The sequence below is a fragment of the Pinus tabuliformis genome, chromosome 1_1 (assembly GCF_031772625.1).
Source record: "Pinus tabuliformis cultivar Carrire ecotype Pingquan chromosome 1_1, CPIR1, whole genome shotgun sequence".
NCBI classification, from domain to species: domain Eukaryota; kingdom Viridiplantae; phylum Streptophyta; class Pinopsida; order Pinales; family Pinaceae; genus Pinus; species Pinus tabuliformis.
In genome coordinates this window covers 560,477,407-560,548,341 of record NC_142297.1, presented here as the reverse complement: position 1 = coordinate 560,548,341, position 70,935 = coordinate 560,477,407, and the positions used below count along the sequence as shown (strand labels likewise).

The following is a 70,935-nucleotide window of genomic DNA, read 5'->3' as shown; positions in this document are numbered from 1 at the left end:
TGTTCAGCCACAGAAATTGCAGTGCGCATAGTTCAACTTGATCGATTCTCATGTGAGTGATTGTGTGAACTTACACCAGGTGACCATAAGATTGTCATATAACCCGAAAGTATGTCAGATTTTAGACATTCTAGTAGCTGATATCCCTAAATTCTATGGTTTAATTCTTAACAGGGATCAGTCTGAAAAAATCCATGGATATTTCTCAACCGACTGGTCGCACATGTGTTACCCTACAATGGTAAACCCAGTCAAAAAAGTTGAACGAGAGTTGCACCAAAAGTAATAGTGACTGAATTGGAAGGAGAGAATGAAGCAATAGCATACAACAACAGTATCATAGCAATTACTCGGTAGATTCTTTCCTCGGCAATTTCAATGCTCACACCTCACCTTACTTAGAAAATTCAATTTTGTCCAAAGTTGAAATTTTTTCCCAAACTGATGATTCAAAGTGTTTTAATTTTTTAGATAACTTTGTAAATACATCTTTATTTTGGAAATTATATTTTGATGGCTCTAAATATAACGAAGGAGCAGGAGCAGGATGCATTCTGATTAGCCCAGATGGAAACAATATCATGCTCACATGCAAACTTGAGTTCGATTTCACAAACAATATAGCGGAGTACGAAGCCTTGGTGCAAGGCCTATACAAAGCAATCAGGTTGAATGTTAAGTATCTTCAAGTCTTTGGAGATTCTGAAATTATCGTCAAATAGATACGTAACACCATACACTGCCTGTCAAGTCATTTAAAGCACTATCAATCTTTAGTACAAGATCTGACTTCACATTTCATAGCATTCAATATTTCGTCAATCCCAAGACTCCAAAACGCGAGCACAGACCTATTAGCTAACGTAGCCTCTAGACTTATTCCCTCCGAAGATTTTAGTCCCGATAGGTTCTCAATAGAATTAATCTTGAGACCATCCATCCATAACAACATCACCAACTGGAGAGTATTCAACGATGATCCTAACATTGTAAATTTCCTCACTTCTGAAGGATCCTACTCAAATCAAATAATTGACGAATACCATCATGATCACCAAATTCAACAAAATAGCACTGATAATGCTATACCTAAATCGGTGGTTAAGTTAGAAGATTTATATGATTTGAAAAGTCATTTTAAAAGGTCGGCCAATTCTAAACTCTGCAGTTCAACTCTTAATTATGAATTAGTGAACCTAGGAACCGATCAGAAGCCGCAAAAGGTTAATCTGGGCCACGGCCAAGCCCCTGAAGAAAAATCAACATATATCCGTCTTCTGAGACAATACAAAAACGTTTTTGCATGGAATTACGATGAGCTGAAGACATACAACACTTCTATCATTCAACACATTATCCCTATGATTGACAATGAAAAACATGTCTAGCAGAAGCTCAGAAAAATCCACGCCGACTTAGAAAATCAGATAAAGACTGAGCTAAATAAATTGTTGAGAGCCAGAATAATTTTCCCCGTCAGACACTCCAAATGGGTATCCAATATGGTGCCCGTTAGAAAGAAAAACGGAGATATTAGAATCTGTATTGATTTCCGGAATCTCAAGAACGCCTGTTAGAAAGATAATTTTCCCCTCCCACCTACGGAGCAAATACTACAGGCAGTAGCGGGCTCAGAATTAATGTCTTTCCTGGATGGATTTTCAGGATACAATCAAGTGCTGGTACATCCCGATGATCAGTTGAAAACCACATTCCGAACCAAATGGGGCACATACGCATATCAGAAGATGCCATTTGGTATGATCAATGCCGGCGCTACCTTTCAGAGAGCCATGGACATCGCGTTTAAAGGTTTAGTCAATAAATCAGTAGTGATTTACCTGGATGATATAACAGTGTACTCCAAGAAGCGAAGCGACCATCTCAAAGATTTGAAACAAATATTTCAAAGATGCTTAAGGTATGGGATTTCACTTAACCCAAAGAAATCTTTTTTTGCATTAAGTGAAGGGAAATTGCTTGGATTCATAGTGTCGAAATCTGGTATTCACATTGAACCTGACAGAATCAAAGAAATTTCTGAAATATCCATGCCCCATAACAAAAAGGCCATGCAATCTTTCCTTGGACAAATCAATTTTGTAAAAAGGTTTGTCCCGGATTTTTCACGTATTATTTCTCCTTTACAAAATATGATAAAAAAGAATTCAAATTTTAAATGGGGTCAAGATGAGCACGAAGCATTCAACTTGATCAAACAAGCCATCATCAACGCTCCATCTTTAGCTACCCCAAATTTTTCAGAATCTTTTATCTTATACACTTTTGCCTCAGAGAAATCTTATGCTGCGATTTTAACTCAAACAAATCAAGAGAAGGCGGAAGCTCCAATCGCGTTCTTTAGCTCAAACTTACAAGGTGATGAGCTCAATTATTCAGACGTGGAGAAATAGGCATATGCTGTTTTCAAAGCGATCAAATATTTCAGACCTTTCTTACTTAAGGCCCATACCAAAGTCGTAGTACCGTTTCCAGCGGTAAGAAACCTGTTGGTACAGAAGGATGTGGGCGAAAAGAGAGCAAATTGGATTACCGCTTTACAAGAATACGATCTTGAGATCAAGCCAGAAAACATCATAAGAGGTCAAGGCTTCTGCAAGATGTTAGCTGGAGCATCGCAAATTCCTGAGAACTCATCTGAAGAGGTACACACGTATGAGGTAAGCCTAAATGACGGAGAATCATTATATGCGGACACCATTTATTATCTTAAGAACGGGTATGCTCCATCACATATAGATCACACCAAGAAAAGAGCTCTGAGATTGAAATCTAAACAATACTGACTCATAAATGATGTTCTGTTTAAAAGGAATTACGATTCTGTACTTCTTAGGTGTCTTGAGAAAACTGAAGCCGAAAAGGTTTTGCAGGAACTCCACGATGGACCAGCAGGTGGACACTATGCTGGAGAAGCTACTGCGCATAAGATCTTACGTGCAGGATATTATTGGCCCACACTGTTCAAAGACTCATACAATTACGTAAGGAAATGCCAAATCTGCCAAACTGCTGCAGGGAAACAAAATAAATCGTCCATGCCACTACAGCCGGTTAACATCGAGCAACCATTCAGCCAATGGGGCTTGGACATAATAGGTGAGATCGTTCCTCACTCTTCTAAGCAGCATAGGTATATCCTCACGACGATAGATTATTTTACTAAATGGGTAGGAGCAGTTCCTCCCAAGACAGTTAATTCTGAAAACATTATTGAATTCATAGATCAATTTATCATCACTAGGTTTGGATTGCCAACGACCTTAATGTTTGATAATGCATCATACTTTTCTGGAAATACAATGACTGAGTTTGCACTTAAAAGAGGGTTCAAACTGAAGTATTCAGCCAACTACTATCCGCAAGGTAATGGGTTAGCTGAATCAACAAACAAAAACCTAATCAGGATTATCAAAAGAACAGTCGACCAAAACCAAAAGAATTGGCACAAAGCACTGGTAAATGCTTTATGGGCAGATAGAATCACGAAGAAAGCTTCAATCGACACTTCTCCCTTTAATTTAGTTTATGGGAAAGAAGTGGTTCTTCCAACTCACTTAGTCATTCCCTCTTTGTCTTTAGTATAACACATCGATGAAGTATCTACTTCCTCTTTACAATTGAGACAAATGGAGATAATCAAACTAGAAGAATGATGAGAACAAGCTAAGAAAATCCATGCTCACCACCAAGCGCTAATAAAATCCTCTTTTGACTCAAGCATAATGACCAGAAAAGCCTTTCAAATGGGAGATTTAGTTTTGAAATGGGATAAGGCTCATGAAGAAAAGGGCAAACATACGAAATTTCAGAAGCTGTGGCTTGGTCCTTTTCAGATTGTAGAAGTCATAGGCCCATCGACGTTTGTGTTGCAGGATTTGGCAGGTAGAAGAGATTCTTTGCCTGTGAATGGACAGATTCTTAAAATGTATTTTCCATAGAAGATCATTCTTCTATTTTTGTAGGATAGTTTTAGTTTCTTTTATTTTGTTTTTCTCTTTCTTATAAATAAAATCGATTGTAAATGATCATTGAAAAGGATTCATGAAAGAGCACACCAAATCTCTATCAGATTTTGATTTCACTTGTACAAATAGCAAAACTTTTCGAAAAATCTGACTTTTATTATTGACAAATAGAGTTAACTTTAACCTGGATTTGATATTAGTTTCAACCTCTCAAAAAACTTTGATGAAAACAACCTTTGGTAAAAAATTGTTTTATGTCAGCACAATGAAAGGTATCATCAATAATAAAATAAATATTCTCTGTAAAGCTGTTGTTTTCAAACTCTATTATTGTCGTCCAGAGCTTTCTTAAGGAAAAACAATGACTTCCTCCCTGCTAAAGGAAACCGCAGCATTCAGAGAAACAATCCGAGAAAACACTATATCTCAAAGAATAAGAGGTCTCATCACGAGTCGGCTTATCATGATCACAGATATTATAACTTGCTGACTTTGCCAATACTGTCTATCAAAACAGGGCAACGACTCAAAGATTGTTGCAATCAAAAGACAAGGGGTCTCATCACGAGCCAGCTTGTTCAGCAAAAGTGTAAATCAAGTGAATGACTGTGTCATAATTTGGCCACCAAACCAAGACATTGTTCTTTAGAGAATAAAAAAGGAAAAAGTGTCAAAAAGGATTTTTCTCTGAAACATTGTAAATAACCTCAAGCAGGAAAAAGGATCATTGCTGGATAACATGGTAACCCTGTCGAGGCTATGGACGCTTGCGGGCAGCAGAGGCTCTACCTACGACAAATGAGCATATTTTAAAGCCATTACGCAGAGAAGACTTTATTTTATCTTTAAAAAGGATCGAGTAATGTCTGGTATGAATGCAAGAAATAAGCCTAAGGAAGAAGACAATTGGAATAAAAGAAGGGTTGAGACAAAGTATCATTGACAGGATAAGGGGTAATCTACTCTATCTGTCCATAACAAAATTTAGACATATGAAAATTTTTTCTGTTTCGGAAGTGGAAATGTCAATAGAAAAGCAGAGATAACTGGTTCTTCACAATGAATCACCATTGTTGTGGTCACCAACAACCCCCCTCTTTGTTTGGTATTAGCAATAACATCAAGCAAAGGGGGACCCTTAACAAAAAATCCCAAAAATATTTTTTATCAAAATTTTTGTATTTAACTCCCTAAAAGCTATATCGCATCGCAAAGAGAGAGTGAAGCGTTTTCCTATGCGCATAAATAAGCTGCAAAGAAGCGATGCGACATTCATCGCATCGCACATGTTGGAAGTGCTCTTAAATAGAAAGCATAAGGAATCGCCGATGGCCGATATGCGACGTCGCATATCGCAACGTCGCATAAGCAGCGCACAGTGATCAAATGAAAATTGCGATCTGCGATCTTACAAAATGCGATCTTGCGATTTGCGATCTGCGATGAATGAGACTATTAATTGCTGCGATGCGAATCGCAGAAACCACTCATCGCAAAGTTTCTTCGGCATGATCTGTAAACCCAAAATTGAGCGCGCACCTTAAGGGAAATTAATGATTGCACGCCTGAGTATCCAAGGATGATCGCGTTGCGTTTTTCGAAGAGTCAAGTCATTATGAGTGTCATGATTATGCATTCATTAGAACTTAAAGCTTTCATGTCAATCTTTTCGTCATTTCTCTTTTCCTTTGCGTAAACGACAAGGCAACAACTAATATAAATCTATATGCAGGAAACATCTAAGGAAAAGGGGAAAGCGCCAATACTTGAAGAACAGAGAGGAGATGCCTTCGCAAATGGATGCCGCATGCAGCAGAGCTGCGGATTCCAGAGTATCACTCAACAGAAACTGATGAAAATAGACTATCCAAGACTCAGAGTCAAAGGCGCACAAAAGCATCATGTTTGCAAAAGATCCTGGAGCTCAGACTGGGTAAAGCAAAAAGAAAAACGCTAAAGAGGGAGGACGCTCCAGAAAAGCCTGGAACAAAGAACGGAAGCAATTTTCAATACGGAGGATTGTTCAGGCAACGAAATCCCTAACTCATTGAGTCATTCGCACGGCCGAAACCGAAATAGCAACAACACAATCAGTTTGAAAGAAATCTGGGTTATACTAAGTATACACACAACAAATACACCCAGCCAGAGGAAGATTTTCAAAAATATCTTCTAGTTTGTCAGAAAGAGGTGCCAGCTTTTGTTATTTCTACTTTTATCGCTCGAGCAAAAGAAAAAGACAACCAGCCGACTCTTTACAGGCGAACCTTGCATTGCTTACAACACTAAGGAGCAGATACAGAAACGGTTAGAAATTAGATTCAATTTTTAGAAATAAATTTGTTTTAGTAAAAGGGCGGTCATTTGAAGCCGTTTCCTAAATTTGTGTAATTAAGATTAGTTAGTTAGTAGTATTTAACCCTTCTCATGGCATTTGGAGAAGGGTCCAGAAATTTGTCAAAAAACTTGGCCTCAGAACATGCACTTTTGCACCCTCGGAGGGGGTTTTTGATGAATGGATGGATCGAGATTTATTTATGTTTTCATTTTAATGTCGCTACTGATGTTGCACTTCTGTACTCTTAGTAGATGTTAGAAGTAAGTAGAGATAAATCGTTATTTCTTGAAGTTTGTGAGTGAAATCAGTCATAAATGGTACTTTTATCTCTTGATTAATTTCTGCTTATATTCTTAGAGTGATATACAGCTGAGTTGTTTATATGTTAATGTATGAACGCGTGGGTTACCATTTGGCACTTTTGTATGGTGGAGTCATTTATTTGTGCTTGACATATGAATAAACTGTTATGCGATATGCTGTTCACAACTGTTTTGCCTAACTTCTTATGCAGAATGGTTTATCTTAATTGATTTATATTCTTATGATAGCTGAATGATCTTTATTACCAGTTATTGTATGAAATATTTTTAGATCGCATAATGAAAGAATTCTACCCTGGGTTAGTATAGATTAGATGTGATGTTTTTTGTTAGATTACAATAGCATAGAGTCAGTTTAGAGTTTAGAATTAAATTAGCTTAAAATTACCCCTAAATTAGCATCATCAAAATCTACACACACACACATCCTTTGGATTGGGAAGCTGGTCCCATTATCCCCAGTCGGACCCGCTACACCAAACGGGCAAGGAGCCGCCAACCAGGTTCCGGACCGGGTGGGTATCCCCCTTTTTGTTGACCCAATTTCGGGGCCCTCAACAGGTCCCATTTGACCCAAGGAAAAGCATAGTTTTTTGACGAACCAACTTAAAGGAACTTATAGTAAATTATCCTCATATTTTTAAAAATACTCTTAAGGGTCAATGATAAATCTATCTAGTAGATTTCAATGACATCCAATACCAACTTAACAAGAACCAACCTTCCAGCTCTAGATAACCAATGAAGGTTCCAATTGCTGAGTCGTCTATCAATTTAGCTAAAACCCAAGTCTAGTATGCTTTCATATAGGAGTTTGGTTTAAGATGGAAACCTAGATACTTAAGACCTCTTCCACTATCGTTAGTTCAAATGGGAAAATATTTTGGATGTGTGTTGAGTAGTTTGCATTAAGTTAAAATGAGGTTAAATAAGAATTTAGTTGGTTAACTATCATACCTATAGTAGCTTTAAAGAGGTGAAGGGATTCCTTGATAACCGAGATATTTGTGTCTAAAACATTGCAAAAGATAAGAATATTGTCTACAAACAATAGATAAATGGTGTTGTAATTTGGAGCCACAAATATTCCCACTAATAGACATCTACTTTTTAATCCACCAATGATCTGTTGAGACCTTCAACAATCAAGAGAAATAAAAGTGGGGATAATAGATACCCTTGTCTAAGGCTACACTCACCTATGAATAATGGCGATCTTGACCCATTTATTAGAAAAGAGAATCAAATCCAAGAAATACAAATCATAATCCAATTGATGAATGTTAAATAAAACTCTAGATGTGTGAGGAGAACACTACAACAAAACCAGCGATTTGCGCCAGATTTAGCGCCAGATTTTAGTGCAATTTTTTTGTAATTGTGATGAGCAACTGGCGCTAAATCTGGCTCTATTGTACAATTTTTAAAGCGTCCTTTTTTGCACCTGATTTTGCATCATTATTACACCAAACTATGCATCATCTTTTGCGTCAAATTTTGAACCAATATTTGCATCTTATTTTATGACAGGTTTTGCTTCTAGTTTTGTGTCATTTTTTGCATCTATTTTTCATTCTCTTTTGCTTCCTATTTTGTGTCATTCTTTGCTTCCATTTTTGCACCATCATTCGCATCAAGTTTACACTGTATTTTGAATCCAATTTAACGTCTTTTTATGCATCCATTTTGTGTCAGTTTTTCCATCTAGTCTTACGCCAGATTTTGTATCTAGGCTTACACTAGTTTTTGCTTCTATTTTTGCACCAGCTTTAGTGCCTATCTTTGCACCATCTGTTGAATTTGATTTAGCACCAAATTTTGCATCCATTTTTGTGCCCATTTTTGCATCTTTTTTTGGACCATTTTTTACATCCACATTTACGTTTGATTTGTCTCCATTTTTCCCATCTCATTTTGCACCATATTTTGCGTCATTTGTTTCATCCAATTTTGCATCATTTTTAACACCATCTCTTGCATCTAATGTTACATCATTTTGAGCATCCAAATTTGCATTTATATTTGCATCTTATGTTGAGTCATGTGTTGTGTCCACCTTTGCATCTTATTTTGTGTCTAATGGTACATTCAATTTAGAGCCATTTTTTACGTCTACTTTTGTATTTTTTTTGCACCAAGTTTTGCATCCAATTTTAAGCTATTTTATGCCCCTTTTTGCACCATTTTTTGTGTCTACTTGTGTCCAATGTTGCACCATTATTTACACCCACTTTTTCATCCAATTTTGCATTTTTTTGGTGTCTAGTTTTACATCGTTTTCACCATCCAAATTTGCATCTTTTTTTGCCTCATTTTGTGTCCACATTTGCATATAATTTTGTGTCTGAGTTTGAGCCTAAATTTGCATTTGATTAGGAATCATTTTTTACATCGAATATGGCATCCTTGGTTTCACCTTTTTTCAGCCCCATTTTGCATCTTGTTTTATGTCTTTTCTTACATCTTTTTTTTTTTCCTTTTTTGCGCCCAAGTTTGCATCTGAAAATTACACCATTATTTGCATCATCATTTGGCATATTAATTTGTAACGTTTTTTGCTTCTTTTTAACGCTCAACTTTACATCTTATTTTACATCTAGTTTTTGTCTTTTTTTGCATCTAATTTGGTGCCCATTTATGTGTCCTTGTTTTTTCTCAATTTGATATCCTTTTGTATGCCATCTTTTGTTCCTTTCTTTGTGTCAACTATTGCACAATTTTTCACTTCTAATTTAAAACACTTTGTATGTCAATTGTTTGCATTTTGTATAATTCCTAGTTTAACATCCAATTTTACTTTCAATTTTGCATCCATGGTTACATCCGCATTTGACTTCTTATATAGAGTATATTTTTCTTTACATATATGACCCCCTTTAAGATTCATAGTGAAATATATGATAGTTTCTAAATATCATTAAAGCAGATATCACAATTCAAAATCATTTGTAAAGAAATTTAAGAGAAATTGACAACATCCATCCAAAAAAATAACAATGTGTCATTCACAATTTTCAAAACATGTATACTAGCTATTGTCCCAAAAGGTACAAAGAGAGGCCGATAGGATTATTAAATTGGAATTGTTGAACTTTTATAGAAGAGTTAATTGGTTTGTGGAAAACCTTGTTTTCTTGCACTGGATCATTGTGCATTTACTTTTTTTAGATGTTTTGTTTATATCTATATTACAAAGAACACATTGAATGTCTTATTTCATTTTAGAGTAAGTTAATTACCCAAAATCAAGAAACCTCTATAGATAGCCAAGCATATACGAAGCTTGCTAGTGACCAAGGCAATAACCACCATGACTATCCCCTACCAATATATTTCATTGAAAACCATAATTGTATATTGCATTTAGAAAGTCAAAACATAACATTAGAAAACATGTTGATATATTGTCATTAAAAAGTTAATTCCATTAGAAACCATGATATTATTATTATATTTTATAAAGAATAATATACATATATAGAATGATACTACATTGAAAACCATAATCGTATATTGCGATTAGAAAGTCAAAATATAATATTCGAAACCATGCTAAATATGACATTACAAACCTTAAATGTCAAAGGGAGAACTTAGAAGTTGGAAATTAAATGACCACAGCCATTTCAAAGACCATGTCTATAGAGACGTTAAAAAACCATGGTCAATGCCAAATTAGGAGGCTGGAAGGAAAAAACAAAAATAAGAAAATACTAAATCGTTGCTAACATTACATGTAGCAAGAATAAAAGAAGCACTTCTTCCCCATAGATGCCTTACAAAATGATGTGTGATACTATAATTTAAATGTGCAGATTAGCTGGGCTTCGCTTCCTCTCAAACAACCTGAAATTCAAGATTTTGCCTAAAATAAAAATTCAAATCCAAAATTTGAAAAATGTTCTATCAGTTTAGTTCAAATACGATAAGAAGACTAAATATGGAATACTCATCCCATAAAAGTATCCAAACTGGAATTCATCAGAAACAAAGCATATTATAAATAGAGACTTTAGGATATAAGTATTTTTAATGAGGCTTTCTGACAAAGTTATCCAAGGGAATTGCTTCCTTGCAATAGTTGCAATCATGAAATTATAATTCCAAAGGGAAATGTAATATGATAAAAGATCATGAGTAACATTTTTTAAATTGTTGTCTAGCCTTTAGTGACTTTGAAGTATAAATCTCAAGATGAAGGTTGGAAATCAGAAAAAGAATATTTTGAATAAAATACTTGGTCTGTGTCCATGAGAGCATGGTTTACCATGTATAAAGCCTCAAATAGGAAATGCAGTCAGCGCTTATATATTAAATGGGCAAGTGGCCTGTAATGCCTTTTGGGAGGAACCTCATTATGGTTAAAGTGGCTTTAAACATGGTCAATTTGGAGACAATTTCAAGCAAATGAATGTGAACAGGGAATCTCCGTTATAGCTTAAACAATGTTTTATAGCATTACTAACGTGTTATTAATAATAATTATAAATACGTTCATACAAGTGAATGTGAACATGCAATCTGTACTATAGCTTAATGAGTATAAATACAATAGATGATACATACTGACAAGCTAGGCATAATGTTTTTCGATTGTGTTTCTCTATGATTACCCATGCAATGATTATAATAAATTAAGACTGAGATTTGTATACCCAACAACATGCTATGCTTAAAACTTGCATCATTTTTGGCATACATAACAAAAGAATCTGATGTTTACTCAAACTCAATGTTACAATAAACAACTTACTGTTCTTGGTCTTTAGAACTATTACAAGAACAGTGCAATACCTTTTGATTGTGAAGAAGAATGAATACAAACACTCAAATTGTACAGAACAGGCAAAAAAACAAGGATGCATTCTCTGGTACAATGTCCTAAAGAGTAAAAAGGAAAATGTCAATACCAGGTAGATGAGATGCTATTTGAACTTGAATTTTAGACAAAAACACCCCAGCTGGCTCTGCCCTCGAGGAAAAATAATTTTCAAGCAATAATCTTCAATTTGTCAAGAATGCTCGCAATCGTAGATAGAAAAGCAATACTAAGAGCTAGTTCTGACGAGTTGCTCCAACCATGTAGCCACATCTGACATGGTTGGTCTTTCGTTTGGGTCTTGCCTCATAGAAAGCTATGCAATATCAGCCATTCTGAGCAAAGGTTACACATTTCGTGGTAAATCCACACTACGGTCTAGGATGACTGCTGCCTTTCCCTGGCTGATCACGGGTGCTGCCCATTCGACAATATTGGGTGGATCAAAATCTGTATCATGTGCTTTTCTCCCACTCAGAATCTCTGACAAAACCACACCAAAGCTGTATACGTCACTCTTCTCTGTAAAATTCTGAGACTTGTAGTAATCTGGATCAACATAGACAGCATCCCCTTTCTGGATAGGGGAAGGAAGACCACTTTCTCCAGATATAGTTAACCCAAAATCTGCAACCCTGGCTCCCCATTCTCCATCCAAAAGAATATTGGAGGCCTTAATATCTTTATGGATGATCGGAGGCGATGCATCTTTGTGAATGTACTCAATGCCTCGTGCTGCTTGCATGGAGATTCTCAACTTCAATGTCCAACTGAGAGGAGATAGATATCCATGCAAATGATCGTGAAGAGTTCCATGAGGCATGAATTCATACACAAGAAGCCTTTCCCCCATCTCCTCACAATAGCCCAACAAATTAACCAAGTTGTCGTGGCGGAGTTTGCATATAATTTCAAGCTCTGTTTCAAAATATCTACTGTTGCTATGGATTCTTCGAGCTGCATTAGCTCTTTTAACAGCAGCCTGTCTTCCATCTGGAAGAACAACTTTATAGACAAATCCATAGCTTCCTTGACCCAATTCGTTGAACTCTTTGAACCCATTTGTAGCATCTCGAAGCTCTGCAAGACGGAAGGCTTGCATCCGTATTAAGTCATTTACAGTAGGCCAAGAAGTGGTAATTCCAGACGAGGGTGTTTGGACATTAAGATTTGGCTGATTTTCAGTATCTGGTTGCCTTATGCAAAAGGCACATTCACTTTTCCCCCTTTTTCTCCTTATTATCAAACAGAGAACAAAGCCTCCAATGAAAGCTAAAACAAACCCACAGGAAATTGACACCCCTAGAATAGTAACAAGATCCATATGCTGCTCCTTTTGCTTTGCAATACTTATTTGTTGTTGCTCAGTTAAACTAGATGGAGAGACTGCAGAGACAGGTCCATGAAACCCATCTCCACAAGCTTCTTGACAAGAACTATTTCGACATAGAGAGCATGCCGTGCAGACACGATCAGCGTTCTCAGAACAAAGATCTGAGAGAAAAAATCCATTTGGGAAATTCTCCACACAAGGGGAACAAATCTGCTCTTCTTTCTGAAGGCACAAACTCATCAAATCAGGCAATCCCATACCGCTAGCATTGAAGAAAAACTCCCCACTATGACAAGGCTCCTTGCTGCACAATCCTGGGCTGAAAAGCTGCAAAGGAGGATTATAACCCGATCCATTTCCCCAACAATCCACGATCAAGTTATCTTCCCTAATGCCACAAGTCACGATATTTGTGGAAGCTATGCCCAGAAACCCGACATCTTTTGGAATTGAAGACTGATTGAAACTTCCCCAGCATTCCACGCAATGATTATCTTGGCGGATACCACAAGAATTTTTTGAGCCTCCTGCGAGGGCTATAAACCGAGTTTTCTCTGGTGGGCTTCCCTGGTCCATGAAATTATCCCCCCAGCATTTGACTTCTGAAGTTGTTTTCACAATTCCGCAGACATGATTTCCTCCAGATACAAGGTTTTGAAATTTGTAGGGGGGAGGGGCAGTGATATTGAACTGTGGAGATGGCGATCCCCAACAGAATGCCATTCCGTCCTGGTCTAATCCACAGGTGAGATCATCGCCTGCAACAATGGATTGCAGGGCGATATTGGGATGCGGCCAGAGTGATCGGTATAAGGATCATTGTTTTGTTGTATTTTTCATAGACCAACAGTCCATCATACCGGGATATTGATCCAAATTACTACGGATTCCACAAGCATGGTTTTGCCTAGATTCAATATTTGAATAACGCCTGTTTTGGTTACTTGGGGGCACAAGATTAGTACCTGTTTCGTTGTTCATCCAGTAAAATGGTCTGAAAGTGTTAGCCTGCAGTCCACAAAGGAATCCACCTCCACCGGAGAGTGCAGCCAGAGATGGGCTTGAAGTAGCATCGGTAGCTGGTGAAGTGCTGTTTCTCCCCCAGCATGTTATATGCTGCTTCCCACTTGCATCAATGGTACAGAACACGTTCTCGTCTCCGAAGGATGCTGCTATGGGAGACATGGCTCCATTTCCACACATGCCGTCAATGCAAATGAGCAGAAAACAGATCAATACTGGTCCATAGATACTGCTACATGACCACCCACATGACTGAAATTGCCCTGATAGGCCGAGCGATCGCTCAAAAAGAATGGGAAACAACAGTAAAAATATGTTGCCATGCTAAGAGATGCTAAGAGGGCAACTCAAATATTTGGAAAAAGCAGTCACACTTCAAAATCAACGGTGGAAAGTGTCTCCCCTGATCCAACGGAGCAGGGTAAAAGTGTTTTATATTGATAATGTGTTTTGGCAGTGTTTCAACAGGAAAAAGCTGTAAAAATATCTTCCTTGGTTTCTAATATATATATATATATATATATATATATATATATATATATATATATATATATATATATATATATATATATATATATATATATATATATATATATATATGTATATGATGATGATGAGAAAAAAAAATCATTGGTCATAAAAGGTTACCATACTAGACTATCTTTAAAGGTAGATCAAATTATTTTCTTGCACATTTCCAAAATATATGGTTTCTATTCCAAGGTAGATCTTGATCACATTGATGAAGGCAACTTTGTCTTGGATGTATCATCCAAGCATTCTGTATATTTACAAGTTCACTTGTCATTTTCATTGTTTTTTAAAATGTTAAATATTTTCAGGCATGATATACTGAATAGTAAATGGACACTACAAATAGTTTCCACGGTTGATATTATTCTACTTATATTCTCTTTGTAACTGAACAAAATTATTAATTTTTTCTTGAAAATTAGACTTGTAGCACAAAGAAAATGGTTGGGAATTATTTAATGACTATATCAATTCACAACTACTAACAATTGTTTTTGCTTTCTCCTTAAGTTTTGCAACCCAATTTGACTTAAATTTTCTTAACACTGAAAAACCATTTGTCAATACTTCAGGTTTTACAAAATTTCTATAAACAACTATATCGACTTGGTAATCTAAAAAATATCAACAAATTCATAATCTCATATATTAGTCAGAAGCGGCCATCGTCAAAGTGAATCAAATACCAAGAATGATCTATGTCTGCTAAAACCTATAATCACATTGTTTCCCTAATAACAACTAAAAACTTCTATACCCAGTTGTTGAACTTTTGCAACAAATTATAAACCTTCAACAAGAAGTAGTTTTCTAACGAGAATTATTGCCATATCTTCCTTGGTTTTACGAGGAAAAAGAAATAAAATTTCATTTGTTATCAAAGGTAAACCAAATTCATTATTTGCATACTTCCAAACCTAGGGTTTCGTATCCAAAGTAGATCCTAACCACATCAATGAAACAAACTTTGTTTTTATGTATCATCCAAACATTATGTACAATTACAGACTCACCTCTAATCCATTGTTTATAAAAATGTTGAATATTTTCATACATGATATACTGAACAGTTGGACAATGAAAATAGTTGTCATCGCTATTCTTCCATTTATATGCTTTTTGCAACTTATTTGAAAGAACAATTTTGTCCCAACAATTAGAATTGTAGCATAAAGAACATGGTTAATACATATGATTAGACCAAAAACTAGTTACCACCAAAATTCAACCAAAAAAAATATTACTGCATAAAAATAGAATTAAAAACAAAAAATATAAAAACAAAAATTTCCCAAATTCAAAATAAATAAATGATAAACCTTTTTTTACCAAAATCTAGTGATTTTTTTGGTGCTAATACTAACATCACCATTACAACAAGATATTTTTCTAGTGCTAATACTGCCATTACAACAAGATGTAAGAGGGATATAATGCAAAATGTTTAATAATAATATGTATGTAGAAGATTGCCTTCAGACTGGTGAATTCATGATAATCAATGGGACTACAGTCAAAATAATTGGATGTTATTTACTTTTTTACATAGATTGTCAAAATAATTGCATAAATCAGTTTTTTTTAACCAAAATTTAACAAAAACTTTGCTAGTGCTAACATTAGAACCACCATTACAACAAGATATCTCTCTAGTGTTGACAACACCATTATAGTAAGATACCTCAAGAAAGACAGAAAATCTAAAAAGTATGATAGTAATACGTATCCAGAAGATGGTATTGAAACTAGTAATTGTTCACGAATCCATAAGATTGTAAGGTCATTCTAATTATCATAATCATTGTCATCATCATCACATCCTTGTCATTGTTATTTCCATCATTACATTATCATCATAATCACCATTCATGCCATCATCATCATCATTATGGACATTGTTTGCGATTGTTCATAATTGTAGATGTTGTAAGAAATATCATCAACCCAAAAAATGTGATCAGTGCTAGAAAAGGGTTGTTTAGGACACACTGATATACGTAAGAGACATAACAACTCTATTTTTGAGAGATGATTGATGATGATCATCATCACCACCATTATCATCATCATTGTCATTTTTATCATCCCCATCATCATCATTAATGTAATTTCTATCGACATTGTTGTAATCATCATCATCATTCATGCCATTATAGTTTTTGATGATGACCTAGATGAAAATGATGATGATGACACCAAATACAATGCTTATGATTATGACAATGACAACATCTAAAATTGGGAAGATTCGCCAAAGTCATTAGCATCGTCATCATCATAATCATTTCCATCATCATCATTGTCATTGTAACCACTATCGTCTTTATCATCATAATCACAATTCATGTCATCGCCATCATCTTCATTTTCATCATTGTCAATATCATTGACATTGTCATCAATTATTCATAATTTTCAATGCCATAAGGAATATCATCAATGCAGAAAATATGATGAGTGTTGGAAAAGGGATGCAAAATTGAACATAGAAATGGGGGCAAAAATAGAAGTAAAATTGGATGAAAAGTGCATACAACATAAGTAGATGCACAACAACATGAAAAACCTGACACAAAAGTGGATGCAAAAGTAGATGCAGTTGTCAATGCAAACTTGGATGCAAACATGAAGGCAAAAGTGGAAGCAAACATGGGTCCAATGGTAGGTGTAAAACTTGGCACAAATTGTGGTGAAACAAATGTGGATGCAACAACGGACACAAAAGCAGATGCAAAAATGGATGAAACAAAAGTGGATGCAATAGGGGATGCAAACGTGGAAGCAAATGTGGTTGCAATGGTAGGTGCAAGATATGGTGCAACAAAAGTGGATGTAACAATAGACAAAAAAATATGAAAAATAAGATGCAAAAATGGATGTAAAAGTGGAAGCAAACATTGATGCAACATGCAAAACAAAATTGGATGCAAAAAATGGATATAATGTAAGTAGATGCAAAAGTAGATACAAAACGAGATGCAAAACCCAATGCATAAACCTGACACAAAAGTGGATGCAAAAATAAATGCAATATTTGATGCAAAAGAGGATGTGAACATGAATGAAAAATTGGAAGCAAACGTGGATACAACAGTGAGTGCAAAACATGGTGCAAATTGTGGCATAACAAAAGTGGATGTAATGATAGATGCAAAAAAAGAATCAAAGTATGATGCAAATGAAGATGTAAAAATGGATGCAAAAAGTGAAATTTAAAATGGGTGCAACAGTGGATGCAAAATTGTGTGCAAAAGTGGATGCAATAGAAGTCGATGCAAAAGTAGATGCAAAACGAGACACAAAACCCGATGCAAATCCTGGTCCAAAATTGGATACAAAAAAGGATGCAAAACAGATGTAGTAGTTGATTAAAACCTAGACGCAAATGAGGATGCAAATGTGGATGCAAAATTATAATCAAAAGTGGGTGCAAAAGGAGGTGCCAAACTAGGCGCTAATTGTGGCACAAAAATATTAGATGCAATAGTGGGTACAATAATAGATGCAAAAGAGGATGTAAATATGGATGCCAAACAAGATGGAAAAGTGGATGCAACAAAAGCAGATGCAAAATTATATGCTAAACTAGACACAAAACTCGATGTAAAACTTGGTGCAAAAGGGATGCACAAATGGATGAAAAAATGGATGCAAAAAATGATTTTAAAAAGGATGCAAAAAAGGATGCAAAAGTCGATGTAAAAGTTGATGCAAGTGTAGGCACAAAAAGTGGATGCAAATGAGGGTGCAAAAGCATGTCAAAAAAAATTAGGTGCCAAACGTGATGCAAAACCTGGAACAAAACCTGGTGTAAAGGATGACAAAAAACTTGGCATAAAATTTGGTGCAAAACGTGGTGCAAAACTTGGTGTAAGATTTGGTGCAAAACTTGACGCAAATTTTGTGTCAATTTTTGCACCATATTTGATAAATGGATGCAAATAACACCAAAAATGGGCTCTAGATGCAAAAAAAGAAGTAAAAAGGGACGCTAATCACTGGTTTTGTTGTAGTGGAAACTAGATATATAACTATTTAGCCTTACCAAAGGCATTTGAAAGGTCTATTTTCAAAATATCCCCTCTTAAATGAAAAATATTCATACTATGGATCCCCTCCTAATCCACCCCTATTGCCTCATGTATCTATCTCCCCTCCGAAATGAAAATAGTTGCCCGAAGATCATATTGGAGAGAATAAGCTTAAGCCTATGAGAAATGAATTTTGTAATAACCTTATAAATGTTGTTGCAAAGGGATATAGGGAAGAACTCATCAAATGTAATAGGAGAGTCCACCTTGGGGATCATTCTAGTAAAGGTATAGTTGAAGGACAAATGGATCCTACCTAAAGCTCTCGACTCCATAGCTACTCTAAGAAGATGAACACTGATGATGTTAGAAAGACCAATGAAGAACTCAACTGATCAACCATCCAAGCCTACACTCTTATCCATATGAAAACTAGATAAAACCAACAAAATTTCTTCTTTGGAAACCACTGCCACAAAATTCTCATTATCAACTACAAATGCAGAACGAGGGAAGGAAAAAGTTGCCCCATCGACTTCAAGAATAGAGGTACCCTTTGGTGACTTGAAAAGGAAACTAAAATTAGAACAATCCAAATTTTCTAAATGTTCAAAAGATGAAACATAATTTTCTTCTTGATTTTTTTAACTTCCAAATGGTGTTGGGCATTATTCTACCTTTTTTGGAAAAAAATTGAGTTTTCATCCCCTTCCTCAAGCCAGACAGCCTGACTTTGTAGATGTTAGGTAGCCTCTTGGTCGTCTAGCAATTTGTTTCTTTTGCATTCCAACTCAACAACTCTGGATATTGTTTCCTCCAATTCGAATCCATATGCCTCATCCTGAGAGATGTTTTTGAGAGCCTCCTCAATAGCCCTAATTTGAATTGAATCCTCAGATCTTTTGGAAACTGACTAGGAGATTGTAGTTTGTTTGAAAACTTTAATCTTGACCGTGAACTTTGCAATTGCAGAAGAGGCAACCAAGGGATCAAAAAAATTCCAAGAGGATTTGAACAACTCTATATAGGAATCATCATTGATCCATGTAGAATTGAGCCTCAAAGGGCCTAGAGGTTTCCTTCCATATCCTTAAGCTCCAAATAAATAGGAGAATGATCTAAACCTCCACCCTCACCTATCCATTACTTAATAAGGGGCAGGGAATCCACAATATGTTCAAAAATAAGGAAACAATCTAATCTTTTGGAAATCATGACCAGACCAGTCTTGTTGTTCCTCCAAGTAGGCATGACTTTATTTGGAGCAACATCAGTAATATTATGAGTCCTTATATAGTTAGATAAGAAGTCTAAATTAGGATCAACATGTACTACGAGTTCTCGGACTTTTGCAATCACAATAGAGAAATTTAAGTCACCACCTATAATACAATTACTGGAAGTGAGAAATGAATAATTGGCAAGACCCTCCCAAAAATGATTTTTTTCCTGTTGGGTACCATAGACATTTAGGGCCAAGAGATCTATGTCCAAATTTGAGGAGCAAATGGAATGCCACAGAGTCAAATCCATCCCTAATATTTAAGAAGTTTGATATAAAAAGGATTAGAGCCAGTTGTTAGACCACCAGAGCGACCATTGGCATCCAGAAAAGAGAAATCCCACCCATGAAGCATATTTTTCAAGAAAGCCATAATAAACTCCCCCTCCCCCAAAGTCTCTTGAAGGAGAGGCACCGAAAGATGATTGGTAACAACTAATCTATGTAAAGCCTATTGTTTGAATGGGTTGGATAACCCCCAATAATTCAGGGAGAGTAGGATCATGGAGGCGCCACTATAGGAGTATGCATCACCTAATGACCAGTTTAATAGAATGTTTTTTACCATAAACTCTTTCCAAAATCGCTTTATTTTGTGCTTTGGAAAAAATTATTTTCCTACCCCTGCCCTTGTTTCCAAACACATTCATAGGATTATGACCTAGAGCCCTATTAAATATAGAGTCAATGAAGAAGGGATGGTGATATTGAAGATGATATTGTGGGCCTTGATAACCAAATTTTGAGTAATCCCAAATTGAAAAGGACATGGGAGAAGGAGTGTCAATTCTTTCGACAGAAATGATAGGGAAAATACTATGGAAAAAATTTAGAAAAGATGAGCGTGGCGAACCACCACCCCCCCCCCCCCCCCCCCCCCCCACCCAAAATGATGTTTACAAGTGAAAATTGACCAAATCATTCAAATCAATCCTAGAAACAAAGGAAATACTAACAATAGAGGTAAGAGAGAGAGTAGAAATAACAATAGCCAGAGTAGGTGCATCTGGTGAAGAAGCAAAAAGTACCAATACCTTATCAAAGCAGTGACTAATTGCCACCAGTTCAGCATCCCGCAAAGCTATAACATAGAGTGGCACATACAGGTGCAAGGAGGCAACTGGGGAACTTGTATTATCATAGGCACCTCTAGTGGAGATGTAGAAGTGATAGCCTCCTCCCTAAGAGACTGGACTGAAGACCTATCTTCTAGTGAACCCCGATTATCCAAGCCCTTCCTTCTATGAAACCCTAGCTTATAATTTACTATGTTATGACAATGGACATGAAAACTCTTGTAGTAGAAGGGGATCCCCTCATAATATAGGATTTGATCCAAATAGGATCCATTATGGGTCAATAGAACCTCACTCCAAAGGCCTTCTCAAATCTCCAGGCTCACAAGAACCTCTTCCACTTTCATCTCCTCAACTTTAGTAAAGGTCATATCCACCTTTATATAGTCCCCAAGATGGATAATTATTGCCAAATGAGCTTATTCCAACCAAAAACGAACTTTTAGGCCCAATAGCCTAACGTAAATGGGATATTCATCCATATTTCCCGTAGTAAGGTCGAACAAAGGAGACCAGTTACTGAGAATAAGAGGGAAAGAGCCAATGCACCAATGATTATCCATTACCCACTTTACCTCTTCTTAGGAGGAGAAGAAAATTATTAACTAGTCGCACACAAGAACCTTAATGGAAGGAAGATCTCATAGTTATGACCTAATTCATTATGAACCCAATAATTTAGAGTCTTGCCACTATAACATCTCCCTCTAGCATACTCCACGAATTCTAGTTCACTCATCTTGACTACCTAGTGTATCTCAATATCAGTGCTCAAGACCATTGATAGTTGAAAATTATTTTAATTGATAGAAGAAATTCTCCTCTTGACAAATCATAGAGGATTTTTTCTCTTGACAAATCCGAGAGGATTTTTCCTCTTGAAAAATCAAATGTTGAAATCCCAGAGGACTGAGGATCCCAAGGAACCCATGATTGAAAACCATCCAAAATCTTATAGAGATTTGAAGCACGACCACCAGGGTGTAGAACCCTCAAAAGAGAAACATTTTGTAGGGAACCCACATAACCGACCTCAATTAAAGGAGAAAATGTGAAAGGATGCGAAACCACAAACCCAACCGAAAAAGTAGTGAAACACCCATGAAAAGGCATTAGAGAAGGAATCCTGTATGTGTTCCCACAAGAGACCAAGGAATCGAAAAGCATAGGGACTGAGAAAATAAAATATGAAGCCCCCAAAGTAACTTTGGTAGAAACCCCACCATAAGCAGGATTCACAAAATCAAACAAAGCGAAGAAGATGGAAAATGGATACAATACATAACTAAAACAAGAAAACCATCACAATTTGAAATCCTCATGCCCTCGTGAGAATATTTTCTAGCATCCGAGAGCACTAGATCAGCTAGGTCAAAACTCGGGCCAAAAGGGTGCTTATGAAAAATTTCCACACAAATTCAACAATTGGAAGAAGTGACTCATAAATTTCCATGTCTAGACGCCCTCACATTGAACCCACACTAAAGCCTAAACTAGTAGTATACTTGAGAAGAATGCACTCCCCATCCAAAGGATCATCCAATTAGTCCACGATAATATCCTCCATAAGCAGGATCATAGGAGAGAAAATGCTAGAAAGAGAAGAAAGGAAAATTTGGGAGAGACAAACCCTATGATTTTTAGAAATGTCAGGACCATGGAAAAAACCATTAGAGAGAAGACATATCAACTAGAGTAAACCCCTGCCTTGGGATAACCCTTTGAGATAAGCAAGGATAATCATGCAATTGCATTCAAGTCCCTCTGATTTTCCATGGAAGGAAATTCAAAACCTCCAGGAAACATAGAGCTTCAAACTCTAGTAACCCTCCCCTTTTCTCCCATGTTCATCCTTCCAGGAAAGAGATCTATGAATTTTAAAAATATGTTAATTTGTTAATTTTATTCTCACTTTTTTTATGAATATATGAATGTTAAAAATATGCAAATATGTAATACAAGCATAAAACTATCTCAATTGCTTTTATTTTGATAGTTTATTTATATATAAATATGAGGAGGAAAAATAAGAATTTGAAAATGGACTTAGAATAACAACTTTATTCTCAGATTTAAAACACTAAAGGTGATACATTATGAGTTCATGATTGTATATGAGTGAGAGGCTAACATTCCCTATCTCAATCATAATTATGGGTAATACTGTGAACAATGCAACATAAAATAGTAACATCTCAAAGTCTTCATCCTAAAAATTCCAAAATGAGACTCGATGAAGAACTGCTTGGAAAATGCCAAGTCTATGTATTGAACACCAATTTGATGAGAGTGAATCAACTTTAAGTTTGACACATCCCTAAAAATTCTCAACAAATCCATCAAATGCCAAGCTACATTGTAAAATGATCTGTTTGTCCTGTTTTCATTGGGCTAGAAAGAATTGTGTTATTTCAACCTTTAACCTGGTGTAACTATTTCTGACCACTTGAACTGGAAGTTACTCTTTCCAATCTAAGAGGGCTCTTTGAAATGTTTATCAAATCTTCTTGAAACAATTGAAACAATCAGATGACTAACTCTGATCTTTCTTTGTGATTTTGTAGGTGAAGAAAAATATGATGACTACTACCATTGGCCATGGAGTCAAATTATAGAATGGAAAACAACAAAGTTTAGTGGAAGTTGAGGCATCTATAGCTTTTAAAATGACACAAAAGAACATATACAGTCTTACATAGTTAATGAAGGAAATTGGAGCAGTTTGACAGGATTTCCAAGTAATTAAGATATTATGTAAAACTTGAAACAACATGATAAAAACCCATAAAATCCATGACATGAATCTCAGGTACATAAATATAGTAGCTGCAAATTTTCTATTAAAGGGTAAAAATATTACAAAATGTTATTTCTTCACATTCTTCATCGACCTCTATTAAAATCGAAAACCTACTTATTTATAGAGAAAATATCTCTTTACATATCTTTCCACATGGGCCAAATTTGACCCACTATTTTAGAGACCTATTCCTACTTTTCTTCTAACTAACACAGTGCTCATAGGGATTTTCTATTTTACAATAGTTGGAATTCGCAAAGGTAAAATCGGTGGATTAAGAAAACACCTTGCTACCACATCACATAACCTTTTGGATGCAGAAACTTGGTTCTAGCATTCCCCAATACTGCCTCGAGTGAGACTGCAGTTTGTGCTAAGCAGACTATTGCCGAAAAGGCTGATAGTGTAAGGTTTTGTTGGTTAGCACAACTAACATTGATCTTGGGTCCAAGCCCATTTAAGCGAACAAGGTAAAATTCTAGCATTGGTAGGAATAATGATGGGGGGCTGGGATTGAAATGGAGGTGAAAAATGTGACGGAGCACCACCAATGGAGTACGTTGAAGCTTCTATCTCTTTACACTATGCAATGGATTCACAACATCTATTTAGGTTATTCAGTTCGATGTTTTTGGTGTCACCAATTCCATAGGTTGTTTTTGAAGCAATATTTATAGTTGTGTTAGTTTACTAATGTAAGAGAGGACCAGCAACCGAATTTGTTGGTTCTTTCCACTGCGTAGAGATTAAACAACCCATGTTTGGATCATTGAGTTCGAAGTTATTATCGTCATTTGTTTCTGTCTGGGATGAAGTTCAATTTACAGACGCATTTGTAGGAATAACGATGGGGAATTGGGAGCAACATTGAAATGGGGATGACAAATGAGAGGGAGCCACAATAACAAAATATGATGAAGTTTCTATGTCTTTACACAACACAGTGGATTCACAACTTCTGTTCAGGTTATTGAGTTCGACGTTCTTAGTGTCTATAATTACATACACTATTTTTGAAGTGATTTGTCAAGCAGAATTAATATCACTCATTTTATTAAAGTTATTAATATGAGCAGTGTTATTTCATTAGTATGATTATTAAAGACTAGATTCATATTATTATTACTGGATAACACATGTTGGTTGATAATGGACACTAAGAAATATTTTTGACCAAGAATAATTTTGGAGTGAGCTGGAGAAATATAGTTAGATTCTGAATCAATGACAGGAGTATCAAAAGTGGTCGTTGAAGATAGGGGAAACCCTTAGCTTTTGAGAAATAGATTAGTGAATTTCTGAATTTGTTTTTTGCAGGACAAATCCTCAATTCTGAGAGCTTTTAGAGCTGATGTCGCATCTATTTTCTGCCATAAACCTGGATCGATTTGGTTGGCTCAAGATAAGTGAATATGAAATCATTTTTTAGATAATGAATCTAGTTCAAATCTGTTTTTTTTAATTTCAGTGAAAAGAAGACCCAAGCTTGCTTTAGTGAAAATATTTTAATTTTTATAATTATTCAGAGAGTGGCTAGTTTTGTCGAAAGTAGGAATGGTGCAGGAATCCCCGCAACACTTGAGGAAGGTGAGATCAATTTTCTTTTTCATTATGAGAAATCTAATTCGTTCCAAAGAGATAATTTCTTTCGTTGTCCCTTCTGTATAGGTTAATGATTTCATATTTAAGATTTTTGAGCATGTTCATTAGTTGTAATTGATTTTCCAGATCCATCCCATTCAAATTAATTTTTAAATCAACGTTTCAAACCTACTACTGAGGTTCATCATCAAGAAATGAAAGTATGTGGAAAAATAATTTGACCATGGTATGATAAATAGGAATGTATTTTAAGATTAAATGAGAAAAATTGGTGGACAGTGAAATAGATTAAGAAAGGTTTTATTAAGAATATTATGAAAATAAATAATATGTTAAAATTTATAAAATGTGAATAATAGAACAAACTGTATTTGCATTATCTAATAAATATGCTTTTATATTCAATTTATTAATTGAAGAAATTATTAATATTCATGAATAGACCATGTATATAATAATATAAATAAAATATTTATGAGGGAATGGTAATAATTTTGAGAGAAATGAAGAGTGAAATTCATAAAATGATGAGATATATACAAAATTAATAGATATGTTTAATATTTTATTAAAAATTAAAAATCAGATTTTTTTGGCTCATGAATGAATTTGAAAAATAATAAGATTAATTAATATATTAAACTATAAATAAGAGGGATTGGAGTTAAAAAGAGCAGGTAGAAATAATTACAAATTATGATTAAAATAAAGAAATTAGGGTGTTAAATAATTTTTCATTTAGAAGTGAAAGTAGGGATCCATTTTTTTCTTATGCTCCATCCCTCATCCCTCTTTAGGTTTTTAGGATGTTTATTGATTTCGATGGCTTCTCTAAATTTTCTATGGAAATAGTGGTCAATTTTGGCAAGGATGCAGGTTTCTTCAATGCATATGTGATGTTTAGTGTGATTGGAATGTTCAGCAAGAGTAGAGTTTTTTAATCTATTATGTTTTATGTCTGCAAGGATGTGAGTTTTGATTGATCGACCACTCTCCCCAATATATGGAATTCCACAAGAACAAGGAATTAGGTAAACTCCGTTTTTGCATTTGGGGTCAATGAGAACTTTGATAGTATTGAGGTGACTGCAGATCGTATTTATAGGTTTGAAGGTGGTCATGATTCTATGTTTTCATAGAACATGAGTGATTTTATCAGTGGTCCCAAGAATATGTGGAAGATTTAATTTTCCATTGAAGTCATCGAAATTATTATTTTTATTTTTAGGACAAGTATTTTTGTTAGCTTTATTCAGGGCTTTGATGATTTGATGTATTTTATACCCATTTTTTAAAAATGCATTCATTAGGTGGGATTTTTCTTTATCTAGGTGACTTTTATCAGAGATTCTAATATCTCTTGTTGCAATAGCGTTTAGAATCCCTAATTTTCTATTTGGATGGTGGTGAGAAGTAGCATGGAGATATTCCTCTGTATGGGTGTTTTTCCTATAGACTTGGTGAGATATGGAGCCATCGAAACTTTGGGTGATAAGGATGTCAAGGAAATAAATGTTGTCATTTACTTATACTTCCATGGCGAATTTCATGGATGAGAAAAGACTATTACGATGTTTTTCAAACATTTCTAAAACTTCTCGAGCATGTGACCAGATGATGAAAGTCTTATCCACAAATCATTTCCATAATTTGGGGTTTAAGGGAGCACTTTCAAGGGATTTGGTTTCAAAATCTTCCATGAATAGGTTGGCTATGATGGAGGAAGGAGGGGAGCCCATAACTACTCCACAAGTTTGTTCATATATTTCATCCATGAAACTAAAGAAGGTAGATTTGAGACATATTTCAACAAGTTTTGAAGTGCTAGGGTCAGTGATTTTTTGGACAGCCTTCATGGCTTCATCAATAGGAATATTATTATATAGAGTAGTGACATCAAAGCTAACTAAAATATATTTTTTATCGATTTTGATGTCATTGATTTCATTGATAAAGTGGGTAGAGTCTTTGACAAATGATTGAGTGCTAGCAACCAAGGGTTTTAGTTTCTTAGCAAGGAATTTGGCGAGATGGTATCTGGGACCTCCCATATTGTTAACAATAGCTCTAATAGGAATACCATCTTTATTAATATTAGGAGCACCTTCGATTTTAGGAGTCTACAAACAACTTTCAATGAGGGTCTTATTATCTTGAACGTTTCTTCCTTTGATTAAGTTGGAGACTTCTCTTGTGATGCTCTTTAAAGTATTTTTAGTTAACTTTTTGTAGCACCCACTATTGTTAAGATGATCAATCACTTTATCATTTTATTCTTTTTTATTCTTGCCTCCCTTGTCCACTTTTAATATAACAATATTAGGGTTAGATTTCAATGATTTTAAAGCTAAGAATTCATCTTTTGTAATATTTCTTATGGGGGGTCTAGATTTTTGAAGAATGAGGGAGAAGTCTTGTCTAATTTTCTCTTTGATGTTGTTAGATATGACTTTAATCCCATATTCTATGTGGTATAAAATATCTTCTATGGGAATATTTTTAGAAGTCATGGAATAATTTAGTCCTTTATTTAAAAAGATCAATAATTGGTTTTGTTAAATTTAAATTAGACAAATTAATAATCAAATTGGATGATGGATTAGGAATAGGGAGACATGAAGGTTTAGAATCCAAAGAAAAATTTTGTGTAAGTTTGGGAGAGAGATTACAATTACAAAATGCAATATTTGATTCATTGATAGGAAGGGGCTAGTTAAGTGATTCAAAGATAATTGAGGAGATATAGAGAAGTGTCCATATCTGCAATGGAAGTGAGCATATTGTGGGATTGAACGATGGGAGACAACATAACAAAATTTGAATTTCGATTTATAGCTGTGTTGGTGGGAAAATCAGAGGGAGGATGGTAGTTATAAAAAAGTGGAGTTGAGCAATGTGAGAGAGGACCAACAACCCAATTTGTTTGTACTTTCCGATGCTTAGGAATGAAGTTATTATCATCAAATTAAATGGGATAGATCTAGAAAATTAATTACAACCATATACATTTGTCATAGTGATATACAGTGTTGTAGTTCAATAGTTGGGTCTGCCACAAATATTTGGTGGCACCAACGAGATCTAGTTCATGCCAAAGAGAGAAAAATGTGAGACCTACAACCTACTATGTTTGATCTAGAAAGAGATAAAAAAATACGGGAACTGCAACCTTCTATATCCAATCTAGCAAGGGGTTGAACTGTATTAAGAGTATGTGTTCATGACAACCCATATTTAATTTCATTTTCCTTATTTTGTTCCGTTCTTGCCAGTCTTATAACAATGGCTACTTTGGCCTCTAACATAGTCAACTTCTTGTTTTGACATGGCTAGTCTTCATACAAGAGAATATAAATAAAACATTGAGTGCAACAATTGCAACCTTCTTTCGGATGAGGTGAAAAACAATTCCCTTTATATATTAATTTTTTGAACAAATATTATTGGACCCTATGTAAAGTCTCTCAAGAAAGGGTTAAATTTAATAGCAATGTTTTTTTATATCATCTTTTCATTTTTATTATGTTTTAAGTATTTTTTGAAAGCCATAAAACAATGACCATTCCTTCTTAATGTTTGTTAAGTTATAATTTACGACCAAGGATAAACATCTAGCATCATGCTATTACCATTCTTATGAAGAAAGTGGGAGACCATTTATGATTCTCTCGGGATGGTTGTGCGCAATTAAAAATGAGTAATATGGTTAATGAGGTTATTTAACTTGTTCTCAGCTATCATCACTAGCTGGAAATGGCACAGATTTATGGGATGCTAGGAAACATTGATACAATCACTGGAGATGGACAAACATATACTGGGTTTATATTATTTTATGTTAATTTATTGAAACAAATTAGAGTGGTTGGCAGTTTCAGCTGTAAAGTTGATGCTTAACTGAATGCAAATGTTTTTAGCTTGGTGGTTTTTTCATGTGCAGCCTCAGATACTGATCCATTTCTTACAAATATTGGAGAAGCCATCAACCATCCCACATAGTTTATCTGACCACGATTCGACACCGTTTTTTCGACAGTCAGTTTCTGTTATGCGACACTCGATTCACGTTAGGTTCAAACCTGTCACGCCCCCAAGCCTACAATGGTCTTTCAACCGTGCCGGCGAGGTGCGGCACCACCGTGCACTTTCTTTTCACCAATACTCGTACACATGGACTACGCCTAATTCACTTGTCCTTACTTAGTTTGTGTTTCGAAACCAAGTAAAATGCATTTATCCTTTATACTTAATGAAACCCATACTCATTCATTATCCAAATTCAATTAAACCGTGAACAATAAAAATTACACACAAGTATAAAGGGAGGGGCAACTCCCGAACAAGTCTGCCCAACAATAATATATTATAACAGTTCTTCAATAATACATCATCAAGTGTGCTTGACAGACTTCAAGCCAACACTTAGAATAATTTACAATCAAGGCAAGACAGCCTTTACAACATATGTGCCAACCTCATACGGTAGGAGGGTGCTCACCCAAGACACCAAGAACTCCTCCTTTCAGTTCTGCACATAAATCCACCTTAAAACCGCAATCTGTCAACCTACGACTGCTCCCGGTAAATATGCGCACTTCCTCCTTGATCCCATGAGTTATGCGCACAAACCTGTGCCCTTTTACCCCTGCTCGATGTGTAGAAGAGATAGCGAGTTCGATGGATGAACTTCGATGCTCCAAATGAGCTCTGCGTTCATGTATATATACGCTAGCTTGCTCATATGTGAAGGGGTGTCCAGCCTTAAGGCCGACCCCATAAACTGTGTTATAACGCCCACACTTTAACCAAAGTGTAAGTCGGCTTGCCCATATGCAAGTCTCTCCAAATCGTGGTATAAAGCCTTTCGCTCCACTTCATTATTTCGCACTAAGTGTTATATCGTCGCACTTAGCTCCAAACGCCGCATATTATTGTCGCATGAGGTTCGGATGACCGTTGCATAACCACTCTCGCCCGTCGTATCGTCCGCCCGCTCGTCGTGCACGGAGCGCCCGCTCGTTGTGCAAGGGCGCCCGCCCGTCGCGTGCCTGCCCGAATCGCAAAGGCCTTACATCCTCCTCCACCTGAAATCGTTGTCGTCCTCGACAACATACCATACCAGTAGCTCTCCACCAAGATCATCATCAACCATGATGTCAACTCCTCCACATAAGGAAAAGGTCCCTGCAACATATGTAGAATCTCATCTCCATCATGCTCCACCTTAGCAACCAACTGTCACCAAGATACTCCATACTAATGTATGTTATATATCAGATGTCCATGACCACCTTGTCACAATCTCCCCATGCTGCTCTCCACCATGGAAGGTTGATCCCTCCAACTCAAGCTACATGTCCACCGCAACAATGTGTCAAACTCCATCATATCACCATCACCATGTGCAAAACTGCCCATGCCATGCCAACAAGTGCTAACACACCTCAATCATGTGTCAACATCTCATCTCAACAATATATCAGTAGTCTCCTTGATCCATATGTCTTCATCATGTGAACCTCTGTCATGATACTCCAACATAATGCCAACACATCTCTGTACACTTCGCGACCCCATGTCTGAACTAGTTGGGTAGCTAATCCAACCATCATGCTCAATCCATGAGAGTGAACATCCTCATGTCCTCATCAATTGTTCCTCAAACATCTGCCACATCCTTGACTCATCAAGAATCTACAATCCACACTCCATGCTCAGGTCCATGGAAACTCCATGTATCTACAACATGTCATGATGCTTGATGCCAAACCATCCCTGCACCATCAATCATACCTGCTCAACCATGTTTAAGGACTCACTGCCATGAGCAGCTAACAATGAGCCCCATTGTTAGGCCCCTATACTACTAGTGTAACCCCTTATTGTTATTAGTATAACCCACTTATTATATTGATGTACCCATGTAGTGCCCATATTGTTACTATTATGCCACATAGAAGCCCACCATTGTTACTGTTGTGCCCTACAATATTATTGTTATGTAGGCTTTGATTGTATTGGGACCACTTAGACTCCTATATATAGAAAGGAGGTATTTTCATTTGTATCATCCAAGAATTGTTCATTTATGTAATGTAAAGGAGGTTTCCCCCTCGAAGAGGCTGAATTCTAAGGCGTGGATCTCTCTTTTCTATCTTTTTGTGAGCTGGTTTCATAACATTTGGTATCAGAGCTTTGGATTCTAGGGTTTCGGTGCTCCAAACAGGTCATCCTGGAATTTTCGCTATAACTTTTGTTTTGTAACGTTTCAGAAGTCACAAAAAAAACCCATTTGAGAATAATTGGCGCTGAACCTTGGGTCCAAATTTCATATCTTTTCGCGCGATCTTTTAGGAGATACGATCTGCGGAAGGTGGTCTTTTTTCAGACTCCTGAATTACACTCAAAATAGGTGACCGGGGGAAAATCATCATAACTTTCTTTCTTAGCATCAGATTGAAATTTCGTAAGAAGGTACAGAAAGAGGAAGGACTTTAGTTTCTGTTTATATATTTTTCAGAGTCAAAGGTTGAAACAGTGACACGTGGCACTTCATACAAGTTCACTCTACTGAACTAGTCTATAATCAGGTCACTGCGGGAGATTGTGCATAACGTTTTCTTGGAGAATCCGATTGGGATCAGACTTGTGGCATTGGAAAGAGGACACAGAGGAATACGACAGGTCACAAGTTCAGAACTTAAAGATCCGAAAGTACATAGTTACAGTCGTTTCAAGGTAGAGCTCCTAAAATCAAGAAAAAGCAAGATGAGGAAGTTTGATGGCAAGGATCCAGTAAATTGGATACCTCAAATGGAGCAATATTTTGATATACATGGTGTACAACTGCTACAAAATGTATGTATTGCATCTTCATATTTAGAACCAAATCAATTTTTATGGTACAAAGGGCTTTGTTCTCGTAAAAAACTTGTTACGTGGTCAATTTTCACGGAGGAAATGATAGCACATTATGAGGATATAAAGAGGAACACCTTCTTTAGAGCAACACCACAACAATTGGAAAGAGTAAAAGGGCTTTGTGACATAATGGAAAGCAAAATTATGGAAACCAGGAAGCATACCCCTCACAACTATAAAAATGGAAGTGTTGTTTCTCCCAGCCTTCCACAACCTACAAGGGTTACACCACAACAATTGGAAGAAAAAAGAGAAAAAGGGCTTTGTTACAATTGTGATAGCAAATGCACTAAAGGTCATAGGTGTGCTGAGAAGAAATTATTTTACATAGAATATGAAGAGGAGGAAGAAAAGGATCAAGAAACATCAAAAGAAGAGGATATACATCAAGACACCACCCCAGAGAAAGAAGAAATGAATCAGACCATATCTTGTAAAGCATTGGCAAGAATTACCACTCCTCAAACTCTCAAGATAAAAGGACATATCAAGAAGAAAAAGGTGCAAGAAGTGAAAGATCACATCGAGAAAGAAGAAATGAATCCAACCATATCTTGTAATTCAATGGATGAAATTACCACTCCTCAAACTATCAAGATAGAAGGACACATCAAGAAGAAAAATCTTCAAGAAGTGAAAGATCACATCGAGCATCAAGAAATGAATCCGACCATATCTTGTAAAGGACTAAAAGAAATTACCACTCCTCAAAAGATAGAAGGACATATCAAGAAGAAAAAGGTTCAAGTAGAGAAAGACCATATCGAGCATCAACAACAAGTTCTCCAACTTTTAAAGGATAACGCCACTTCGGTGCAAAATCAAATGAAACAACAGGTAAATCAACATCGTAGTGAAAAATGTTTTGATGTGAGTAATTGGGTATTTTTACTGCTACATCTCAAGCAAGCTATTTATGAGAAGGAAATGTTGGCAATACTACATGCACTTAAAAAATGGCGACCTTACCGAATGGGAAGACGCTTCAAGGATGAGGATGTGGAAGCATTGTTTTGTGCTATTTATATTATCCAACCAAATTGGATAAAAGAAGCAACAGATGAATGGAAGAAGAACGAAGAAGTATGACCACTTATTCAAAAGTTGCAAAAGATCCCAATTCAAGCAATATTGCCAGAAATTGAAGAGGAAGGAAAAATCATATTGGAACCTGGAGCAGTCACAGAAACAAGAACCCGACAGCTACAAAATCGATCAATTTCAGAGTATCTCATCAAGTGGAAGAACTTACACGCTAAATATTCCACATGGGAGGACAAGAATTTTATATAGAAGCATCAAGAACTACTCAAGCGTTGAGGACAACGCTTTTGAAGGAGAGGGGCATGTTAGGCCCCTATACTACTAGTGTAACCCCTTATTGTTATTAGTATAACCCACTTATTATATTGATGTACCCATGTAGTGCCCATATTGTTACTATTATGCCACATAGAAGCCCACCATTGTTACTGTTGTGCCCTACAATATTATTGTTATGTAGGCTTTGATTGTATTGGGACCACTTAGACTCCTATATATAGAAAGGAGGTATTTTCATTTGTATCATCCAAGAATTGTTCATTTATGTAATGTAAAGGAGGTTGCCCCCTCGAAGAGGCTGAATTCTAAGGCGTGGATCTCTCTTTTCTATTTTTTTGTGAGCTGGTTTCATAACACCCATCTTCTATGTCATCTAAGAATATGTAGAGGGAGTAGAGCTTGAAGGCTCTCCCTCACTAATCAACTCAATCCATCTATCAGGATCCTCAACCTCCATCCTTTGTAGATATGCCTCCCGGTCTTCCTTCTGGACATCCGGCCTCACATACACCTCATCAACCTCATCATCGTCCTCCACCAACTCTAGCCTTCTTGACAAATCCAAGATGCTATCTGAAAGTGATCTAATGACCAATGACTGCTCCACAAGCTTTGCCTCAACAGTGGACAACCGGTTGTTCACCTTCTCCATATCTTCCATTTGCATTCCTCCTAATTTATGATCAGGTTTTGTCATACCAATGGTTGGAACACCAATGGGTACATCTTCCCTTCCATCATAAATGTAGAGTTTCCTCAAATGTGGTACAACCATAGCCTCAAATTGTTTCATGAATTCCATTCCCAATACAGCTTCATAGTCATGAATCCGCACTATAGTGAAGTCCACCTTCCCTGTCCGTTCACCAAGTGTAGTGTCCACCTTCTCACCTATACCAAGAATCCCCATAGGAGGAGAATTCACTGTCTTCATTTGTGCCTTCACTAGTACAAATTTCAGTCCAATTCTTCTCGCAGTATCTTCACTCATGAAGTTGTGAGAAGCCCCACTATCCACCATAGTGAGTACATCAACACCTCCAACCTTCATCTGAGCATACTCGAATCTGTTCCTTTCAGGATCTCTCCTAGATACCACTTCTGTAGTAGCAGAAGCACCAAGTATCTACATCATCCCCACAGAAGCACCTTCATTCTTTCCATCAGATTGTGCAATAGCAGCCACCTTTGGTTTAGAAGGACAATTCTTCACCGTATGTGGACCAGCACAAATCCAACACTTCAAAGGTTTCTTTGCCTTCGAGCTATCATCTGATTTCGAAGCATCTTCCTTCTTCTTTTCTTTCGGTTTCTCAAACTTCTTCTTCTTATCATCAGAAGTTTCATCATAATGTTCCACCAACCTGTCAATAGCAGCAAAAGCTTCTTCAAGTGTCCTAATCTTCTGCCTCTTCACTTCATTGCGTGCCCAAGGCTTCCACCCAATAATGAAGTTAAACACCTTGTCCCTCTCTGCCATGTCAAGAAGTTCCAGAGCTGCACTTGCAAACTCCCACTGATATGCTTGTAGGCTTCCGGTTTGTTTTATGTACTTAATCTTCGTCCTTGCTTCCCATGTTTCATCCTGAGGACTGAAATGAGTCTGCAAAGCCTTCTTCATGTCATCCCACGAAGTAATGTCATCAGCACTACCATTGGCAATATGATCTAACCTCCTTCGCCACCACATCTTAGCATCCTTTGTTAAGAACTGAGCAGCTACCTTGACATTTGTCTCATCATCAAATAGACCCAATCATTCCAAGTATTGCTCCATGTCCCATAGAAAGTTGCCAAGAGTCTTCGCATTCCTTGTGCCATCACAAGATTCCGGTTCCTTGACTTTCATATGAGGTACTCCTCCACCTGAGTTGTGCCTCGCTGCCTTCTTCAACACCGTTATCTCATCATTGGCTGTGTCAAGAGTTTTTCTCAAGTTCACGATCTCTGCAAGACCTTGATCCCTTGATTCTTAAACCTCCTTGACCCTTACTTCAAGTTGTGTACACATAAGATCAATGTACTCATACTGTTCTCGGAGTTCATCATGTTGTACCCGGAGTTCTTCAAGCTCTTCCTTGGTCTTCAAGTTGGTCTCTTGCTCTTTAGAAAGAAAGTTCATCTTCTTGTCCCAAGAAGTCTCTAAAGCCTCCATCTTTTCAATCACCTTTTCAATGAACCCAAGAGTAGCATCCTTCATCGTATGACTAGACCCAGCCTGAGATTCAGTTGCCATCTCTAACAACTTCTTGCTCTTTTGCAATCTAGTTTCGACCATTCAATAGCTTCACCAAGTTACCTGCAAATAGAGCTAACCCTTGTTCCACCTCGTGTGAAACGGTTTCCTTCACCTGCAGTATCTGTCACGAGCAACTGTGCTCAACAGCTCTAGACCGAGCTCTGATACCAACTTCACTTCGGTGAAGTTGTGTAGCAGCTTCAATCTTCAATACCCAGATCAGCTGCTCTGATATCAACTGTCACGCCCCCAAGCCTACGATGGTCTTTCAACCGTGCCAGCGAGGTGCGGCACCACCGTGCACTTTCTTTTAACCAATACTCTTACACATGGACTATGCCTAATTCACTTGTCCTTACTTAGTTTGTGTTTCGCAACCAAGTAAAATGCATTTATCTTTTATACTTAATGAAGCCAATACTCATTCATTATCCAAATGCAATTAAACCGAGAACAATAACAATTGCACACAAGTATAAAGGGAGGGGCAACTCCCGAACAAGTCTACCCAACAATAATTTATTATAACAGTTCTTCAATAATACATCATCAAGTGTGCTTGACAGGCTTCAAGCCAACACTTAGAATAATTTACAATCAAGGAAAGACAACCTTTACAACATATGTGCCAACCTCATACGGTAGGAGGGCGCTCACCCGAGACACCAAGAACTCCTCCTTTCGGTTCTGCACATAAATCCACCTTAAAACCGCACTCTGTCAACCTACGACTGCTCCCGGTAAATATGCGCACTTCCTCCTTGAGCGCATGAGTTATGTGCACAAATCTGCGTCCTTTTACCCCTTCTCGATGTGTAGAAGAGATAGTGAGTTCGATGGATGAACTTCGATGCTCCAAATGAGCTCTGCGTTCAATTATATATACGCTAGCTTGCTCATATGTGAAGGGGTGTCCAGCCTTAAGACCGACCCCATAAACTGTGTTATAACGCCCACACTTTAACCAAAGTGTAAGTCGACTTGCCCATATGAAAGTCTCTCCAAATCGTGGTATAAAGCCTTTCACTCCACTTCATTATTTCACACTAAGTGTTATATCGTTGCACTTAGCTCCAAACTTCGCATATTATCTTTGCATGAGGTTCGGATGACCGCCGCATAACCATGCCCGCCCGTCGCATCGTCCGCCCGCTCGTCGTGCACGGAGCGCCCGCTCGTTGTGAAAGGGCGCCCGCCCGTCACATGCCTGCCCGAATCGCGAAGGCCTTACAAAACCCCTTGGAACTGTGAGATCTATTTTTGGTGCGCACCTTGATATATCATCCATCATGTTTAATAAAGCAAGAGGGCTTCAATACTCTGCAACAATTATATCTTCTTTAAGCAAAGCAAGAGGAGGTTTCAGAACACCCATTATTTAATAATATAGGAGGGTTTCAATAACTCCTGCAACGATGGTGGGGGAGGTTTCAAAATGCCTAGTCTAACAAACTAGCAAGGTTTTATATTATCAGACACTCAGCAACGGGCCATGAAATCTCTCATAAATTTTTCATTCCACGTTTCTCTTCATCTCATATATGCCAAAATTTCGCAAGCTCTATGTAAGGCTGGGTAAAATTTGAAGTGAAAAATAGACAGACATGTGCCGCTCTCTCTCATGAAATTCACTTTTCAATTTTAAGATAGCTTGTCACTTTCCATGGTCAGCTTAGTCATTTGGCATCTGATTGCAAAGAAAAATCCAGGAGAACTGGATGAGGAGGGCAATGAACAGATTTTTATTCCTAAAAAACCTAACAGTTTCTCAACATTTGGACCTTGCAAGAGTACTTGGAGTATGACATGAAGATACCAAACACTCCATTGAGGTGGACTTTGAACGAATCGTGGATGATTTTGTCTTTATGTTCTTTTTTTGTGGGGAATGATTTCCTTCTGCACATGCCTACATTGAAAATTCGTGAGGGTGCAATCAACTTGCCGATGGTTGTATACAAAAAAGAGTTTTGGCGCAATGGGTTGTTATATGGAAGATGGAGGTGACGTATATTTTACAAGGGTTGAGCAATTTATTCAGTCTGTAGCATTTTATGAGGATAAAAATTTTTAAAACTGAATTCATTTGATACTGACACAGGAAAATGCAGATGCATATAAAGTTAAATTGAATAACTTAAATATTTCAGATCCTAATCCTACACTGGTTGAGAAGGCAATGGAAAATGTGGATTCACTAGGTGACAAGGCACAACATATCAAGACTTGAAATGAAAAATGTAAAAACTTTAGATTCCTATCAGCCATAGGTTCACATGGTTCCTATCAGCCATAGGTTCACATGGTTAACTTATGAGAACCTGGATGGAAAGAGAGATATTAGGCTAAAACCTTTGTAGCACAAACACTAGAGGCCACTGAAGATGTCAAAAGAGATGTTGTAGTAATGACTAAGCTTCATGAAAGGCCTAAGACAAAGGGTGGAAGGTTTTCAATTGGTCTTGAAGTATAAAAAAGTCTTTTATGGGTTATGTGCTGATGGGTATGGTTTTATCTATACCATTTTGTTCCATTTGCACACCTTTCAAACTATTTGATCAACTAATGGTTATTTTTATTTTGGTCTTATAGATGGTTTTTAGTCTTAATGGACATTAAAATATCATTTATTTATTCATTCATTAGAATGATTCTCAGCGGGTTCATGTATCAATCACTTCACTAGGCACATATAACTATATATCTTAACCACAAAGGTTTAATGGTGGCCTCATTACTACAACAATGTTTGGTCTTTGTGGTTAGGTTAGGTAATTACTTTAAAAGCTTCTTTTCAGGAAATAAACGCCTACTTTTTAGACCATGGTGCATAGTTTACCACAGCCCCATGGTTGATTTCATCGCATGTTCAAAGTTCTTGAATTGCAATCTGACCAGGAATTATTTCATTGTGTATTTGACATCCTTTTGAAAGGTGGTTGGCCTACATTTTATAAACCGGTACATATGAAATAATAATGGCCAAGGCATCACTACATCCTTGAAGGGATATAGTTGGGACGGTGAGGTGCATTTTCACTTAGGACTCCTCCAAAAGGCTCAAAAGGAAATGCATTATAACATCCTTCTTGATGACATAATATTCTATAAGGAAACCTTCCATGAATATACTAGAAACCTCTAATGATTTGGTGGGATATACTCCTATTGTATCGAAGACATCAAATTAGAAGCAAAACCCATGGATTTCATCTACAAAGAGAAGGTTTCCCCTCAAAGGCTACTTGTGCATTGCATGAGAAAGGTTTGTGAACACTCTGTGCCCATGCATATGTTGTGAGCAGTAGGCTTGACAGGTTGCACTTTTATTGGAAAGTTTGGCAAACCTTATGCACATGAATTCAGCAGTGGTCTCTGTTAGTGGCATGATGAACTTCCAAAATCTTCTATTCCTTCGGTGTATGTTTGCACCTTTAGGGGCAATTACTAATATACATATTGTACATATATTTGTGCACTTTGCATTTAGTCTCTGGGAAATTAAAACTAACTATGGTATGTTGATAATTGTTGATGGTTGTTTATTGTATGTCTTTTTTCCATAATTCTTCATGTTCATAGTACTCCCATCTTTCTTTTTAAATATTCACCATTGATTACTTGATCTTAGTTCTTCATTGATTACTTGATTTTTCTTCCAGCTATGTAGTGGCTGGAAATGAAGGGGAACATAGCTATGGAATTTCAGATATGGTATTGAGCAAGGCAAGCTTTTCAATGGCTGGAAATGAAGGGGAACAAAGTTATGAAATTTCGGAGATATTATTAAGGTAAGCTTTTCATTACACTTGTATTGAGACAAAAAAAATCCGTATAAAGGTGAGAGATTACATTAGTATTGAACTGCTATCCAAGACATTTAAGGGCTCTTTTACTTTTCTAGGCACATATTATGTTGACCAAGTAAACATACATTTCATGCTAATTTGTTGTCTTGTGCTCATAATTGGATTTGATGCAACTTATCCCTTTAATCAATCGTTCTTTTGTGCCCATTGTAACTAAGTGAAAAACCACACAACTTTTGATTATGCTTCTAGCATGTACCCTACACCCCTAGGAATATGTTAGCTAAAAGATAACAAGAATGTTGTTACATGTACGAAATTTGTACGCATTTTACCTGTTTTGATTGTTTAAAGATTATAACTTTTATTTACATATATAATTTTATAATATGCTTCTAAAACAAACAAATACATGTTGAGTGGAAAGTTGGTATTCTTTGTGCTTCTTATAAGATTCTCTATGAAATTCTTCACGCTTCTTATAATATTACCTTTAAACAGGCTTACATTTAACAGGTTTCATGGAGTCCTTTCCTAAAGTAGAATTTTTATTTTTAAAACACTTGGTAGAATGTAGTCGTTTAATATTTCAGATGGACTACCGCTATCTACAGATTTCGTTATTTTTCATGCTTCTTATAATATTACCCATAATATTCATGGCTGTGGTTAACCTTTGGAACTTGTAAAGCACTTGTTCCTGGCTCCATTTACCCAAAATATTCATGGCTGCGGTTAACCTTTGGAACTTGTAAAGCACTTGTTTCTGACTCCATTTAACATACATAAAAACATGGAGTCCTTTCATAAGGTAGCATTTTCTTTTAAGCACTTGGTACAATGTAGTCGTTTAATATTTCAGACGGACTACCGCTACCTACAGCTTTGGTAATTTTATAATAAAAAATTTCATAAAGGGTGAAAACGTTGGTTATTTTATAATAAAAAATTTCATAAAGGGTGAAAACGTTGGTTATTTTATAATAAAAAATTTCATAAAGGGTGAAAACGTTGGTTATTTTATAATAAAAAATTTCATAAAGGGTGTACGTTTTCAGAGTACACTATCCTCTCAAAATGTGAGGTTCATGTTCTTTGAAGGATGTATAGTGCATATTCAAAATAAATCTTTGGTATTTGAGAACATGGCTACCTTTGGGAATTGAACTGCTGGCTACCAAATGTCACATGCCAGCATGTTAAACCAATATAGCATTCATGGGAAACAAAAGATTTTCCAGGAATTATATAGTGGAAATGACCAACAAAAATAAAATGTGTTTTCCCAATAAAATCGCACATGAGTTATAGCCTTACAAACCATAAACAAGTTTATTGAAAAATCAGTGAACTATACTGAAGGGAAAGGAAAGATACAGAAAATGGAGGGTTTATTCGCAGACCAGTTCCTTTGGTTAGGCAACTTCCTCCAAGATAACACAGATAAATAGTCCACAGCTAATCTGAAATTCACGCATGCAATCCTTGAAGCAGGTATTGAATTATGTGGCATTGAAGCCTCTTCTCCCAACACAATATATTTGGACTACCCTTTTAATGATCCTATGTAATAGAGAACTCTATGAAAATCCTTTCGTATCATGGGCAGCTCAGAGTGATACTCATCTGGATCAGGCCATATTTCTCCTCATAACAAGAATGTGCGGAGAAACCCAAATTATTGTATTCAGTGACCAAGCATTTGAAACAGTGCACAGGACTGATGAGAATAAAAATGAGTACCGAAACCATAATTTATTGAAATTTATTTATTTAGTATAAATCAGTTGATTTGATTTGTGTGAGATTTGGGTGGCTTATTTATCTTTTGTCAAGTTCATCTATGCTAGGTTTATTCTTATTCCAATTATACATACTTAAATTTAAATTTAAGTGGGGCAGTTGATAGTGAGAGTCAATTGTGAGGCATAAACTTACTCCAGGTATATTCTTATTCTAGGTATTTAGTAAGTAAAGGAGTTGATGGTGAGAACCATTGTGAAGCATAAACTTACTCCATGAAATAATCACTACAAAATCTTACCAAACAGCATATGCATGATTGCATAAAACAGCATTTCACAGTGAACAAACCAAAAACTCTGGATGACTGCATAAGACAGCATTTCACAGTGAGCAATGAATTTTAGTTGTTACATATTATAACAAAAGCCATCTGCAAATTGGAGTAAAATTACACCGTAATGCCACGTTATTATTGTTATGCTCTAAACAAATTTATTTGTTACATACTATAACAAAACAAAATTATAACTAATTTCGAGGACGTGCATGCAAGCCGTCCTGGACACAGCACAGAGCACCATCATTTTGGCATTGATCTGGGAGCGGGCAGTTGATCTGGGTGCACGGCGGTGTTACAGCATGACAATGGTCTTGAGGAATTACTGTATCGTCTGCCACTCAGTCAATCAAAACAATATTTATAAACGAGAAATCATAAATAAATAAAAACAGAAAATGTAATCATAAATAAAAACATAAAATGTAACCACGCATACCAGAAGCTGTTCGTTGTGTTCTAGCAGCATCATCATGAGATGCCTCCGCAACATTAACAATGATGAACAAAAGAGCAAGAGTGACCAGAATCGAAATCGCGACCATCCTTCCCATCTCTCTCTGTCTTACGGCCATTTTTCTCTTTAACTGTGTAACTGGGTCTTCCCTATCTCAGATGCCAAACTTGAAATGAAGAGTCAAGCCGAGCCTCTATTTATAGCAAAATTGTGACAATGGAAGAGAAAGCAAAGGTAGGGTTTCTATTTTTTAACTGGGGAATTTTCTAAGAAGGGAAAGAGCATATATTCCCGAACTTCTAAGTTTACATCCAGAGATGATTCCCTTATGGTAATGTAAAGTGTACGTTGGGCATGGAAGAGAAAGTAAAGGTAGGGTTTCTATTTTTTAACTGGGGAATTTTCTAAGAAGGGAAAGAGCATATATTCCCAAACTTCTAAGTTTACACCCAGAGATGATTCCCTTATGGTAATGTAATGTGTACGTTGGGCATGTAATGAGTTGGGGAAATTAATGGTAAAGTTTCTCCTCAAAAGGAAACAGCAAGACATTCCCTAACTGCCCATTAACTCACTAATATTAAGATGTAGATTATTGAGTAGGTTTCCTTTTTAAATTTAGATTTGGCATTGTTATCCAAAATTTCAAATGAACAATGACCATGGCCACAAGTTCTCATTAACATTTTGAAATGTGAAATGCACTTATACAATAATGACCAACTACACTTTAGCCAGAATCCTGCCACCTCCGACTCGATTTTGCACTGCGGGGATGCTGTTGTTATTTTGTATAATATAAAGGATTCGGCATGCTATTAAATTGGATTAATATTTTATAGAATTGCATTGTTTCAAACTAAATTAGTAGTAAATTGATGTGAATAGTATAGATTTTATTTTTATTTTTAGTTTTTTTAATTTTTATTAAAGTTATAATAATTTAGTTGTTAATTTAATAGTGAGATAGTTTTTTATTTACTGACTGTTATTAACAAATCTACACTGACTCATCACTATTATTAAAAAAAAAACATGTCACCTCAAATTATCCGTAATGGTCCATAAGGGAGCAAGCATTCACTTTCACTTATACTTGATGCCTTTGGACCATTAAGATATTTCATTAGGTCCCAAGCAAACAAACTCTTAATCAAATATAAATAAGTTTATGACATATTCCAAGCTCACATCAACAATATAGATACCCCATATATATATATATATATATATATATATATAAAACATTTACCATTTCTCCAATCTTGTGTTGACATAGATGACTTCTAACATTTAAAATAGATATGTGACATACTCTTTTCTATATATTTTGTTTTAGCTTGTTGATCCGAAAGGTTCATTCTACAACATAGTATGAGGAGATGAGTAAGCTTGTCCATCCTTCTGTGCATCTTTAAAATAAAAATAAAAAATAAAAACTATGTTCTAAATAGGAAAATTGTGTCAACTATAATTTAAAAAAATGAGTATGCTTAAAGTAATTAGAAGAAAAAAAAGTGTGTGAATCAAAGTTTAAATTTTATATTTTTAAAAAAATATTTCAACAGCATATTTAAATAAACTATTTGAAGATCCATGTTAACTAATTTATGTGGATATCAACTTCATATATATCTATATATAGAAAGAGAAAAGGTTTTTATGGTTAAAATTTTTATTTGGTCCTATATTTACTCTATTTAGCATTCAAAAATACAATTTAAACAATGAAAAATAACAGATTGTATTTTGCATTCTAAAAAGATTTGCTCACGAAAAAACTTGAACCCTCTTGGCTCATGTTAGATCCCTACTTAAGATGGATATATCCTGATGTGTCATACATCCCAAAATTTTATCTATATCGTTTTTTCTTTTTCCCTTACACAAGTAGTGTCATTTAATAATGAGTCTATTATAAATTTTGGGTTGAAAGACAGCTGAGAATTACCTTAGCCCCATGAGAGAAAAATAATGATGGGTTGAAAGACAGCTAAGAATTACCTTAGCCCCATGAGAGAAAATAATGATTACAAAAAATGCATGGAATGTAATTTAGAAATAAAATAATACACTATAATTATATTATTTTATTTTATTGTAATTTCTATGCAATTTCCAAATTAACCTTAGTTGCTCCTTCACAACTTGATATCATTATATAACTTTGCCACTGATTTCAATTTTAATATATAAATAATGATAACTTTCTAACTCATTCCTTATATTTTAATATATAAATAATGAAACTAATATTGATATATGATTAATTTTAATCTTAAATATATATAAATGTTATAAAAATTTCATAACATTAAATTATTAATATTAATAACCATGTATAATTAATAACAATGTATACTTTTTAATTTTAATGATAGACATACATAGATGTTATAAAAATGGCATAACATTAAATTATTAAGGTTAATAACAATGTATACTTTTTATGTATGTGATGACACATATATATCGTTTTGATGCTAATTATACATATGTTCACATGATATCATGTTTCTGGAATCTAATAATATATTTAATTTTTAATGATATTTTTTATTGATTTTGAATTGGTATAAAATAATTTATATTTCAAAAAACAAATACTGTAAATAATTATTTTCTATAATAATAAAATATATTATTTATAAAATTGTTTATTAATAAAAATAAGTGTAAGACATTATAATATAGATTAATTTTTAAAAATATATTTCAATGATTTATATTGATTAATAGTGGCATACGATAAGATATAGAGCACAAAAAGGATACTAAAGAGATTATAAGTTGTTCCCCGTTAAAAAAAGAGAGCATAATTTCACTATATCTTACATAGATAAGACATAACTTTTGTATATATTTACCATTTTAAGATAGATAAAGATAGTGTGTCGCATCCTTAGCTTTCATAAACAGGGAAAAAAAAAACATCATATATGCTTAATATTGTTATAAAGCATGTACACTTATGTTACTGATAGCTTTTCAATTAAAGATGGAAGAAAAAAACATTTTATAGACCATAAAATAATTGTGTTATTTGTGTGAAATGAACAGAAGCCAAGAAATTTGTAATGGAAATCAGTCCCCCAGATACCTGTCCAGAAGAGGATGATAAAAAAACATTGTAAGCTTCATTATGCTCCTCCACATTTTTCCAAATCCCACGATCCATTAATATTCCTTCTTTTGATAGTACATCAACAACCACATTTAATTCCTTGTAGGTATGTAAAATGGTGAAAATGTTGAAGAGTTATTTGAGCCTGTTAATTTCAGTCGCAATGGGCGATAAATGGAGATTTTGGCATTGAAATTTTCCATCGATCCACTTGGTCACCAATGAGAGTCTCTTCGTAAACATGCAAGACTGTAACTTCTTTCTTAAGAGTGAATGTCAAGAGAATCTTTAGAGCGAGCAACTGTACAAAATTATTAGTACAATCAACAATAATGATCTTCAACATGAACAAGGTGAATCTCATTAAGAAGAAGTAGAGCCACTCCTCGGCATGAACAAGGTGTATGTTGATAAGCCCCATGAAAAAGAGCCAAGGGAACTGATTTATCGATAAGGACCTCAACAATATCTCCACAAGACTCAGGTGATTTCGTCTTCGAAATGAGGTTGAAAATAGCTAAAGCCTTAGAAGCAATGGTCCAAGAGGGAGTAAACATATCACATAAAATAAATATGTTGTGAGCAACCCGGATGCCCTAACAGATTAATAATGGAGTTACCTTATAATTTTTCACATTACAGGATGAGCACCATTGTTCCCATAATGATGTAAGAGAGTTCCCTTACCAATAACATGTCATATCGAGTTTGGATGTGAAGAACGACAAAACATTCTAAGTGTAAGAGAAGGAAATAAACAAATATTACACAAACTCCTCATCAGATTTGTAAAGACAACACCATCTTGGTCCAGTTCTCTTCCTTTTCTAAAGAAATTCCCAGACGGGGACCTTATTCTCCAATATGCACCACATAAATAGAGGATTTTTTGCCGGGAATTTTTATCTCCAAAGAGCGAAAATGGTCAACAATAAGGAAAGCATATATCAATTTTGGAAAATATTATCCATTCGTCAAGTGATGCCAAACCATCTCATCCTCCTCATCATTAATTATAATGTTTCTAATAACCAGGGATATGATATAATTTTTCCGTATAGCACTGAAAACTGGTGGTAAGCCAATTTGTTGAGGCGAAAGTCACCCATGTGGGATCAGTAAGTTTATATCCGTCCTCCCAACCTGTGCCAAGGAAAAGAGTGCCCTATCCTCGAGCAAAATGGAAAGATCCACAGGTAGTCGAGAAAAACATAATTGCATCAAAACTATGGATCAATACAAGGCCTAAGGCATGATCCATTCACAAACTTCCATACTTGGCAATTTTCAATAATGAGAAATGAAGAGATAACAAATTTTGAGATTAATGAATAATTATTTTACCATTTTAATTAGTAACCAGATCCAATTTTTAATGGAGAGAGTGTATATATACTTCCAAGAAACTATAGTCGACTAGAGACTTGAAGAGAAGATGAGTCTCTACACCTATTTAGCCACCAAATTTTTTTAGAAGAGACGTAAATGCTTTAGCCCCTCGAAGCCTTCAAGAGGGAAATACGGTCCCATTTTACCCAAGGAAAAGCATAGTTTTATGATGAACCAACTTAAAGGAACTTATAGCACATTATACTCATATTTTTCAAAATACTCTTGGGGATCAATAATAAATCCATCTAGTAGACTGGAATGGCATCCAATACCAACTTAACATGAACCAACCTTCCAACTCTAGATAACTAATGAAGGCTCCAATTATTGAGTCGTCTATCCAATTTAGCTAAAACCAAGTCTAGTATGCTTTCTTATAGGAGTTTGGTTTAAGATGGAGACAAAAGTACTTAAGACCTTCATCCACTGTCATTAGTTCAAATGGGAAAATATTTTGGATGTGTGTTAACTAGTTTGTAATATGTTAAAATGAAGTTAAATAAGACTTTAGTTGGTTAACAATCATACCCATAGTAGCTTTAAAGAGGGGAAGGGAGTCCTTCATAGCCGAGATATTTGTGTGTGAACTATTCCAAAAGATAATAATATTGTCTACGAACAATAGATATGTGGTGTTGTAATTTGGAGCCACAAATATGTCCACTAATAGACCTCTACTTTTTAATGCGGTAATGATGTGTTGAGACCTTCCATAATCAAGAGAAATAAGAGTGGGGACATTAGATACTCCTGTCTAAGGCCACACTCACCTATGAAGAATAGGGATTTTCACCTATTTATTAGAAAAGAGAATCAAATCAAGGAAATACAAATCATAATCCAATTGATGAATGTTAAATAAAACTCCAAATGTGTGAGGAGAAACTAGATATATAAGTATTTAACCTTATCTAAGGTGTTTGAAAGGTTTATTTTTCAAAATTTCTCCTCTTAAATGAAAAATATCCATGATATGGATCCCTTCATAAGCCACCCCTATTGCCTCATGTATCTGTCTCCCCTCCAAAAATGCAAATTGTTCTCCGAAGATCATGTTGGAGAGAATAAGCTTAAGACTACAAGAAGTAACTTTTGCAATAACATTATAAATGCAATTGCAAAGGGATATAGGGAATAACTCATCAAATGTGATAGGAGAGTCCACCTTGGGGATAATTCTAATAAAGGTAAAGTTGAAGGACTAATGGATCCTACCTGAAGCTCTCGACCCCTTAGCTACCCTAAGAAGATGAACATCGATGATGTCAAAAAGACCAATGAAGAACTCAATTGATCAACCATCGAAGCCTACGCTCTTATCCATATGAAAACCAGATAAAACCACCAAAATTTCTTCTTTGGAAACCACTGCCATAAAATTCTCATTATCAGCTACAAATGCATAATGAGGGAAGAGAAAAGTTGTCCTAACGACTTTACGAATAGAGGTACCCCTTTGGTGACTTGAAAAGGAAAATAAGATTAGAACGGTCCAAATTTTCTAAATATTCAAAAGATGAAACATAATTTTCTTCTTGATTTTTTTAACTTCCAAATTGTGTTGTGCATTATTCTACCTTTTGGGAAAAAAATTGAGTTGCCATCCCTTGCCTCAAGCCGGACAACCAGAATTTTTATATATTAGGTCGCCTCTTGGTCATTTAGAAATTTGTTTCTATTTCATTCCAACTCAAAAACTCTGGATTTTGTTTCCTCGAATTCAAAACCATCTGCCTCATCCTCAAAGATGTTTTTGAGAGCCTCTTAAATAGCCCTAACCTGGATCGAATCCTCATATCTTTTGGAAACCGACTAGGAGATTGTAATCTATTTGAAAACTTTAATATTGAATGCAAACTGTGCGGTTGCAGAAGAGCCAACGAAGGGATAAAAAAAAATCCAAGAGGATTTGACCAAATCTATATAGGAATCATCCTCAAGCCATGTAGAATTGAGCTTGAAAGGGCCTAGAGGTTTCCTTCCCTATCCTTTAAGCTCCAAATAAATAGGAGAATGATGTGAACCTCTACCCTCACCTATCCATTACTTAGTAAGGGGCAGGGAATCTACAATATGTTCAAAAATAAGGAAACAATCTAATCTTTTGGTGATCATGGTTAGACCAGTCTTGTTGTTCCTCCAAGTAGGCATGAGTTTAGTTGGAGCAAAATCAGTAAGCTTATGAGCCCTTTTATAGTAAGAGAAGAAGTCTGAATTAGGATCAACATGTACTGCGAGTTCTTGGCTTTTCGCAATCCCTGTAGAGAAATTTAAGTCACCACCTATAGTACGATTACTAGCAATGAGGAATGAAGAATTGGCAAGAGCCTCCCAAAAATGATTTTTTTCTCGTTGGGAACCATAGACATTTAGACCAGAAGATCTATTTCCAATTCTGAGGAGCAAAAGGAATGCCTCAAAGTCAAATCCATTCCCTAGTATTTAAGAAGTTTGATATAACAAGGATTAGAACCAGTTGCTAGAGCACCAGAGTGATCATTGACATACAGAAAAGAGAAATCCAACCCAAGGAGCGATTTTTTCAAGAAAGCCATAATAAATTACCCCTCCCCCAAAGTCCCTTGAAGGAGAGGCACTGAAACATGATTGGTAACAACTAATCTAAGTAAAGCCGTTTTTTTGAACTGGTTGGATAGCCCCCAACAATTCAGGGAGAGAGGAATCATGGAGACGCCACTATAGGAGTATGCATCTCTCTAAGGACCCCTTTAATGAAATTTCTTTTACCATAACCTCTTTCCAAAATCTCCTTATTTTGTGCTTTGGAAAAAAATGTTTTCCTACCCCTGCCCTTGTTTCCAAACACATTCATAGGATTATGACCTAGAGCCTTGTGAAAGATAGAGTCAATGAAGAAGGGATGGTGATATTGAAGACGATATCGAGGGCATTGATAACCAAATTTTGAGGAATCCCCATCAGAAGAGGCCATGGGAGAAGGGGCGTCAGTTATTGGATAGAAATGATAGGGAAAATACTAGGGACCAACCTCAAAAAAGATCACCATGATGAACCACTACCCCAATGATTTTTACAAGTGGTGATTGACCAAATCATTCAAACAAATCCTAGAAACCAAGGAAATACTAGCAATAGAGGTAAGAGGGGGAGTAGAAATAGCAATATCCATAGTAGGTGCATCTGGTGAAGAAGCCAAAAGTTTCAATACCTTATCAAAGAAATGACTAATTGCCACCAATTCGGCATCCTACAAACCTATAACATAGAGTGGAACATACAGGTGCAAGGAGGAAATTGGGGGAACTTGTATTGTTATAGGAGCCTCTAGTGGAGATGTAGAAGTGATAGCCTCCACCCCAGGAGGATGGACTAAAGACCTATGTTCTATTGAACCCAATTATCCAAGCCCTTCCTTCTGTAAAACCCTAGCTTACAATTTACTATGTTATGACCATGGGCATGGCAACTCCTGCAGTGGAAGGGGATCACCTCATAATATAGAATTTCAGCGAAAGAGGATCCATTATGGGTCAATAGAATCTCACTCCAAAGGCCCTCTCCAATCTCTAGGCTGAAAACGTCATATCCACTTTCATCTCCTCAACATTAGTAAACGTCATATCCACCTTTATATAGTCCCCAACATGGATAATTATTACCAAAAGGGCTTATTGCAACCAAAAACAAACTTTTACACGCAATAACCTAACGTAAATGGGATATTTATCCATATATCCCCTAGCAAGGTCAAACAAAGGAGACAAATTACTGAGAATAAGAGGGAAAGAGCCAATGCACCAACGATTATTTGTTCCCCACTTTACCTCCTCTTAGAAGGTGAAGAAAAATATAAACTAGTCACGCACAAGAACCTTAATGGAACGAAAATTTCATAGTTATGACCTCATTCATTATGAACCCAATAGTTGAGAGTCTTGGCATTGTAACGTCTCCCTCTAGCACACTCCACAAATTTTAGTTCACTCATCTTGACTACCTTGTGCATCTCAATATCAGTGCCCAAGACCATAGATAGTTGAACCTTCTTTTCATTGATAGAATAACTTTTCCTCTTGTCAAATCCTTGAGGATTTTTCCTCTTAACAGATCCTCGAGGATTTTTCCTCTTGACAAATCAAATGTTGAAATCCCATAGGATTGAGGATCCCCAGGAACCCATGATGGAAAACCCTCTAAAACCTTACAGATATTTGAAACATGACCACTAGGGTGTAGAACCCCCGAAAGAGAAACCTTTGATAGGGAACCCACATAACTGGCCTCAATGAAAGGAGAAAATGAGAAAGGATATGAAACCAAAAAACCAACCGAGCAAGTAGTGAAACACCTACGAAAAGGTAGGGGAGAAGGAACCCCGTATGTGTTTCCATAGGAGGGAAACGGCTCGGAAAGTGTAGGGACCGAGGAAATAAAATATGAATCCTCCAAAGTAACTTCAGTAGAAACCCCACCATAAGGAGGATTAACAAAATCCAACAATGAGAAGAAGATGGAAAAGGGAATATAGAACTGAAACAAGAAAACCATCGCAATTTGAAACCATCGTGTGCTCGTGAGCATATTTTCAAGCCTCCAAGAGCACTGGAGTAGCTAGGTCAGAACTCAGGCCAAAAGGGTGTTTATGAAAACTTGCCACACAAAATTCAACAAATGGAAAAAGTGACCCACAAATTTCCATGTCTAGATGCCCTCACATTGAATCCACACTAAAGCCAAAACTAGTAGTATACCTGAGAAGAATGCATTCCCCATCCAAAGGATCATCCAATTAGCCCACGAGAATATCCTCCACAGTCAGGATCACAGGAGAAAAAATGATAGAAAGAGAAGAAAGAAAAACCGGGGAGAGACAAACCCTATGATTTTTAGAAATGTGAAGACCATGGAAAAAACCATGAGAGAGAAAAGATATCAGCTAGAGTAAACCCCCACCTTTGGATAACCCCTTGAGATAACCAAGGATAATCATGTAGTTGCATTCACATCCCTCTTATTTTCCATGGAAGGAAACTTGAAACCTCCATGGAATATAGAGCTTGAAACTCTAGTAACCCTCCTCTTTCCTCCCATGTTCATCCTTCCATGAAAGAGGTCTATGAATTTTAAAAATATGTAAATATTTTAATTTTATTCTCACATTTTTTATTAATTTGTGAATGTTAAAAATAAGTAAATATGTAATAGAAGCATAAAACTATCTCAATTTCTTTTATTTTGACACTTTATTTATATATAAGTATGAGGAAAAATAAGAATTTCAAAACACACTTGGAATAACAATTATATTCTCAGATGTAAAACACTAAAGGTGACACATTAGGATTTCATGATTGTATATGAGCGAGAGGTTAACATTCCCCATCTCAATCATAATTCTTGGTAACACTATGAATAATGCAACATAAAATAGTACCATCTCAAAGTATTCATCCTAAAAATTCCAAAATGAACCTCCATGAAGCACTTCTTGGAAAACGCCAAATCTATGTATTGAACACCAATTTGTTGAAAGTGAATCAACTTTATGTTTGACACGTCCCTAAAAATTCTTAAAAAATCCATCAAATTCCTAGCTACATTGTAAAATGATCTATTTGTCCTGTTATCACTAAGCTAGAAAGAATTGGGTTGTTTCAACCTTTATCCTAGTGTAACTATTTCAGACCACTTGAACTAGAAGTTAGTCCTTCCAATCTGAGAGGGTTCTCTCAAATGTTTATCAAATCTTATTTTAACAATTGAAATAGCTAGATGACTAACTCTGATCTCTTTTTGTGATTTTGTATGTGAACAAAAATATGGTACTACTACCATTGGGCATGGAGTCAAATTATAGAATGGAAAACAACAAAGTTTAATGGAAGCTTAGGCATCTATAGATTTTAAACTCACACAAATTAACATCTACAATGATACATAGTAAATGAAGGAAATTGGAGTAGTTTGACAAGATTTCCAAGTAATCAAGATATTATGTAAAACTTGAAACAACATGAGAAGAACCCATAAAAGCCATGACATGAATCTCAAGTACATAAATAGAGTAGCTACAGATTTTATATTAAAGGGTCAAAATACTACAAAAGGTTAGTTCTTCACATTCTTTATCAACATGTCTCAAATTCAAAAACCTACTTATTTATAGAGAAAATATATCTTTACATATCTTTCCACCTTGGCCAAATTCGATCCACTATTTTAGAGACCTATTCCTACTTTTCTTCTAACTAACAGAGTCCTCATAGGGATTTTCTGTTTTACAATAGTTGGAACTCAACTAGGACTCTACTAGCTTTAAACCATAACCACTTTTTGTTGATGTAGATAACTAAAGCCAACTGCATGCTAGATTAGCTGGAGTGTCATTAAATCTTCAAACTGTTGATAGACATCAATTTAATTTCCCTTTTTGTTAACTGCCTTGATGAGCTGGCTAATTTGTAGATGTTGCTATTTGTTGACTTGGCAAGCTAAAAAATAGGAATTTATCATCATGACATGGACACCGTTTTTCAACTGAAATCCACCTGGAGCTTGGATGTCAAATATAAAAAATATTCAAAAAGGCAAAAAAATAGAGTTTTTTCATGATTTTGTTGCAAAACAACGTTTTCAGCAGTTTTGCAACAAACTTTAGTAGCAACTTTGAAAGGAACTTCTATGCTGCCTTTCTCCTCCATCTTCTGGTTCTGAGGTTTTTGTTGATGTTTATGAGCTAAACATAGGCCTTTAGAATAACCTTTGCTGAACTTTGATGAGCTTTGGTATTACAGCAAGAATGTTGCAACTCCTAAGGCTACCGACTTTTAATTATCAACCCAGGGTTCGTACAAACTTAAGATGTCTTGACACTATATGTGAATCATAAATGTGTCCTTCCTTTACTGTTGTTGGCTTATATGGGGTTGACCTAGGTTCAGAAGAATTATTTAGCCAAGCAAATCCCATAGCTACTGGCCCTTTTGTCAACAGTTCACGGAGTGCAGACTGAAGCCTCACCCAAGGTAGCAGGGGAGGGTGCTGGAACTAGGTTTCTGCACCCTTGGGGTGTCTAGATGTGATCTGGAGGGTTCGCGCACCATTTCGCAGTGTCGTGCTAGTTTTTTTCGCATAGATCCAAACCCAAAACACTCTTTACCAGTTGTTAGCGTGTTGTTTACATATTTACTTTATATGATGAAGTATTACTCAGAAAGGTCTTTAACCAAACGTTTATTAGCTTTACTCAGTTCGCATACTTAGATTAACCACAGATTCACATGCATTCAAAATGTAAGTAGATGCGCATAGATCAAACAGTAATATCAATCATTCACAAAGATAGATCCGCAAAACTTCAGATTAATACATAATTATATCAAAGTAACTTATCTTTATTTCCTTTCTTCCTCAACACAACTAGATCTTCCCTGCGCACTCACCTGTAGGGGTCTGCGCACATAGCTACGGACTCTTCCAGGCCTCTTTGCACACAGCTGCAAAGCCTTTACCCACTACCCACACTCTCGACTCGAACTTACAAACGCTTACTGGTTGCTCTTCTCAAAAAACCATTACATCAAGATCATAACCAAACTTAGCTACCTCTACCCATAGAGCCTCGCTCTATTTATACCTTTCCATGGACTGTGATCCATGGGTGGGCCAACTCAACTTACATTTCTTTACATTATTCTTTGGTGGACTACCCTCTCACTCTGACTTATTACAAATCGCGCTCCACGCTCCTCGCGGAACCTTTACCTTTACCTTTCCCAAAATTGTGGGCTTCGCGTCCCATGACCATTGTGTGGCGCTTCTGCTACCCAACAATCCCCCAACACAATCATCATGACTCGTCCCGAGTCACATAGATGGTGCTGCTATCTTTGTGCAGAGATCGGTTAACAACCTCTGTGCGTTGCTAGTGCTAGTGGAAAACTCTTCTGTCATTCACTGCATTCGTTCCACATGTGTTGCAAACACCTCGGTTCCCGTCTTTGTTGTCTCCATGGTAGCATACCCAGCCTGCATGTGGGCTACCTAGCGCTCAATAGTTGTGGAAACCACAAATGCTTCATCAAGCCAGCCCTGGATACGGGCTTTATCACTGCTTCCTTTTGTCTGGCGGCATCGGCTTGGATTTTCATATCCTGGGCCTCCTGTATCTTAGCCAAGCGCTGTGTAGTCGCAACAGTCTGCATGGTTCCTCGGATCTGATCATAATCTTGCTGAAGTTCCTGGGCCTCGGTTTCCAATCAACAAAGTGTTGGATCCTCCTGACGGGATGTGAGTGTAACAATCGACTGAGTGAGCAGCTCGATGCATTCTTCCATAGACCGTGTAAGCATTGCATGCCCCATAGTGATAATGTTCCTACGTTTCTCCAGGATCTCTGGTGGTACAGTCAGTGGAACCTACAGTTTTAAGTCTGCAATCTGCATACTGAGTTCACACTGGATCTTTGTGGCCTCTTCCTTTGTGTGTTGGAATCCAGTAGCCAATTTGTGGATTTATGTTTCGATAGGCAAGTCTGCCACAATCTCTAGTTCACGGGCACTTGAGCAAGCTTCTGCGATGACCTTTTCCACCTGTTGTTGCTGCGTGACTACTTCATCCCATTGGAGGTGCAGTTGGTCGATATTAATTTTCTGTTCCTCGAGCTATGTAGGGATCTCCCCCAACACAATCTACTGCTTAGACATAGCTTCATCGACGGCATCCCGAGCAACATCCCGCACAGTTTTCTCTATATCATTTAGGTCCCCCTCAGTGAGGGTGGTCACTCCACTGTTTGTCTTGGATGCCTTTGCCTTTTTGCATGGCTTTTACCTTTCCTGTTGTACTGGCTGTTTCAAAGGCGAAGCTTTGCCAGTTACTGGTGGTGCTTCCGTGGTTGTCTCAGTGGGTGGCTTCTAACTGGTCTTGGCCTTTGCCGATGTAGCCCCTCCAAGTGGTGGCTATCCTGCTGCCACCCGCGCTGCTTCTCGAGCTGCCTGAACTTCTGCAACAAGCTGTTCATTCTGTTTCTATTGCATGGCATGCTTGGCTTTCTCCTTTTTCTATTGGATAGCAGCCTCATCACGCTCTACTACCCCTAGTTTGCACCATGCCGGTGGCCAAGTGTCCACAACCCCATCTATAACATCATCAATGGCAATAAAACAGACTAAGGTCCATGCCTATTCCAGGTCCTTGTGCACCCTAATATAAGTATGATGCATGTCTGCTTTAAACTCGGTAATATGCTTCATGCGGTCATAGATCCTATCAGGCAAGCGGGGTAACTCATTAATCCATTGATGCACAGTTGCATCCATCAGTACCCAAAGGAATTTGATATTTCGAATTCGTCCTACGTCCCTTGTCGCCCAGAGGGAAGCATATCACGTGGCTTCCGGCCATTCTGTGTCCAAGACCAGAAATTGGCTTTCTTCGGGTAAGTTAGTGGCAACCAGCACGATGGACAAGAGAAACAATGCATAATAGAAAGTCTTGCCCTCCTCCTGCACTTCGCAGCAATTTGTCAGAAACTCTTCACACAGGAACTATGACCAATTGAATCGTACGTCGGCTCTGCATTCTCTAGTAAGTGCGATAACTACAGCAGGAACCTCAGTGCCATAGCATTTCCTCATTACTTTTCCTGCTAACAACTGAGTGGCAATGCAGATCGCCTTGTCAGAGATACTGTCAATGATGTACCCTTGTTGTCCCTTGGCGAGCTGATACTTCTTTTTTAGTCGCTTTATCATCACGGCATCGTTACTTCTATCAATAATTTCCTAAGGGTCTCGTCCATTGCAGGGAAGGTGTGAGACTCGATGAATAAGTTCCACAGTGATACAGATGGGTTTGCCAATCCATAATATTTCCTCATGTACTAAACAGAGAAATTGCTTTATGACCAACATGGTGATTGAAGGTCGTAGGAAGTGAGGAATCGACAATAGACAAAGCAACCAGGCTTTATCCACCTTCCACAACAACTCCTATGGATGTAGTGTTGTCATTATCCCTTCTACATTCTACTCCATTAGTGCTTCTGTTGCCAGGTGGGGGAATTTTACAATGTCTACGAGGTCCCAATCTTTGAACTTCATTATCGCAACCTGGCCAACCACCGAGCTTTCCAATAGTACTGCTTTTGGAAGAGCCAAGGTAACGAGTACAGTATCGACTTCATCCAGCTTCACAGGCACTTTTGCCTTTCCCTTGCTTGGAGGCACATACTTGGGCCACCGCATGGGCTGGATGGGATCCTCCTTAGGGTTTACTTCTTCAACATATGTGTGAGAACCTTCCTCCTCCTCATCTCTTTCAATTGTGATAGTTTTACCTTTTCCCTCCATTGTAAACTCGCCAAAATGCAGGTGTCGTGGTGATGGTCTTACTGGTTCAGGAACTTGAGGTTCCTTCCTGGTCTTTGGCGTCTGGGGAGATTTAGGGAACTCGGCTGCTTATGGCATGGCTTGTTGTGGACTCCGTGCGGGAGGGTTTGTTGCTTTGAGGATTGCTTCCTGGTAATGTTTCGGCAATGCTTGAAACCACGGACTTGCTTTGAGGTGCTTGTCAGTCATCTTGCGCGTGTCTCGGACCCAAGGCGACTTTCTTGCAGGATGGTAAATCGTGGAAGTGTGACCCCTATTATGCTTATATAGAATTTTGAATTTTCATTTCAGTGTTTGCGCATGCGGCAGCTCATAACTGTGAGTTTGGCGGTTATTCCTCCGCCTTAATTACACGTCGCCCGCTCCACGGTGTCCTAAATAGGCCAACATATCATGAACAGTACCGGTAACGGTCGCTTTCCACCTTTCCTTCATGGCAGTGAATCCTTAAGGACGCATGTGTGGTTCTTGTCTGTATGTTGCGGCCATATTACGCAACTTCACAACAGCCTATTTTATAGTCCCATGCCCTCTTCCAATTGCATGGGGTGCTGGGACTATGCTACGAATGGATAGTTAGGTGGGAAAATCTCTCGCATGGGTCTTCCATTTCCCGACTAGCCCAGGCTGCGAGCACCCGTTACGTTCCTTTGATTCTACTAACGAATTGTAGTGCATGCATCGTTGTCCTCCTGAGTGTGGGCACAATCGTGCTAGCAGCGCTACTGCTTGTAGTAGGGTACGAGAGTTAGCCATGTTTGTTTTCTTCATTAGCTCCTCCGTATAGGCGACCTCTAAATGTAGCTTATTAATTGCTTCATCTAACTTGACACTCTGTGCACGAAGTCTAGCCTCTGATGCTTCTAAATTTTCAATTTGCATTTTACCTCGCCAAATGGCTTCCCAGAGTTGCTGAATCCTTCCATGGGTGTTGTCCCTAGAAGTGCGGGTTGTATCTGTGCTAGGTTGCTTGGTCGTAATGAGACTTTCTTGTTTGGCTGTGTGATCCTTCAATCTGCGTGGATCTGAGTGGGTGGATGGTCGCCTGATCAGTACTCATACTCTTCGTTGATGAGGTATGCCCACTTTATACCAACTTGGCTGCCGCGCACATCCTTCACTTCCTACCTAGAAGCACCTCCTCTGCTTCAGCTTCCATGGCCCCCTTCTAGGTGTGTGTAGGACGTCTTCTGACCCACTATACTGCTCTCGTGCTACGCATACTGTGTCGAGTTGGACGAGCTACCTTTGCTCTGTTGCGGCACTTTCTTTCGGCCTTTGTCATTCCTCTGTGGTTATGCGTTGCAATGACCGAGTCATCAAATTGTAGTTCAATATTGTAGCTTTTTGCAACTGGTTCTTCCATTTCTCAATCTCTGCATCGAAATCCGCTGTACAGGTGCTATCACGCTCCCACGCAACTCCTTGATCTTCTGCGGAATGTGTCGGATATTGGTTTTCGCTGTTATCTGATAGATGCAATCTAGTTCATCATCACTTCCCTTGTCACACACAGGTTCAGTGTAGCGTTCTCCTTCAGCTGGGTCCAACGGAACTACTACTCGCAGTGACTTCTTTTCGAATGTCATTTGTTGCCTTTTTAAGTTAATAATCCCTTTCATGTCCGTCGCCCAATCAATCCCGAGCAGTGTAGGGTAAGGATTACTGTCATCAACAATCTCTATGACTTCGAAATCAGTTTTTGTACTTACACCATCAATATCCATGGTTACCCCTTGCATTCGACCCATTGGTAAGATCTTTTGTTGGTTGGCCATTCGTAGCTGAATCGGGGACCATTGCAGTGCGGGCTTGCCCATGCGTTCCTAGGTTTGCTTAGGTAATACGTTCGTATCCGAGCCTAGGTCCAGGATGACCTGGTCCATTTCATATTCACTGATTTGCGCTATCAATCTCATTTCCTGTTCAGTGCGTAGAGCATGCCTTCCTATTTTTCAGACTATGTGCGGCTCACCCGATTCAGCGCACCTCGTGATCAGCTCCTGTAGTCCCTGAATGACTTTACTATCTCGCAACAATTTCATGCATGTTTCAAGAAAGGTAATAATCATGAAGGGGTCCATGCCTGGCCCTATTTGATCCCTCCTACTTGGAGTAAAGCCTTCCATGAAGCTCCTTTGAGCTTCTCCCGACATCTTCATCCTTGGTTCTGACTCAGAATCTAGTTCCTTTGAACAAGTGTCATGCCTTGTTCCACTTTCTTCACCTTCTTTCCGTAGGTCTCCTTTTGTAGTTGCGCCACTCCTCAATACCATATTTATACTAGGGTCCTCTTCGCGAGGTTCTGATCACATCATCTGGACATTCTGGGTCGGCAGAGATTGTAGCACTCCCTTTTTGTACATTTGAGAAATTGGCATTGGACAATCCATCATCTCATGATAAAACTATTCGCGATAGGGGCATGAAATCCTGGTCGGGGTAGTGCAGTCGCGAGTGTAGTGTCCCGACCCTCCGCAGTTATAACAGATCAATTATCTGCAGCCCTGCCCATGTCCCATTCCTCTTCCCCAGCCGCATCCTTGAAATCTTCCTCACACTTCAGCCTGCACTCAGTAAGTTGGGGTTCTTTCCATCATAAAGTCATAACTTCGACATGTTCACTCATCATGTCCTACTGATGAACAAAAATTGCAATATAGCTGCTGCAGGGTCTAGGTATACTTTTGGAATAAGTGGTAGTTATATGTTGCATGTTTTCCACCCACTTGACAAATCATCCACTAGAGCGTAGGCACACCACTTCGTCCTGCTTGTACCTCCGATTTCAATGGCATTGGGCCTCCCCCTGCCAAATAATTCACAAAAACAGGACAATGGTCCTTATCGTGCCCCTTTCTCTTGCATTTAAGACATCCTACCTCTATGTGTGCTTTCGGTCAGGACACTCTTTCTTGCTTCAGGCTTTGCATTTCCAAACTCAAGTTTTGAAGTTGCATGTGGATTTGCTGAACTCCCAACCCTGGATCTGGTATGGGGGTCTCGTGCAACCTCAATGCTATCTCTAGTGCCTCAGCTGGGGTTGAGATATTTTGCTGTGACAGAGCTGTACTCAAGTTTGGAGTCAATGATGCCACAAACCACGCGCAATGTTGTGCATCTATCAATGTCATATTGGCTTCGCAAATAGTGCTCTTTAATCTCTGGTCCAAATCCCACAGGGTTTCGTTAGACAACATTACGATCTCCTTGAACCCAATAATCGACTAGGTTTCCAATTTTTGTCAGCCAAAATCTTTGTTTAATGCATCTTGGATTGTCGCTATTCCCACATTCGAATGATCGGCCGAGTATTTTATGTACCATGTCAACGCGCAGTCCTGTAATGCACTAACTAGTGTGGCCTTTTTGATGTTTTCATCTGTTATGCACTAGGCATCCCATATAGACCATATCACAAACCAGAACCATCCTGGTTCTTCATTCCCTACACCCTTAAATGTTGGCAGCTTGATCGCACTTGCCATCCCGACTTTTGGTGGGGGTGGGGTGGATGGGTTCGATGAAGGTGATGTGGTGGGGTGGAGGGAGGTGGTAATAGTGGGAAGCACTCTTTGATCAACTGGACCATGTTCCCTGGTGAGAACCTCAGAAGCTCTTTCTTGCTTTCCCGGGAAATAGAAGCTAAAGGACTATTCTCTACTCCTTCCGTTTCACTATAACCTCTTCTGCTCCACGTTACTCCAGACATCAGTGTATGCGCATAGTATGTTTTTCACACAACAAAATCTTAATCCAAGTGTTTAAGGATTTGATATATCTACCCCGAGGTCCTTGAAGAAACCTTCTTTCTACTTCGCTATAGCTCACAGTTGTATCTATCATGAACTCAGTAATAAATCCTCCTATTACTCGATCCAGCCAACGATCTACTGTGCGTGTGATTTTACCTTCTGTGGCTTCTAGCATGCGCACCAGTTCCGAGGTCCACACAATAGGCTGGTCCAGTCTACACCTTCCCCCACTGTCAGCTAGCCTCATGATCCACTCGTACAGTTCTACCAGAAATGTCGCAAAGAAGATCTCGTGGATGTCTATGAATATATACTAGTTCAACCAATCTTCTTCTTATATTCACGGGTTTCTATTCTCTTGAGTTGCGAACTCGTGGAGTTTCAAATCCCACCACTCTTTAATCTCTTTCTTCATAGGGTTCCATTGTCCCAACATCAGACACCCCTTAGGTAGATCCCGATCCCGGTAACGGAACCATTTTTTGGCTTATATGGGCCTGACCTAGGTTCGGAAGAGTTATTTAGCCAAGCAAATCCTGCAACTACCGGCCCTTTGGGAAACAGTCTGCGGAGCATGGACTGAGGTCTCACCTGAGGTAGTAGGGGAGGGTTCTGGAACCACGTTTCCACACCCTTGAGGTGTCTATATGTGATCTGGAGGGTTCGCACACCATTTCGTAGCGTCGCATTGGTTTGTTTCTTGTAGATCCAAACCCAAAACACTCTTTACCAGTTATTAGCGCGTTGTTTACAGATTTAATTTATATGATGAAGTATTACTTAGAAAGGTATTTAATCAAACATTTATTAGATTTACTCAGTTCTCATACTTAGATTAACCACAGATTCACATGCATTCAAAATGTAAGCAGATGCACATAGATCAAACAGTAATATCAATCATTCACAAAGCTAGATCCGTGAAACTTCAGATTAATATAGAGTTATATCAAAGTAACTTATCTTTATTTCCTTTCTTCCTCAACACAACCAAATCTACCCTATGCACTCAGCTGCAGGGGTCTGCGCACATAGTTGCGGACTCTTCTACGCCTCTGCTCACACAACTACAGAGCCTCTACCCACTACCCACACTCTCGACTCGAACTTACAAATGCTTACAGATTGCTCTTCTCAAAATCCCATTACATCAAGATCATAACCAAACTTAGCTACGTCTACCCATAGAGCCTCACTCTATTTATACCTTTCCATGGACCGTGATCCATGTGTGAGCCAACTCAACTTACATTTCTTTACATTATTCTTGGGCGGACTACCCTTTTACTCTGACTTATTACAAACTGTGCTCCGTGCTCCTCGGGGAACCTTTACTTTTACCTTTCCCAAAATTGCGGGCTTTGCACCCCATGACCGTTGTGCGGGGCTTTTGCTACCCAATAGCTATCATGATGTAATGGAGTGCATGTACTGAAATCAAACCCTAAACTAATTGCAGAAAATGAACTGAAATGGAAACCATAACCTATTGCAATAAATAAAGTACAAGGAAGGAAACATATTACAATTGCATAAATATCATGAAATAAATGTAAAAGAAACCTAACTTAACCATATTTATCAAATTTGATGATTTAAACTAAGTGCGCATGGAATTTGATCTAGGGAGTTCTAGTTATTTTGTGCATGAATAAATAACTTTTTCCTTTTTATCTTTTTGCTTGAAAAATGTAAATGCTAATATTGCTTGGTTCTTTGGCATGGGAAACAAGTGTGGAGGAAAAGGAGTACAATGGTTTAGATGGCTTGGAGGGAAATTAGGGGCCTAATCTTGGCTTCCAGTGATGATTTTTCTCAATTCGGGCTCAAAACATGCCACTACAAGTTTTCCTACACGATGTCTACAGGAAGTACTAGTTCATATAGGATGTCTACAGGATCCCCTGTTTTATTAAAAAAAGTAGGCCAAAAGCTTAGGAAGTGGTCTAGAAGGTGGAATGGACCTTGGGAAAGGTAGATGATGGAAGAATAAGGCATGGAGGTGGTGGACACTACCCAGAACTCAAGCAAGGGCCTCAAGATGGGTATATTTTCTCAATGGAAATGACAATTTTTGCTTTGGCGACATGGGTGGATGAGGCTTTAATGAGGCAAACAAGATGAGGTCTCTCTGAAATGTAGAATCTCCTACAACAACACACATTATTTTTTGCATCTATCCACAAAGTCATCTATACATGGGAAAGATTTATTAAATAACGGAAAATTACTTAGCCTAAAAATGAGAAATTCGAGAACTAGTGAGCTAGTAAATCTATCAAATGCCTAACCTAATCAAGTGAAAATGCAATGGGGTAAATTTTGTTATTAAATAGAATTTTTTTGTGATCAAATTAAAGTTGAAACAACTCAATTGAAGCTCTTTAGGATTCTCTAAAAAATAGCATAAATTTACTATCCTTTGCTAAAAAGGAGTTCGAAAAATCTAGATTTGGGAATAAGAAGACTAATCCAAGTAGATCAATGATTACTATAACCTTCCAAAGAATATCCAACAATGAAATGATGCTTTTGATCCTACAAGTGAACTTACATAAACCATTTAACCCATTCCTACAACATGAAACCATTAATATTAGATGCAGAAATGGAAAGAAATAAGAACAAGAGATGCATGTGAATAAGAAGTGAAAAGAAGAAAAGAAAATGATAGGAAAGGGCTCTGAGGCTCCTAGGATGGCTAAGCCCAAGGAAAATCAAGGATGTATGGAGGAGAACAATATATAAAAGTTGAACAAGACATCAATCTTCATTATTTTCATCAATACAATTACGTCCCTACAAAAAAATACAATGGCACTGCCGAAATACGAGTTCTCTCCACAAGAAGACTAATAAAAATCTCCCCTAGAGGAAAATTCTACATGGTCCTTATACAAAATGATTAGGAATCATTCCCCATGAAAGGAGAAAACTTTCCCCACCAATTACTAGATTTGGTTCCCAATACTAGGAAACTGCATTAAATGGAAAGGAACACATTCCTAGATTTTCTCAATCACTGGAGTTCCACAATCTCTACCATAATCCCATAATATCTTGTGGATTTATTATTTAATATTGATCTTAATGTAGTAGGGAGCAAGTCCCTAAATAATATCCTCCTCCAAATCTTCATAATCTTCCCAATATTCTCATAATATTCCACAAAAATGAATAATATTAGGCACAAATATGCAATTATTCATAAACATTCCTAATGAACATATTAAAGTTAAAAATACATTATCTAATGAAAAAAGGGACGTTTAATGTGTTGAAAGATACTCAGATGGGCCATAATTTATGTTTAATTTAGAGGCATGGGCTTTAATTTATGTCTAATTTAGAGGCCCATCATACCCCCCTACTGAAAGTTTTGCTCATCCGTTGAGCAACTTAGTGACATCATTGTGCCACATTCATGGCCCTAGTGGCCTCTCTCTTGTGCATTAAGAATATTGTTTGTAAGTTCTACAAGGACAAACCCAAAAACATATTTTTGCAAAGAAAAATCATTGTTTCTTGAGACCATTAGCTTGCTTTCTTCTCTTAGTTTGTGGCCTAGAAGATTGCCTAATGGCCTTAGAGTTATCCGTTTTGATTAGGTCTCTCTTAGGCACTACCTTTTTTTTGTTTTTAGCACAATTTGTTCCTTTCTTCCTTCTTGTAGCATCGTTTTGCCTTCCTGTAGCAGTCTTTTCTTCTTCCTTCAGAGTCTTATAACTGTATGGGAGTGATGAGAAATGATGTAGGTTTGTGAAAATGGAGAGGATGCTCTGTTTGTTTTTTTTTAAAGAAATTTTCAGGGTGAGACAGAGTGTAGGATTTGTTCTTTAAATTATGAAATGGGATGGATGAATGATGGATAGATAGTGAATATGTAGTGGATGGAAGGCTTGGAGTGTTGTGGTAATTTGGTCTTTACAAAATTTAATTATTTTAACTATTGTCCTCATTCCTTGAAATCATCACCCTCCATAATTCTGATTTTCATCATTTCATGAGTGAAGGAGTGAGCTGCAATTAACTAGTTGAAGATGGCTAAGACTGTTGACCCATCCTTAGCTTATAAAACCTCATCTCTCATGCATTGACAACAAATTTCTAACTATAATATGCTCAAGAGAAGATGTCAAGAATATTTCATACATGTACCTACCTGATGGTTGTTGGAGAGGCATGCATGCTACTGCTGACTTGATGTTATTGTGCTGCTAATGACTCAGGTAAATCTTCTTGATTGCCTTTTTCTTTTCTTTTTTATCTCATTTTGTTGATGGGTTGTCTTCTTATTGATGTGCAGGTATTGGGGGACCTATATCAACCTTCCCCAAATAATACCTGACCTTTCGACCCATTTCTCCATCATATTACCTCTTGTAGCTTCTTCTCAGCCTTCCTTTAGAGATCCTATAGTAATTAAGAACTTCTTGTAAAGATGTTGCAGTAATTCAGGATAGCCTCTTGTAGCAAACTTGTTTTGCCCATATCTCCCAAACGGTAGAATGGACTGACCTAAAATTTTCAGAGCATGTTTCCATCATCATTATGCACCTCCCTATAAACAAATTTTTGCCAATGGAGGCATGAATCTTGAGAAAAATAAAAAATGACTAAAGGTGATGGAGGCCAATTTCTTGGAAACCGCGCACTAGAATTTCCTGAAATCACTTGGGCATCTTACCATCATCCATATGCATCTCCCCATGAAACAACATTTTAAATGGATGCACAAATATTGAGAAAATTCAAAAATGGTTGTAGGTGATGGAGGCCGATATCTTAGAAACCATGTACTGGAATTTGTTGAAATTGCTTGAGAATGTTACAATCATCCATATGCATCTCCCCATGAAACAACTTGGAAAATGGATGCATGGTTTCCAAGTTATGGCAAAAACAAATTTCTACTCTATGTACTTTTGTTTCAAGTAGTAAAACAGAGTATTCCTATAGTTTTTTAAGGACCGAAAGAAAACTAAATGGGTAAAACTCAAGAATGATGGGTGGATGGTGGAAATAGATGAGGGTGATGGATTGGCATGGCCTTGGCCTTGTTGGAGCATTTGAGAAATGGAGGAGAAAGCCAAAATTTGACTTCTTTTGACTAGGCTTGACCAATTTTTTATTTTGCTACCAACTTGTTTTTGCTGCTTGCAGATGTTTTGGAGAGTACATGCATTCATCAGAGAGACACATGGAGCAAAGATTTTTTTTTTTTTTTCCCTTTTTTTTCTTCTAGGCCTACTAGCTAGCTCAAGGAGGTTTTCAACTAGTAGGCCTGCCTAGGACCTCAAAGGAGGTTTTCACTTAGGATCTTTTATTTTTTACTCTTTTTTTTTATTTTTTCCCAACCCATTGACTCCCTCATGGAGGTTTTCAATCAATAAGCCAATATGAGGTGCCCCAAAGGAGGTTTTCACCTGATATTTTTATTTTTTCTATTATTTTTAATTTTGTTTTTCTACCCTACCCTACCTGAAAAACAAAATCACTTTCAAGTATAAGAATACTTTCAATGGGGCCATGTGCACATCAAGATGACATAAAAATTGATGTGCAGGCTTGAAATGCATGCTTTGACATGTACCTGAATTTTAGTGATCAAACGCTTTGAATTTAATGATATAAAACACAATTGACGAAGAGAGTATTGTTGCAACTTAGTGCCTGTCTGGAACCATATTTCAATATAATTGTGATGTCCCTGGTCCACTTTCTTATCTAGATCATTCTTCATGTTTCTTCTACCATGACCTTCAAATCTCCCTCTTTTTGGTGATTTTTCTCTTGAATACATGGACAATTTGATGGTAGCCATGAGGGATCTTTCTCAATATCTGATTTTGACATCTTATATTCATCAAGGGCAGCCCATGGTTATTTGATCTTCTCTTTTTAATATTAGTTTTCTGCATGTTGTCCTTCAACCACATCAAGAGAACCATTTTTTTTGTGATGTTCTTCCTGAGCTGAGACGAATACCATTGAGATCAAGAGGAGATATTTGGAAGTGTTGTACCTCAACATTATAAGTGGGCTGAGCTACTTCAATGTGTGGTTTCGGAAATGGTGGTATAGGTAGTTGAGTGGGACTGTATATTTGAGATGGATGTGGTTGTGGTTGTGGTGGAGGTGAATGGTAAGGATAACATGGAGATGGGCATGGAGGATATTGAGGAAAATGCTGAGGATATTTTGGATGGCTCCCATAAGTTCCTTTCCAACCTTGTTTCCAAGATTGGTTTTGGGGTTGAGATGACCAATGTTGCAAAGGAAAGGGTGTGCTCCATTTACTTTGAGATGGATTTGCATAAGCTTGAAATTGTGAATTAGGCTCTTGTATCATATCAGGTTGAATAGGCTACCATGTCCCTCTTGGAGCTACATAACATAGCTACATTGTCAACTGACTTGCTCCATTGTCCTCTTGGTGAACTTCTTTCAACCTTGGTAATGATGGACAATATTTAACATTTTGTGATTCTTCATGGACAACACAAATATCAACATATTCTTTTTCTTCATCTTACATTCTTAACATTTCTACCTTTTCACTTATATTGCTAAGAATTTTCGTTTTAAAGTTATCAAGCAAATTTCCAAGTTTAGCTTTACTTACCAATCTTAATGTTGATTGACGTACTCTTGCCCTTGCTCTTGATATGTTTTTGTATGTTTCATAAATTTCTTGAAATGATAATTGGTATACATCATCTCTACTCATGAGATTAAGGAGATGAATACAGTCATCCCTAATAGTTATAAGTAAGAGGTTTTTTAGTGTGTCGGATCCTAAATGATGTAGGTTTCCCCTCTTAAAATTATACATGAACCTCTGTATTAGATCCTCTAGACTCTCATCTTCTTTTTGGTTCATTCTAAATATTTCTTCTTTAAGATCATGATCTTTATATTTTTCTAGAAATATATTTTGCATATCATTCCATGATCTTATTGAATTAGTCCATAAACTCATGAACCATTTAGGAGCTCTATCCTTCAATGTTGTTGGAAACAATCTCATTTTTGAGTTTTTAATATGTAACCATAATATCTACAAACAATTTCAAATTCAAAGAGAAAGTTTTCTAGATCCTCTGATGTTAGACCATGAAATTTTGGAAAAAAATATGGAGGTATGTTCATCCTGTGCACATTGATATCAGTATCTTGAATGGGAAATCCAAGAGGATCTTCCTCATTGTCATCATCTTCATCCCTTTCTTCTACATTCTTTGCCATCTTCTTCTTCTACCCACAAAAGTGAATGGTGATGGGGCTGTTACTGCAGCACATGATCAAATAAGGGGGTGGGTTGGTGTTGGAGATTTTTTTGTTTTTATGATTGAATGGAAACACTAATGCAATGCACTTTTCTAATTTTGAAATGAAATATGCCTAATGATTTTTTTTTTTAGTGACAAGAAATGAATCAACTAGGGAAGAAAACAATGCATACTTTGACACCTCCCTAACAACGGTGCCAAAAAGTGATGAGCCTTGGTATTGTAGAAAGAATGTTGCAATTCCTAAGGCTATCGACTTTTAATTATCAACTCAGGGTTCGTACAAACTTAAGAGGTATTGGCACTATATGTGCAACATACAATGTGTCCTTACTTTTTTGTCATGATGTAAAGGAGTGCATGTAGTGAAATCAAACCCTAAACTAATTGCATAAAATTAACTAAAATGGAAACCCTAACCAATTGCAAGAAATAAAGTACAAGGAAATAAACATATTCTAATTGCATAAAGATCATGAACTAAATGTAAATGAAACCTAACTTAACCTTGTTTATCACATGTGATGATTTAAACTAACTGAGTACGGAATCTAATCTACAGAGTGCTAACTGTTGTGTGCATGAATAAATAACTTTTTCCTTTTTATCTTTTTTCTTGAAAAATGTAAATGCTAATCTTACTTAGTTCTTTGGCAGGGGAGATAGGTGTCTAGGAAAAGGATTACAATCGTTTAGATTGCTTGGAGGGAAAATAGGGGCCTAATCTTGGCTTCTAGTGATGATTTTTCTCAATTGGAGCTCAAAATAGGCCACTATAGGTTTTCCTACATGATTTCTATAGGAAGTACTAGTTCCTACAGAATGTCTATAGGATCCCTTGTTTTATTACAAAAGTAGGCCAAAATCTTAGGAAGCGGTCTAGAAGGTGGAATGGAGCTTGGGAAAGGTGGATAATCAAAGAATAAGGCATGGAGGCAGTGGACACTGTTGGATACCTATAGTAATAGGTTTCATATTTCATGATTGACTATTGAAAATCCAAATATGCTCTGCTTTGATACTACAAAGATCCCATATTTCCAGGAAATCAGAGGTGTGTGAAGTACTTCAAATATTGAGGACCTTATTACAAATTTTGTGGATGATTCAACAGTTTAAACTGGATCATGCCATGTTTCAATTTTGAGTTGTAGAATAGAGAAAGATGTCTGTCCAAACAGCTTAATCTTGGCAGACAAGTAGTTCAGGTAGAGAAACAAAGGTTCCCAAAAGTCTAATCTGGGACCTTGGAAGAGATAAGGGTAGAAGTAGATAGAGAGAAAAAGGAAAAAGCCAAAGAAAAGAAAAGGCAATTGAGGGTTGCAAGTCCAAGTGCCCCTCCAAGAAGAAACAAAAAATGCTAGGTGAAATAGTTGGGTAGGCAGTTGTGGTTGCAGAAAGGATATGTTCACCATTACACAGTTGTCAAAAGATGTTTTGCCAAGGCAATAAATATATCAGCAAACAAGGTGGTGAATTCTATGGACTCACAGCAAAGAGCATCACTAACTTCTATTTTCCCCCTCTGCTCCATCACTAACACCCCCTTTCTAAATCCCCCACCTTCACTTATACTAAATCCTAATTCTACTATTTAGCTCCCCTATTTCACCCCTACCCCTAATAATACTAACACTAAGGTGTATAAAGCCCCAAATCTTATGTATATTCTCTCCCCTAGGCATAATAGCCGTGTATTTCTCAAAAGGGACCATAATGGCACCTGGCCACTTTGGTGAACCTATTCCACCCCTTTCCCCTTTGCTGCAAGTCAATTTACCCTCAAATCACCTCTGCATTGGTAAAACCCCTCTCCAAACCCCTTTGGCCTATAAAATCCTTTGCAAAGGTTACAAAAATCAAAACCCGCCTCTGGCACCTTCCTCAATACTATCGCATGACTGGTTGAATAAAAACATTCGAAAAACCCACAAAAAACCCATAAACTATAAAGTTTTCCGCCCGCCTTATAGAACGTGCACCTTACACCTCCGCCAGCCGTCGGATCAAGCCCATCAGATCCGACGGTCTACATCAATATCGGAGCGCTTCCGATGGCCGCACGTTAAGTCCCGAGAAAGTGACGTTGCGCCTTGTCACGCCTCCGCCACGCGTCGGGCGCTAAACCATCTCGGAGCTTGGTCTGACACCCTCTGCGCCGTACCTAAACCGCCCCGAGAAACCGCGGCGGTTAAGGCTATAACCGTGACCGCTACGGTTTGACCACCACCGGTTTGCCGCTGACCCACCGCCACGTCTTTCTCCGCTCGTATCCGCCTTTCTTATTGGTCCACCTCACTGCTGACTGGGTTGCCACCTCACCGCCCCTTTGACCAGTCACCCTCTGCCACGTCCTCTCCGATGACGTCAGCTGACGTCACCTCACCGTGACCCACCAATGACGTCATGCTGACGTCATCATAAAAAAGCGCCAAGTTGGTAAAAAACCCATATTTACCAATTTTACCCGTGTTTTTCATCATTTTACTGTTATTTCTGTTTGACGCTCTGCTTAACCATTTGCGCCCGGATTTCCGCCAACCAGTCGATTCAGCCAGGGCGACCTCCTCAGCAGCTACTGTACACCTTACCACAACTTCTGCACGTCGAATTACAGGTATTTAGACTGTCTCGCCTTCCATACGACCTGCATTAAGCTTAAAACTGCTCACAGGGATATTAGAACCATAAGAACGACATTTTCACCGTTAGAATCCAGTTATTCATCCACCATTATCACTGAGAGGGCCAACAAATACCTGCAGAGCCATAGAAACCTGCAATTCACCTAAAACTCTGCAATTCTGCGTTTTCCCGGCAAAATTCCTGCTAAACACCATCTAACTAGTGCAAGAAGTTCAATTAGGCCACAAAAAGGCTCTGTCACCAGACACCAGCAGTATTTCAATTGCCAGCTGGTGAAATCTCCTTTGACAATTCAGAATATCAACTATTTCCACAGAAGGCCACCTGCAGTCTGTGTTTTACCAATTTACCTGTCAAACTGCAATATTTGC

At 37.3% G+C, this 70,935-nt stretch overlaps 1 pseudogene; it reads right to left on the bottom strand.

Annotated features, from left to right (window-relative positions):
* Positions 1-11,627: 11,627 nt before the first annotated feature.
* LOC149214385 (serine/threonine-protein kinase-like protein CCR1 pseudogene) lies at positions 11,628-35,594 on the bottom strand (annotated as a pseudogene).
* Positions 35,595-70,935: the final 35,341 nt, after the last annotated feature.